Source organism: Parasteatoda tepidariorum, chromosome 9 (genome assembly GCF_982258835.1).
Source record: "Parasteatoda tepidariorum strain Cologne lab strain chromosome 9, Ptep-v5.0, whole genome shotgun sequence".
NCBI classification, from domain to species: Eukaryota; Metazoa; Arthropoda; class Arachnida; order Araneae; family Theridiidae; genus Parasteatoda; species Parasteatoda tepidariorum.
Genome location: NC_141763.1, coordinates 92,296,403 through 92,368,491, shown reverse-complemented (window position 1 = coordinate 92,368,491; position 72,089 = coordinate 92,296,403). Strand labels below are relative to the sequence as shown.

At 34.2% G+C, this 72,089-nt stretch overlaps 3 protein-coding genes and 1 pseudogene across 6 annotated transcripts; all 4 read left to right on the top strand.

Moving 5' to 3' along the window:
* The first annotated feature begins 30,275 nt into the window (after positions 1-30,275).
* Positions 30,276-30,908, top strand: LOC139426641 (uncharacterized). Its single transcript, XM_071186089.2, has 3 exons — positions 30,276-30,400; positions 30,501-30,671; positions 30,767-30,908. Exons 1-3 carry the CDS (start codon positions 30,326-30,328, stop codon positions 30,893-30,895), a joined length of 375 nt encoding a protein of 124 aa, XP_071042190.2. The 5' UTR covers positions 30,276-30,325; the 3' UTR covers positions 30,896-30,908.
* Positions 30,909-31,044: 136 nt separating this feature from the next.
* Positions 31,045-39,318, top strand: LOC139426740 (uncharacterized). Of its 2 annotated transcripts, none has more exons than XM_087152355.1 (4): positions 31,045-31,176; positions 36,948-37,239; positions 38,357-38,647; positions 38,752-39,318. In XM_087152355.1, the coding sequence occupies exons 1-4, from the start codon at positions 31,046-31,048 to the stop codon at positions 39,316-39,318; spliced, it is 1,281 nt and encodes a 426-aa protein (XP_087008481.1). In that variant the 5' UTR covers position 31,045. The 2 variants fall into 2 exon arrangements, with proteins under 2 accessions (XP_087008481.1, XP_087008482.1); XM_087152356.1 differs by having other exon boundaries at positions 31,048-31,176; positions 36,964-37,239.
* A 27-nt stretch (positions 39,319-39,345) lies between these two features.
* LOC107453558 (uncharacterized) lies at positions 39,346-47,803 on the top strand. 3 transcript variants are annotated; one of them, XM_087152354.1, is made up of 8 exons: positions 39,346-39,467; positions 39,568-39,648; positions 39,828-40,083; positions 40,183-40,508; positions 40,600-40,879; positions 40,966-41,298; positions 41,413-41,704; positions 41,825-46,482. In XM_087152354.1, the coding sequence occupies exons 1-8, from the start codon at positions 39,349-39,351 to the stop codon at positions 42,112-42,114; spliced, it is 1,977 nt and encodes a 658-aa protein (XP_087008480.1). In that variant the 5' UTR covers positions 39,346-39,348; the 3' UTR covers positions 42,115-46,482. The 3 variants fall into 3 exon arrangements, 2 of the variants coding, with proteins under 2 accessions (XP_087008480.1, XP_087008479.1); XR_015429417.1 differs by adding an exon at positions 47,671-47,803 and having other exon boundaries at positions 39,410-39,648; positions 41,825-42,230; XM_087152353.1 differs by having other exon boundaries at positions 39,410-39,648.
* A 6,998-nt stretch (positions 47,804-54,801) lies between these two features.
* On the top strand, positions 54,802-57,709 carry LOC147804336 (uncharacterized; annotated as a pseudogene).
* The last annotated feature ends 14,380 nt before the right edge of the window (positions 57,710-72,089 follow it).

The following is a 72,089-nucleotide window of genomic DNA, read 5'->3' as shown; positions in this document are numbered from 1 at the left end:
CAATCGTTCCAAGCTTGATGGAAAGACTTCTTGCTTTAGAGGATGAGATTTTCAGGACTTCACAGATTTGTAGTACAGGCATGAAATCGCAATATCGGCTGAAATTGAGCAGGCTTCTACCCAAATATTGCTTTCAAAAGCAGATCGAGAAGCAGTTAGATTTCTTTGGATTAAAGGTGAAATAGGCGAACAAAAATAATATAAGATTTTGCGAATGACTCGTGTGATTTTTGGTGAAAATTGGGTCCATTTTTGTTAGCAGCAATGCTTAAGCATCATGCTCAAAGTAGTAAAGAAGAACTTCCTGTGAAATTAGTGAATTAATTGAAAACCATATGTATGTCGATGACCTCCTAGTGGAACTAATAGTGAAATTGAGGCCATTGAAATACGAAGAGACATGAAAACGATTATGCAGAAAGGTAGTTTCAATTTGAGGAAGTGGAAAACAAACTCATCTTGTTTGCAGCAAAAGTGGGATCTGGAAGTAACCACTGAAATTAAATCTTCATCAGGTTGCTGCAAGATTTTAGGTTATATTTGGGACAATAGAAACGATTTAATAAGAATTCCAATCCCAGGACTCAACATATTGAACTCTAAACAGGAAATCACTAAGAGAATGATGCTACAAATAATTTGTAGGGAATACGACCCAATCGGATTAGTTAAGTCATTCACTGTTACTTCTAAAATCCTTATGCAAGAACGTTGGAGAGCCGGATTGGAATGGGATGATCCCTTACCGTTAGATATTAAGTACCAGCTGAAAAGATGGTGTGATTGATTGATTGATTGAATGTAGAGTTTAATGGCACAAAATCCAAATGTGGACATGCTGCGCCAAACAATATGTTTATACATGTCAAAATTGAAGTGCATACTTATTTTCCTAAATATAATTAAAAATTGATAAAATCATATACAAACAATCAACGGTAGTATTGAAATAAAATCACGTCAAAGTTAAAACACAGTAAAATAGTATAAAAGTAAGAATATCCTTCTAAAAATGAATAAATTCATGAACAGAATAAACTTATATACAATTTAAAATGCCAATAGCACGTAAAAATGCAAAAATGTTCGGATGATGAGAGTCACCTAACAAATCTCCCATAGATAAAATAGAACTGCCAAAAAAGGCAAGACGATGTCTGTTAAAATACGGGCAAGTGATTAAAATATGGTGAATCGAAAGTAAAACATCACAAGTGTTGCATTGAGGAGGTGGTTCACCAAACAACAAATGTAGATGGGTCAGTCTGGTGTGTCCGATTCGCAGACGGGTAAGCTTAACATCTGCACTACGTAGTCGCAACACAGGGAAGGGTTCCAGATTTGACTTATGAGCGTGCAACTTATTATTCACTTGGTTATCCCACTGCTGCTGCCATAAAGATTTCATATACTTTTTAATATGTATTTTTACATCTGAGAATGGTATAGATAAATTTAAAGTAGTAGTAGCAGATCGCGCTGCTGTATCGGCTAAATCATTGCCAGGGATTCCAACGTGACTTGGAACCCAGCAAAATAAAATATCGAAACCATTTTTATGAAGATTAAATAGCAAATGCTGTATAAAACACAAAATGGGATGAGTTTCATTGTCAAAATGGTTGAGTTGGCGCAACACGCTCATACTATTTGAGTAAACGCAGTATTTTCGATTCAAACTAGCTGAAATAAGCCTTAATGCCAACAGAATTGCAACTGCCTCAGCGGTGAATACGGAACACATAGTTGGTATTTTATAACTGTAGGTGTCGTCAGCAATAACAATACCACAGCCTACATAGCCAGGACATTTTGAGCCATCTGTGAAAACCGGAACATGTTGACAATATTGATGACGATGAGCTTTGTATAGTTGCTGAAAAATGATAGGCGCAACATGAGATTTACTATGTACATCGAATGGAGAATGAAAAGAAAAGATGGTGTGAAGATTTAGTTAATTTAAACGATATCGAAAGGTACTATTATGGAAATCCTAGTTTCAGTGAGATATCTAACATTCAACTCCATTGTTTTTGCGATAGCAGTGTGAAAGCTTATGGGGGCAGTTATCTATCTTGGATACATTACATCAAACAAAATAAAAGCATCATTCATTATATCTAAATCACGTGTTTCACCATTGAAAAAAAATGACCTTGCCTAGTTTAGAGTTAGTGAGTCTACTCCCTATTACAGCTCCCATTCAGTATATCATGCACAAAATAAACTGTAAAATAAGCGAATGCTTTTATTGTACAGACTCCACCATTGTTCTTCATTGGGTGAAAAAGCTGCAAAATGGGAACAACTAATCTTCACTTAAGGTATCCGACTACCTTGAAAAAGGGGTATTTGGTCAAAAAATCATGTTTTCATTTTATTGTCTAATAATAATGCCCAACTCTTCTAGTTTCTAAAAATGTTTTGCTTTTGAATGTGCGTCAAATAGAACTTTTGTTATAGTAATTTTAGTTATGACAGGTAGCTGTCAAATTTACCGGAAGTCATAAAAACGAAACCGGAAGTATCTCAAAATTTTGTATTCTATATTATTCATGAGAAATGTTTTCAAAAATTATAAACTTTTGAAGATCATTAAACTCTTGGCTAATACTTTATATAATATTCAAACATAATTTGGCTGCTATTTGTTGGCATCACATGAAAAGTTTAATTTCTATGCCAGGAATGTTTACATTAAAAACGCTTGTTTTACATTATCGAATTTAGCTTTGTTTTTATCGAATCAGTTTATTTATCTTTTAAAAAGTGCTATATTTTTGTTATTATATTTTAAAAATTATTAAATTTATTGTTATAAATCAAAAATTTAATAGTTTAAGATGGGCAAATCAAGAAGTTCTAGAGTCAAGAAACGTAAATATTATGGCAATCAGCATGCAAATAATAATGATGGTGCAAATGATTTGAATGTATCTAATGCGAGTTCTTCAAAATTAATGTTGTCATTTAATGCTGACCAAGAACTGAAATCCACAGTAAATAAAAAGCTCAGTGGAAATAGAATCATTGACATTGAAATATTAATTTCAATTTTCACAGCATTGTGTTGCCCTGCTTGTTTTGACAACAAATTGGATATCTCAGAAGATTCGAGATTAGGTTTAGCATCAAATTTGACTTTGTTTTGCAAAGGCTGTGGATATAAAAATGCATTTTGTACAAGCAAAAAGCAGGATAAGCAAAATGAGATCAATACTCGTTTTGTTTTTGGCATGAGACTTATTGGGAAAGGTTTCTCAGCTGCTAAAAAGCTCTGTGCTATTTTAAATTTACCTCCCTTTTTGTCAAAAATTTCTTTTAGGAAACAAGAGTTGAAATTGCTGACTGCTGCGAAATCATCTGCAGAGCACTCAATGAATAACACTGCAATGGCAGTAAAACAGAATAATGGTGGTAATATTGATTGCGGTGTGTCTGTTGATGGCACTTGGCAGCGAAGGGGATTCTCATCGTTGAATGGCTGTGTGAGTGTTATATCCATTGACACTGGAAAAATCTTAGACGTGGAAGCCATGTCTCAATTTTGTAGAAAATGTTTACTGTGTAATAATAAAGCTGATAACCATATTTGCAGCAATCACAGTGGCTCATCTGGATCCATGGAACCTGTTGGAGTTCATAGGATCTTTTCGAGATCTGAAATATCTCATTCTCTGAGGTACTCTAATTATTACGGTGATGGCGATTCCAAGGCTTTCCTAACAGTGAAAGACATTTACGGTACTAACAGTGTAACAAAGTTAGAATGCATTGGCCACGTCCAAAAGAGAGTTGGATCTCGTCTAAGAAAACTAAAAACTTCTAAAAAAGGACAACTAAGTGGCAAAGGTAAATTGACAGACACTCTTATAGATAAATTACAAAATTATTACGGCATAGCAATTCGCAGCAATGTTGGTGATCTTGATAAAATGCAGTCTGCTGTTATCGCTGCATTCTACCATTGCTGCTCAACACCTTCAGAACCAAGACATGGACAATGTCCAACAGGTGCTGATAGCTGGTGCGGTTATCAACGCGCTAAATCTTCAAACCAAAGCTATTCAGAAAAATCAAAAGGGTTGCCACAAAATATCATTAACTTGATCAAGCAAAGTTATTTTGATTTGTGTGATCGAAAACTTTTAGAAAAATGCCTTCACGGTAGAACACAAAACGTAAATGAATCTTTCAACTGTGTTTTATGGCAAATTGCGCCTAAAGAAGTGTTTGTTGAACTTTCAACTTTGAGTTTGTGTGTCAACATTGCAGTTGTTCAGTTCAATGAAGGTTTTGGTGGACTTCTCTCCATATTCAATGAGTTGAATATATCTCCAGGGAGATATACTTTGGCAGGGCAGCATACGCTAGATATGGAACGTATCATTGATTGCACGCGACATTCGTCAGCTGATCGAAAGATTGCTAGAAAAAAACGACGCGCTTTAAAAAAACGGAAAACTGCAAAATGTGAAAAAAATGAAGGCTCAACTTATAAAAAGGGAGAATTTTAGTGTGAATTTTAACTTTTCTTTCTAAAGTGAATGACTATTATGATTTATTGTTACAATTTAAATTTTTTCACCAGTTTAACTTATGCTAATTTTTAATTTTTACACTATATATTTCTTTATATTGCAATTTTACAAAACAATCATTGTATATATTTCTCTCAACTATGTTCGTGTACTTGTATATACATATATTTTAAATTAATATAATTATAATTAGAATGTTATTTTTAAAATATCTCCTTCATTGACTTTTAACCGATTTTTCGAATTTTAACGTTAACTCATAATAGGCTTAAAATGTACTTACAGAAAACTTTAAACACTAAACTGGTAAACTAAACTCTGTAAATATGTAAAGGAAGGTGCAACCTGTAAAATTTAGTGCTTGCTTGCTTCTGGAGGCTCATGATTTTCTAGTTAAGTGTAATTGTTTACTTTAATTGCATTTTTCTCAAAATGAATTTTTAACAATTATTTGCTTACGAAAAACATGATAACTTAAGTAATTATTATAGTTTTGTCTTCAAATTTTTACTGAATGTTTCTCATACTGGTACTAATGTAATAGACCTCCAAAATTCTAATACCTGTAATATATTTTGTTTTATGAAAGTTTTCTTTGAAAATCAAGTGAAAAAAACTTTCAAAAATTAGAAAAATATACGTAACACACCATAACTTTTTTCTTTTTTTAAATATCATTTAGCTTGTTAGTTAGTTAGTTTTTAGTTATTGGCGCAAGAGCCAGTTGTGGCTATATCGCACCTACAACTTGGTTTTTATTAAATATCTATATTGATGTATCAAAACCAATGGCTTTGAGGTATGAGAAGATGCTGTCGTGGGGACTGTTACCAATTAATAAAATCAATGATGGATTAAAGCAACCGAATTGGCGTTGTCTCTGAATTTTAAATTTGCTACATTTGGTTAAAATGTGTTTCACAGTGAGCGGTTCCTTACAATGGGAACACTCTGGAGCAGGCTCATTTAGTAGAAGATGTCTGTGAGTAATACGAGTATGACCGATACGTAAACGATTTAAAATAACTTCTAGCTTTCGAGGTAGATTAAGATGTGTATAAGGCTGTAGGTTAGAATAGATACTATGTAGTTTATTATTCGTCTCATTATTCCAGTTTTTTTGCCATTCTGAATACAAGGTACATTTGATAATATTTTTAACATCTGATAACGTTGATTTGTGATTAGTTAGGTTATTTGTTGATTTTGCTGCCCTATCTGCTACTTCATTTCCTAGAATGCCAGTATGTCCAGGTATCCATGAAAAAATTATTTTGTACCCAGAAAGTTTTAAAGTGTTGTAGAGATTAAAAATACAATTTATAATAGAATGAGGTTTATGATTACAGTTTAACAATGCTTCAATACAGCTTTTCGAATCGCTATATATATACCATTTCTTTAATGGTTGAGATGAAATAAACTGTAAAGCCAAGAATATTGCGTGTGCCTCACTTGTAAATACTGAACAGGACGGGGGAAGTTTTTCTGAAACAGTGGATCCATTGGCCACAACAGCTGATGCTGTGTGACCATTAGTTTTTGAGCCATCCGTAAAGACCGGATTAAAATCTGCGTATTGCTCTCGGTGGTAATTAAAAATTTGTTGATAAATAATGGATGATGTGTGTTCTTTAGTATTTCCTTTAAAAATGTCGATGAAAGGAAAATTTATACCAATCCAGGGAGGATGCGGTTTACATACTGGTAAAATATCAAAATCCTCAATGGTAAAATCTGATAAAAGTTTTTTCATCCTAAGTCCAAAAGTTGGAACGCAGGATGGTCTATGGTTAAAAAGAGTTTCGTAGTCTGGCGTTAAAATCTTAGGAAACATGGGATGATTAGGGTGACTCTTGATATGAAAATAATAATTTAGGGCAAGTTTTGCTCGGCGTATAATGAGGGATGGTTCATGATATAAAGCTAGCAAACTTTGAATTGGAGAGGTACGAAAAGACCCTGTAGCAATGCGAATTCCTTCGTGGTGTACTGTGTCTAGGTATCTTAAAACAGATTTTCTAGCAGATCCATATATAATAGATCCATAGTCAATTTTAGAGCGAATTTACTGCGATAAATTTTAATCATAGATTTGGTGTCTGCCCCCCAAGAGCAGTTCGTTAAAACTTTGAGTATGTTTAATTTCCTTTCACAATTTTGTCGCAGATAGTTAATGTGAGATTTAAAAGTTAATTTTGAGTCAAAAATTATGCCCAGAAATTTTACTTCAGGTAAAACTGGTATACGGTAACTATTGATAAATAATTCTGGATCAGGATGAAGACCTCGTTTACGACAAAAGTGAATGCAAGAAGTTTTGTTAGGTGAAAAAGTAAAACCATTACTGTCTGCCCACTGTAATACTTTATTAATTGCATATTGAAGTTGTCTTTCTATTGTGTGCATATGGGTAGCTTTGCACGAAATCCGAAAATCATCGACAAAGAGTCTACCGTCAACAGAAGGGGGTAAAAGAGATAAAATTTTATTTATTTTGATTAGAAATAAAGTGACGCTTAGAACACTACCCTGAGGAACACCCTCTTCTTGAGTGTAAATGTCTGAAAATATAGGATTTAAAAACACTTGAAAAGTTCTTTCTGCTAAAAAATTTTGAATAAAATAAAATAAATTCCCTGTTATATCATAATCTAGAAGATCTCGCAGAATACCATAACGCCACGTTCGGTCGTATGCTTTTTCGATATCGAAAAATACTGCTACCAGATGCTGTCTTTTCAAGAACGCTTCTCTTATCTCAGTTTCTAAAAGTATGGCATTATCAGTAGTAGAACTGCATTTTCTGAAACCAGTCTGTTTGCAAGATAAAATATTTCGAGATTCTAGCAAATAGGTAAGTCTAGCATTTAAAATCCGTTCCAATAGTTTGCATAAACAGCTAGTAAGAGCTATGGGCCGATAGTTATTAGGATTTTTGTGGTCTTTTCCTGGTTTGGGGACAGCTATTACGTATGATTTGCGCCAGCTGGAGGGAAATTTTCTCTCGATCCAAATTCTATTGAAAAAATTTAAAATTATTTGTAGGTGTGTATCTGAAAGGTGCTTAAACATGTTACTGTGTATATTATCAGGACCAGGAGAAGTGGGTTTACAACGTTTTATTGCCGATTTTAGTTCTATTAAAGTAATTTTTGAATTATAATCATTGATTGGTTCGGATGGACATTTAAGTATTGTTTTTTCAGTTATTGCTTTATATCTTTGAAAGGAGGTTGGATAATTTGTGTGGCTGGAATTCTGAGAAAAGCTTTCAGCAAGAGTGTTAACTATTTCTTTTTTATCAGTTATTTTGCGGTTATTTATTTCAAGATGAGTAACAGGTGAAGTTGCATAATGGCCAGATATTGTTTTAATCTTTTTCCAAACTTCTTTAGATGTAGTATTACTGTTTATTCCACTGACGTATTCAATCCAAGATTTCTTTTGGCTTTGTCTTCGAGTTTTTCTTGCTATTGCTCGGGCCCGTTTGAATGCAATCAAGTTTTCTTGGGTGGGATATTTACGGAATTTTCTCCAAGCCTGTTTTTGAAATTTGTGAGTTCGGCTACATTCCTTGTTCCACCAGGGTTTTGTATATTTAGGGCAGTTAGGAGAAGTGTAAGGCATTGACTGTTCAGCTGCTGTTATGAGGGCATTAGTTATTTCAGTTGTGGCTTCATCAATAGTTCCTGTTTCTATTGTATGTTCATTGAATGTAAGAGATTTACAAAACATTACCCAATCTGCTGCCGCGATGCAGAGTCTAGGTAATCGATAGATCTTATTTTGAGACGGTACAGAAATTTTTATAATGATAGGAAAGTGGTCACTGTGGTAAAGGTAGTTGTCAACAAAAAGCTCTAAAAACGGGTATATTTGAGGAGAACAAATAACCAGATCAATAGAATGAAAAGTTCTAGAAGGGAAATGAAAATGAGTTTTTTCATTTTTATTCAGTAGACATAATTGATGATCATTGATGAGTTTCTCTATCTGGTTACCACGAGAATTTGAATTGGCGCTACCCCACAATGGGTTATGCCCATTAAAATCTCCCATGATGATGAATGGTGACGGTAGTTGAGTAATTAGATTGTCTAGGTCAGATTGTGGTATTACCTGATTTGGTGGTAAATAAATACAGCATACCGTGATAAGTGATTGAATGAAAATTTGAACCGCAACAGCTTGTAGAGGGGTTACTAATGAAACAGTAGAAAACGGATAGCTTTTAGACGTTAAAAGTGAAACGCCGCCGCATGCTTTGTTACCTTGTATAAAATCCTTTCTTGAATTAGTATACCTATGTATATTTCCCTTATGAGATGGTTTAAGGAATGTTTCTTGGAGACAAAAGCATATGGGATTGTGTTTGTCAATTAGGCTTTTAATGTCTATTAAATTTGTGTAGAAGCCTCTGCAATTCCAATTTAAAAGTTTTGCCATTATTTATTTTGCAGATTTAAACTTGTTGGTTTTAGGCATAAGGTTAATTGGAGTCTCCATTCCCTTCTCTATTTGCATGTCCGAATCAGTTGCGTTATCAGTGCTCATATCTTCAGATTGTTCTAGCTTACTGTTGGATAATTTGTTCCTATTTTTATTGAAACGATTTTGTTTACTTTTTGAAACAAATTTGGGTTTGCTTAATTGTGGCGTCTGGGTTAATTTTTTGTGCAAAACATTTACTAGCTGTGGAGTTAGTTTCAGATATTGATTTTTTTCAGTATTGTTTTGTGAAGATGTTGATTGAGGGGAAACAGATTTTACAGATTTGTGTATTTGATGAGACGGTATGGTTTTTGAGGCAGAGGTTGTTTGTTGAGATGTTTGTACTTCTGCTTCGATTACGTTACATTGTATGCCGATGGATTTAGTTATCTTTGAATTGGTGACAGCTGCAGCATACGAAATATTAGGTCGTGGCTGTGAGTTTAAAAATTTAGATCTAGCTTCAGTGTAGGATAGATTTTGCGTAACTTTAATGCTTATAATTTGTTTCTCTTGCTTCCATTTTTGACACATTCGAGAATTAGCGGAGTGGGGTTCATGGCAATTTATGCATTGTTCTGGTAACGTGCAGGATTTGAAGTTATGCCCTGTCTGACCGCAGCGAGAGCAGGTTTCTTTGCCTCGGCAGTTGTTGGTGGCGTGGCCAAACTTCTGGCATTTAAAACAGCGAAGTGGATTTGGTATGTATGGACGGATTTTACAATTTCTATAGCCAGCTTTAATGTCCGTAGGTAAATTTGCTGTGTTGAAAGTTAGAATCAAGTGTTGTGTAGGAACTATTTCATCGCCCTTTCTTATTGTTATATGTCGTACATCAATTACGCCTTGACTAGAGAAGCCTTCAATTATTTCAGAGGTTGGAAGAAATTGTAGTGTTTTTTCTGTTATAACACCTTTCGATATGTTTAATGTCCTATGGGGTGCAACAGTAATAGGAACATTGCCAAGTTTATTTGATTTTAAAAGTAGGGTAGTCTGCTTTTCAGAACTAGTTTCCACTAACAAGTCACCAGAGGGCATAGCACGAACATTTTTGGGATTACCTATCTGAGATTCTAGAGACTTTTGTACGAGAAATGGTGATAAAGAAGAAAGTTTCTTTACTGTTGAGCTGAGTATCAGATATTTAGCTTTTGTAGGGTCGTAATTAGAGCATGTAGATAAGTCAAATCTAGGTGAAGTTTTTCCGAAACAGGGTGATTCAGTAGGAGTAGTCATATCAAATGAAGATGTTCATCTGGACACTCTCATGCCCACCACCGAGCCCAACAAGGGGAACAGAAACACTGGCTCTGAATACATCAGCCTCAGCATTCTGCTCAGAGTAGCTCCAGATATAGCACTACACCAAAGAAGCGTGGATCCGCCAAAGCTATCAGAGCTCAGGGGCACTCCCCTGATGCAGTACTAGTCCCGAGCAAGGAGCTAAATTGTCCCTACCAGCCGATTGGAAGAGAGGGGGACCTAACCTCCTTCCACTCGTCTAAAATGAAGCAGGGGCCAAAGAGCACGCAGTCTACCAACTCCGAGAGGAAAATGCCCCCTTGGGCGCCACACTCGTATGAGAAAGCAGACAGGTAGCTCCAGGCTCCCCCTTTCCACCTTACGAGACGCAGCACACGGCAAACGTGCTGGTCAGCAAAAGCTAACGTTGTTAGTCTGCATGCTTTAGGGAAATATTGGTTATTTAAAATAAATAGGTGAAACATAAATCAGGAAACCCGACAAAGCCAGTAGAAAACAAACAAAAATTAGAAGATATATAATCTGTAACTGATAAACAGTGTTTTTGAATGAAATAAAATTCGTCCACTAGGTCCATATAAACATTTGATAAAAGGTCGGAAACTCAAAACAGGACCGTCGCAAGAGAGAAATAGAAAAATGCTCAGGTCCAGCTCGGGGCCCCGGGTGCGCCATGCCCGTCACACAAGAGTGTGCCCCTGGGGGGTCATTTAGCTTGAGGTCTATTACACTTGAAATGGTTGTACAATGGTTCTGCAAAAATTTCATTGCAAAAAATGTACTGGTTTTTCATGTAGAGCGTTTTCCGTTAACGAGTTTTTTTCACTAAAATTACTTAAAAAATCTACTTTTTTGAAAATGTATTATTTTTTTTTAAATATTTTTTATATTTTTCTTTTAATAATATCAATACACATCTTAAATAGCAAAAATGTGCTTGAAAATATTTGTTTTTAAAAAATTTTGTGTCGAAAGTAGTCGGATAACTTAAGCGGAAGACATTGTTTTGTTTTTGTGATCCGAGCTATTTAATTTTTTCTTTGACGCTGATTTGCAATTTTAATACATCTTCTCTCATTGTTGACTATTATTTTTTAATTGCTATTGTTTAATCCTCGTTAATTGTTTTTCCTTAATCGTTTTGTTAATTTTTTATTCGGCTTTTGCTATTTTTTGTTAATTTTTAATTGTTTTTTCTATTGTTATTTTGCTTTGCTATATTTTATACATGGCTCCACCTAGAAGAAAAGGTATAAAAGTTATTTATGTAGTTCCGCAATTACGAAAACAACTAATTGGAGATATACAAAACAACTTAATTGCGCTACAACATCGAATCGCAATATAAACCTATCGCAAGACAATGAATCTGATAGAATGTCTACATTTAGTGATATTTATCTCATCTGATGGACTTTCTTTCTCTGATCATGAATCAGTTCTGAGTGATTCGGAAGAGACCCCAATCAACAATGTCAGCCAAGTTGATTTGAGTTTAAACGCAATTGTAAACAGTGACTCCAAATCTTGAAAATTTGAAGCATTGTTAACATTTTCCAGATTTCAAGTGAAAAAATAACATCTTTAACAATCCAGTCTGAAACAAAGAAAGATCCAGAACTCAGCGAAATAATTGAAAGGCTGAACAGCAACTCTGAAGATTCAGAAATTACATTGTTTGATGGCATACTTTTTCGAAGAGAAAGAGTAGTTATTCCAAAAAGCTTACGTTCAAACATACTAAAGGAACTTCACGAAACTCATCTAGGAATAATTAACATGAAGCAACCGGCAAGGCAGTATGTTTATTGGCCTGCCATTGATCGTGACATTGAGAATTTAGTCAAAGGATGTGAAGCATTGACAAATCCTCCAAAGGTATCTGTCCATCCATGGGAATCTCCAGCAGATAACTGGGACAGAATTAATATAGATTCTGCAGGTCCATTTGAAAATTACTATTTTTTGGTGTGTGTTGATGCTAAGTCCAAATGGGCGGAAGTCATTAAAGATGCCCCAACTAGTTCAAAAACTATCCTTTTGATAGAATTTTTTTTCTTTTCATGGCCATCCACAGGTTATTGTATCTGATAATGCTTCAATATTTCAAAGTGAAGAATTCTATTCTTATTGTTCTAATCGAGGAACATTTCAAAAAATCATCGCTCCAGGACATCCTGCCACCAATGGCCTTGCAGAGCGAAACGTCCAAACCTTAAAGCAAAAGTTAAAAGCTTCTTTTCTTGAAAAATCCTCAATCCCAAGTAAAGTTCAAAACATATTATTCCGTTATAGAGCAACACCTCTAGCTTGTGGACAGTCACCTGCTCAATTATACTTACATAGAAAAATTCGCAAACGTTTAAACTCAATCTTTCCTTATCATCCAACACCATCAACAGTTTCCAGTACTCCTGTAAGATCTTTTTCAGTGGGGGAGAGAGTTCAGGTGAGGTTGTTCATAAATAACCATAAAGTATGGCAGTTTGGCAAAGTCGTGAAAAAGTATGGTACACGTCATTATTTGATTTTACTAGACTCAGGTCGGCAATTAAAGAGACACATAAACCAATTAAGATCAATATTAATTCCAGCGAAAAAAAAGTGCGTGACTTTTGGCCCAACCCAGTCTTTTGACATTCCTAAACCATCTAAGATCTCCTCACCTACTCAGCCTAGTATTCCAGAAATCCCAAACAGGACGTTGTGACAAAACCAAAAAGAAAGAGACAATTACCTACACGCTTTAGGGACTTCGTAATGTCATAAGCATATTTCAAATCTGTTTTAAGTATTTTCAATTAAGTGTATTTTTCAATTATATATTTAACATATTCAATTTTTAAGTAGCTAATGTTTTCAATTAACTGTTATTTCAATTCTAATTAAGTGGGGGAGACTGTTGGAATCTTCCGTGTAATTCCACTGGCGGTTGTGATGTAACTGCAACTGTGTTTACATTATATGTTTCAGTTTCGATTTCCAGTATGTTCTTTTGTTGATGTGTTCTATGTACGTATTGTTAATAAAGTTATTGTTATGTTATAAGTTATCAATATTAGTGCTATCATTGTCAATCATCCTAAATACATCTCCCATGCCTTATAATAAACGGTTACAACAGTTTCCACTATGCAATTAGGCACGATTTAACCAATAATGCAATTGTGGACCTCATTGAACTTATTAACCAAATTAACGGACCTGAGATTTTCCTTCTTTTTTTTCTCTAAATTTGCAATATAAATTTCATTTTTATTGCAAAAATAGCTTAACTTCTATTGGAGACGTACTTATTAATGATAATAACCATAAAAATTTGTGATGTGTGCACTGAAGTCTTTTCCACGAAATCATTAAATGATGGTAACTTTTTTTGACCATACCAGTGGCCCCTGAATTGCAACAGCTTCTCGAAATCAAGAAGAAAAGTTTTCTACATTCTAAGTATCTGAAAAATGGAGTTTTATCGGGTTTAAATGATGGAACTGGATTTCAGAAATTCGTCGAAAATGGGATTTACAGAAATGATCTATCAGTAACTTTTAGTACTGATGGATCAGCAGTTTATAAATCCTGCAAAAACACCTTGCCCATACAATTTCATTTGAATGAGCTACCTTTAAATGAAAGGTTTGATGCTTGTAATACCATGCTCAATGCAAAACGCTCTAAGTTATGTAAGCAAATGGTGCAGGGAGAGGAATCTAGTACCATTCACTCGCAAAATAAAAAGGGAAGGCTTTTTTATCCCAAAACTTTTTGACGTTGAAATCAATATTGCCTCCGAGGTGAAATTTTTAGGCTTAATCCTTGACCAAAAGCTCACCTAGAATAAACATGTTGACTACAAAAGCAATCAAGCAAAAAATGCATAATGATGTGCAGACGCATGCTTGGTAAAAACTGGGGTCTACAATCGAAAATGATGTTTTGGATGTACACAGCAATTGCCAGGCCCGCTTGTGTATCACAGGCGCAATGTCCACAGCCTCTACCAGAGCACTAGAGGCAATTATGGACCTGACTCCTTTAGATATCTTCATGTGCAGCGCTGCCAGAATGACTGCATATAGAATGAAACTGCAATATCAGTGGTCAATATCAGTTTAATTTGTTTTTCCATTTAATTAGATTTATTTTTTAAACATTACCTTGCAATGCCATTCGCTACGGTACCATTCCTTAATACCATACTACAAGGTCCGGCTATTAATTTCCAGGACTGACGTAACTGTAGGAGAAAGAAAAGCCGGAAGATGGCGCTAATGATTGCATATTGAAGAGTGTTTTCTTGCGCATGTGCAGTGCAATCGGCGCCATTCTGAAGTGAGTGGTTCTCGTGGAAAGGCGCATTAAAACGGAGCTTTTAAATTCCTGTTGTCGAAGTGAAATGGAGCAAAGAATTAACATTAAATTTTGCTTCAAATTGTGCAAGACAGCTGCAGAAACCTACAAATTGTTAAAACACGTTTACGGCAAGGAAGCATTATCTCGCTCAAGAACTTTTGAATGGTTTAAACGCTTTCGAACGCGAAAGCGTGGAGGATGATCCGCACACAGTTCGGCCGCAGTTCGTACGCAATCCGGAAGCAATTGAAAAAGTTCGCGTCCACACGTTGCGTTTGCTGTGAGGCGATTCTCAGCTCAGCATGGTGTCGTTGAGTCGCAGCATCCACCATACCCACCAGACCTAGCGCACACTTTTTCCTGTTTCTTAAGCAGAAAAATTCACTGAAGGGAACAAGATTTCAGGATGTCGAAGCCTTCACGAAAACTGTGACGTCACTAATAAAGAGCATTCCAAAAGAGGACTTTAAAACTTCTTTCCGCAATTTGTACAGCCGAGCACAGGCGTGCATTACGGCTGATGGGGATTACTTTGAATAATATTAAATGGCTATGTGTTTAACTTTTTTTTCTTATGAGTTATTCCATGAGTCCTGGAAATTAATAGCCAGACCTTGTATATTACCATAATCCGCTACCTTAATACTATACAATACCTAACAATAATTTACAATACGATTCAATACCCAACAGTACAATACTTTACAATAACTTAAAATAAATAATAAATAAAATAAAAAAATGTCAAGACCAATTGCACTTGATGAATTTATTAAAATTTTAACATCTAATAATTTTTTATCTAATTCTATTAATTCCTATTGTGAAAAATATAAAGTTAATCCTAAAAGTGTAGTAAAATATTTAAAAGCTAATAATATATCCTATAATCAAAAAGAAGCTGTTAATTTACCACCACGAGATAATTATGGACGATTTACTTTAAATTTACAATATATCTCCTCTGGTGCAATTAAAAAAGAAGTTAAAAAAACTGAAACTTTTAAAAAAGTTAAAGTTTTTCAAGAGCCATTGAAAAACTGTCGATCATTAAAAGACTTGAATAATCTTCAATTTTTTTTCTCTTTCATTTGTTTCAGATCTGATAGCCAGGAGAATCAAAATGAGTTTCTTTAAATATGTGGTTGCAAGATATCATCAAACCAATTTCGACCTATACACACTAACCACTGAGGACTCCACAAGATAAAATGATGGTTGGAATGAAGGACTTCAAGTTATTTGATTTGCTCGATTGCATTCTCTACAACATTTGCGGCCAAAGTCAATGTCTGAAGCAAGACACCATATACAATGTCATCAATTTTCTGAAGGGAGATTTTACTGATACAACCAAGAGAACTTATCTTCAGGTTTTAGTACACTTTACAAAGATGGATATTAATCTACTGTATGCAAGATATGAGGCTCATTGTACAATGAATGAAGTACCAAAAGAGAGGATAAGGACAATTGACGAATATTTTGATAACGAAAGCAAGCCAATGCTATGGAGCTGATGAGACAGTATTGCCAATCTCTCAAGACGATTCTATTAGGAATTTACATCGTAGACCACCAGTGCTATCTGCATTGCGTGCTGCCCTGGAACACCTCCTAGTGACCCATATGCTTGGGATTTGTGCAACGAATTATCCAAAATGAAAATGTATTCGATAAAGAAGTTTGCCCACATGGAAGGTTTGCGTGGATGCTGTCTTTTGGATGGCATATGGGTGTGCTCTGGAAGATTGGCTGGGTCTGAAGGTACAGCTAACAACGAAGCAGATCTTTTCACCCTTGCTTTGCATGAATCTTGCAATTATTTGGCTCGGGTGAAAACCAACAATTTAAATTTTTCCAGCCCCCCTAACTTCAAATCACATGATGAAACGGTACGGCTGGACCCACAGTCTCCACAGCTGCCTTTGGAGATGGGGCGATACGTGGAACTCTTAATGTTTGGCGGTGTTCAGCCGAACTGGTCAAAATCTTCGCTAAAAGCAGCAGAAACTTTTTTACAGCACTTGCAAACTCTCTCAAGCTTTCCAGTGATTGCAAAACCTGATCATAAACCGCTAGATTTAGAAGGCCATGTATTCCCCTCGCCTCCGTTCGGGATAGATGTTGAAGAGCACGATGTGTTCTGCGAATTTCTTAGTAACAGTGTAGTTGATTTTGAAAAGTTTTTTTTGAAAATAATTTATTGAATGTTTATTTTGTTATTACCAAAAGAAAGGATAAGGACAATTGACGAATATTTTGATAACAAAATGTCTTCATTTAAAGCAATCCAATGCTATGGCGCTGATGAGACAGTATTGCCAATCTTTCAAGACGATGACGATTCTATTAGGAATTTCCTTCGTAGACCACCAGTGCTATCTGCATTGCGTGCTGCCCTGGAACACTTCCTAGTGACCCATATGCTTGGGATTTGTGCAACGAATTATCCAAAATTAAAATGTATTCGATAAAGAAGTTTGCCCCCATGGATGGTTTGCGTGGATGCTGTCTTTTGGATGGCATATGGGTGTGCTCTGGAAGATTGGCTGGGTCTGAAGGTAAAGCTAACATAAAAGCAGATCTTTTCACCCTTGCTCTGCATGAATCTTGCAATTATTTGGCTCGGGTGAAAACCAACAATTTAAATTTTTCCAGCCCCCCTAACTTCAAATCACATGATGAAACGGTACGCCTGGACCCACAGTCTCCACAGCTGCCTTTGGAGATGGGGCGATACGTGGAACTCTTAATGTTTGGCGGTGTTCAGCCGAACTGGTCAAAATCTTCGCTAAAAGCAGCAGAAACATTTTTACAGCGCTTGCAAACTCTCTCAAGCTTTCCAGTGATTGCAAAACCTGATCATAAACCGCTAGATTTAGAAGGCCATGTATTCCCCTCGCCTCCGTTCGGGGTAGATGTTGAAGAGCACGATGTGTTCTGCTAATTTCTTAGTAACAGTGCAGTTGATTATGAAAAGTTTTTTTAAAAATAATTTATTGAATGTTTATTTTGTAGGATAGTTTGTGCCAGTTCTTGTTTCATGAGGTAACTTAAATTTTAGTAAGTGCTTACATACACCATAACTGCTACATGTCACAATTAGTATTAAAAACTATGTTATTATTATATATAAACAAAAAAATTTCTTTAAAAGAAACATCTATCTTAACAACTTAATTAAGTATTTATGTTTCTGTGATTGATTTTTTTTGGCATTCTATTTGTATTTACTTTCCAGTGTAATTGATTATTTTAGCATAAACATTTTGTTTAAATTATGTGAAATTATTATGTCATACAAAAGAAATTTATGTAGCATTATTTTGACAATAATTACCCTTTGGCTAAAAGAAATAAATATTTCATTGTATTTCATAATATGTTAGCTTCTTTTAGTATAATTTAATTAAAATCTATTAAGAGCCTATTTAATTATTTAACACATTTAAATTTACTTTTGTTACAATTCATTATGAGACTGGGAGCGAGATTACTAAGTTGAGTGCATGCGTTTTCGGGGTGCGAGATTACGAATGTGAGTGTTTAATGAAGAAAATTTGTAATATGCATTTACCTTTATTTTAAAACCGTTCGTTTGGCGCAGCATGTCCTTATTTGGACTTTGTGCCATTAAACCCCACGTTCAATCAATACGAATGTGAGTGCGTAACTATTTTTATTTTTATCAGCCACTCAGAAGCTACCCTGACCTCCGCTTCTAGCCGCTTGTTTATTTTTCACGTTTTCTTATTTTTATTTTTCGTTTTTAAAGATTTTCGTTATTTAACGGTTTTTATTATTTTTAGTTCTTTTTTTGCTTATCCAATATTAGTTGGCAACTGTTAAGAGAGATGACTGCCTCATGTTTTTACATTACTATATTATAGAAATGATGTGGGTGGAATTTAGGTGAGAATCATGTTAATGTCACAGTAAAACCTATTTTTACTAACAAGCATACAATCAAGGTAATCTACGTGTATCTTTTCCGTGTTGATGGAGCTTATCAGATTTCCGGTGTAAGCAGCAGAATCCACCGTATGCACTAGATGAAGTGCCGCTTCTCTTCTGGATATGTGACTGATGCATTGAAAATTTGCGAAAGCTTAGAATTCAGTGCGTAATATGAAAGTCAACAATGTACAAGTTTTGGATAAACACTCACACGTTCATAAAATCTTCTCAAGCTTCTTTCCTGACGTTCATTATAGTGAAAATGATTTTGGTTAAAAAAGGCCTTCCAGCTTATATGCAATTTTTTCTCTCTTTTCAAAATGCAGTACCGTATACACTGAGTGGCCAAATTATTATGACCACCCCTTCAGTCGTCTGCTTCCATACCCTATACGGCGCAATGTGCGTCGAACAGTACGTTCAGAGACGTTCACAGTTGCTCCTTGATTAAGATCACTTGCAATTTGTCGCACTGTTGCTCTCCTATTGCGCTGCACAACCCTGGCCAGCCTTCTCTCTGATCGAGCATTCAGTACCCTGTGATGACCACAAGTCTGACGTTGAGATCCGGTTTTTTGCTCGATTGTCCATTCTTTGTACACATTAACAACTGCTGCTCTACTTCACAAGTGCAGCCGTTTTGCTGATGCACGTTCCGACACATCTCGAACCCACAATCATTCCACGTTGAAATTCAGTTAAATCACTTTTCTTTCCCATATCTGAGCAAGCAACACAGTATAACTGATGACTCACTTGTCCAGCATTCCCGTGTTATGGTTATCGTGCCCTCTAGGGGCAACGCTGTGATGCAATAACTCATTTGCATAAAACTCGGAGGTGGTCATAATAATTTGGCCACTCAGTGTATATAAGTTATGCAAAACACACCCTAAATTATAAGCAGTCACACTGGAATTTTCGTTAGCTTTTACAAAAGTTAGGGTTGTTCTACGACAATTTTGACCTGATCAATAGTTAGATTAACCGGTTGTGTAAAACAAGTAGGTAGATTGATATGACAATTGTCCATACCTTTTTTCAAGTTAGACAGCAATAAATGCATCTCCTGTAACAAATTTTTAGGCACTGTCTCCTCCTCTTTAATCTTTGAGTATATTGTCTTCACCTTCTCTTTTGTGAAACACCAAACATCTTCTTCACATGGTATCACCTGCCCCACACGTGCACATTCTTGGATATATAGTTCAATTTTTAGGTTAAACTCATGAATTAGTTCAGTCATTCTCTGTACTTAGTGTGATAACCGAGGGCAGGTGAAGCATAGAGAAATGAAAATGATCTAATTTAAAGTATGTAGACCTGTCAGCAATATGAGGAAAAGGAGCTGGATACTGATAAACTGGTGAGTAATACATGCGCCAATGAAGTATGTTTATAGTGAGGTAATGTCTCTACTTCATTTGAATACCTATGTACTCTTTCAGAGGGTGGAGTCTGCTTAGTGCAAATTGAAGTGGAGGCTATTTCTTGAAGTTTTTATTATTATTTTACCTTAAAAAATTTAGATCCATATCAGTAAAAATTGGATTAAGGGGTTCATGGGGTTTGCATTTTTAGTGAATTTTTTATTAGTTGCGTAACTGTTTTTTGTTTTATCTTAAAAAATGTGCTAGTGTTTTTGTGAGTGAAAGGGCTCGTTTTTGTCTTTTTTTTTACTGTGCTGATAGGCAGCAAAAAACGCTTAATGATTTTATTATCATTTCAGACAGAACTAAGCAGTCGTAAACGTATACTAGTCATATTTTAAACGAAACAAAAACAAAGCAAAACCAAGTCGTAAGTAAAGGAGATTTTAAAACTGATGCCTCGTTCAATCGAAGAAATTACCATCAGCAGCGACGAAGAAATAGTATTGAGTGGAGATGAAGAAATTCTTGCTAATGCTGCAGAAGTCAATATTGAGGAATCCGTAGATTAGGATCCCAAAATAAGAGACTAGGAGGCTTCGCCCCCTGCTCGCTGGCGCTAGTCAACCCCCGGAACTGCTTTCGCAGTTCATTTCTGATTGCTTCGCAATCCGATGCTCGCTTTACTCTCTCATTGGACACGCTTTTAACGTCTAGCTTTTGTATACTTTTTTGAACACTGAAGTTCCGAAAACTTTTCACTGTAGAAAATTCTAAACCTGTGCATTTTAATATTAATTTGAAATTGCAAACAGTTCACATATTTTTCTTAATCACACTATTCTAAATTTCAGTTGTTGAGAAAAATAACTGCTGTAAGTTTTGTTTTAAAGTCTTACCCACCAGAGGGCTAAAACCATGTGTTGTAAAACAATATGAAATAGTACTGAACGCCGGATGTAAAGCATCGGCTTCGATGAAGATAATTTTGTGAGAAGTTTTTTTGATAATTCGGTGAGAATTCACCCGATTAGACATATGATGCTCACTACGTGCTCTTGCGCGCCGAAGCCTATCAATTAAAAATGAAAACTGTTGCCAACGCGAGAAAAGAAATATCATCGGTTTTATTGATACATACGTATTAGCGTTTTATATAATATAGATTGTAAACAGAATTACTGCTGGATATGATTTGTGAAATCCAATAATCGACACAAGATGCTACCAAGAGATATTTCAAGATACTATATCAACTAATGATGATACAATATTCTGAATCACACCTACAGATCACATCAAAAGTGCCAAAAATATCAAGAACATTTTCAATTACTTACTAAAAAGTTCAAAGCCGTGCCGTCAGCAGGCAAGGTGTTGCTCACCGTCTTTTTCGACGTTCAAAGTTCGCTACTTGTGGAATTCCTCGAGCACAGAAAAACCATTAACTTCGATGTACTGTGAGACACTCCGACGCCTACGCAGGTTCATTAAGAACAAGACCGGGGCTGCTTATGGAGGGTGTGGTTCTGCTCCATGATAACGCGCGTTCACACGTCTCCAGAGTCACACACACATGGAACTAGCCAAGTTCAAGTGGGAGACGTTGGACGATCCACCCTATAGTCCGGACATGTCGCCTTGTATTATGCCACCAGCCTGCTTAATATTATAGAAAAAAATGCTATTAATATTTAAGTTGAGAAAAAAATTATGCTATTGAAATCTAACAATGCACTACTAAGAAAGCCAAGATTGAAAATATCAAACCCTGTTTGATTGCCAGTGATTATGAAAGAGTTAAAAAGTGATTAGAAACACATCGAAATTTGAAGAAAATTATATCACAGCATTCTATGCAGACGACACAGCAATTATCAGTAAATCCTTATCTGCAACAAAAGCTGTTCAAAACCTGAATAAACAGATACTAAAAATTGAAAAGTGGTGTTCTACCTGGAAGACTGCAATTAATGCATCGAAATCCGAAATTATAATCAAGAAAAACCACAGAAAAAAAGAGTACAGAAATCCCAGATGTTCACCTTTTCGGCGAAAAAGTACCCAATGTAAATAAAACAAAATATCTTGGAGTTACTATATTTTAAGAACTAAATTGAAAATCACATATTAAAAGTGTTACAGGAAAAGCTGAAAGGACATTCCAAACTTTAAAACCCATTCTTGGTCATCATTCCAAACTCAAATTAAAAACAAAACGTACACTATACTTGCAGTGTGTCAGACCCATTATTAGTTATGCTGCACCTGCGTGGAGTGCTACGACAAAAAAAAAGCTTATAACTTTCGATCTTTTTTTAAAGGAAAATCACTGGGGCTCCGTAGTTTAATCATATGAATTATCTTAGAGATGACCTAAAAATGGACAATGTCAATCAAAATAGAAACCGAGTCCTTTAGTCGAGAGTAGTCAAACAGAGTGCTTTATTTTTTAAGAATGCCTTAAATTGCAACACCTGTGACTATAAGGATATTTTCAATTTTGACCTAATTAAGGATAATACAAGATATAGCACGGCGACTACCTTTCTCTTGTCGGACAGGGAACTCTCAAAGAAATTTTCGTAGAGAACTGTACATATTTTCTCCTCCCATTGTAATCAGTATTTTATATCGTTTTTTATAGCTTTTATTTTATTTTATATTTTTAGCCTTATATATTTTATATATATAGCCTTATCACGATGAACTTAATAACAAATAAATTAAAAGAATTTAATATTGATAATACGCATACCGCTTCAAAAATCCCAATTCCTAACCAAAACTCTTAGCCCAGCCCACCGAAGAGATAGTTGGCGAATCAGAGGGCTGAAACTCCCAAGAGTTCAACCAATGGCAATCAGCCATTCTACCCCACAAAAATCCTTCTTGATAATATCAAAAAGAGAATTACGAAACCTAAACGAAGATTATCAGGAGAATTTAACAGATCTTCTAAAAAATTTAATGATAAAAGCAGTGATAATGAAAACAATCAAGAGGATAATGAATTCCTTTCCTTACCATCTAATAATAAGGAGGATTCTATGGACAATAATGTCCCAATAAACACACAAAACGATGATAGACATAGGGATGGAAATAAAATACTCTTACCCCTATTCCTAGTAATCCTCCCAGCTTGCGATTATTCTAAAGAAATATACAATATTAAACGACTCATTAATTTAGACATAACAGTTGAAAGGTATAAAGGTAAACCTGGCCCTGCGCAACCCAAGTAGCACAGAAACATCGATTTATATCGTGGCCGTTCCTATCAATATTTTAAACACGGAGGAATATAGATACTGTGGGCAAGTTATTGAATGAATTCCGTCAATGAAACTTTAAAAGTATTTTTCTTAAAACACTTCTCATTAAATATATTTTAGTTCTGAAGTTCAAAATAATTATCAGAAAGATAAAAATGAGTAAAATTTCTTTATATTTGCATATATTAGAGAAAATAAAAAATAGAACTCCGTGAAAACGATATGGATATGTATGGGAAACTCGATATTGTAAATGACAAAGTCTATCGATATGAATGATTTCTATGAACGCTTGTCACGTGACTATGAATCTTAGCTTGGTCGTGTATTGTTATCTGAAATTTCTGATAGTCCTTTTTTTTACGATTAAGAATAGTTTAGGCCTAGAGGAATCATGGACGGTAAGCATAAGCATAGAGATTATAATTTAAAAAAGAGAGAAACAGCTGCCATGAATTATCGCAAAGTATTAGCGGACATCATTGATGATGGTGGATATTGCCCAGATCAAGTATTTAATGAAGATGAGACTGGGTTATTCTGGAAAAAGATGCCCAGCCGAACATTCATTGCGAAATCGGAGAAAACTGCAAGTGGTTTTTAAGCGGCAAAGGATCGAATCACACTTCTTCTTTGCAGTAATGCCTCTGGTGCAAAGATGTTAACACCAATTATTATAAATAAAGCTTAACACCCACGTGCGCTAAAAGGTGTAAATTTATCTGAATATCCAGTACACTTCATGACCAATAAAAAAGCATGGGTCACATCAGCTGTCAACATGGTTCAACGATTCTTTTGTACTAGAAGTTGAAAAATACATGGAAGAGATGGGTCTTCCGATTAAAGTGTTGCTAATTTTAGATAATGCACCCGGTCATCCCTGTATAGAACATCCTAATGTACAAATAGTGTTCTTACCACCAAATACGACTAGCCTTATACAACCACTGGATCAGGGCATAATCGCAAATTTTATGAAACAATATATCAAATTAACTTTCAGCTACATTTTGAAAAAGCAAGAGAACGATAAATTAAGCCTGACTGAAGTTTGGAAAAAATTCTCCAATTTTAGACTGCATAAACCATATTATAGCAGCAATTGGACAAATCAAACAACACATATTAAATTCGTGCTGGAAAATGATCTGGCCTGAATGTGTAATTAATCGAAACGTTACCGAAAACGCGTCAACGATATTATCTGAAATTAGTGCGCTCGCACATAACATCGGCAAGGCTTTGATTCTTTCAGCGATAATGACCTGGGCGGTTGATTGAGGACCAAACTGTCCATGATAGTGACATTATCAATAGTTTGATAGATTATGAAAATGGACTAGAAGAACCGGAATCTATTACAGCAGATAAAATATGTGCAGGGATCCAGATTTCGAAAAAATTGGAAACGCATTTTCTTAACCTATGCGGAAAGACGCTTAAAATTCCAAAAAGAGCTGAGATCATGCATGTGGCAATATCGTGACGTTTACAAGCAATTGACCAGTCGACCGTCGTCACAAATACTGATCACTGACTTTATGGTACCAAAAAACAATTCAATTGAAATTCTATCTTCAAGCGACGAAAGCGATTTTCAACCAATTCATCACAAGAAGATGCGCGCTTTGGATTATGACGAATAGCCGCAAACTATTTAATGTAAAATTTGAAAACTTCTCCATGTAGTATTTATAATACTAATTTCAACTTTATCCTTCAGAACATATAAGATGATGATCGGCAAATCCTTGATCTGTGTCACAGTGATCTGCGACATTTTTTTTTAAACAGTGCTTTCTATAATTTACTTTTATCTTTAAATTTAATCTAATTACCTGTTAATTTGTTTTCCTAGTATTAATTTCCTAGTAATTAACTAACGCCCGTATTCACCGTTGACCCTAACCCTCGGTCAGAGTTCAAAACAGGTTTTATGAGAGCAACTCCAGGTTAGAGTTAAAAATCTCATTCCACCGTATACGTAACTGCGAGTTACTTTAACCCAGAGTTAAGTAACTTTAACCTAAAGATATTCCCGGTCAGAGAAACCGCGCATGCGCAATAAACGAGTGTTTGCTTATTTACTTCGATTTCTTCGTCGGTATTTTTGGAAGATTACAATTTACTTAAAGAAATAGAGTTTTTGGAAAAGCTCGAAAATAGGAAGCCTAGAAATGTTGAGAAAGCCAGAATATGTCCATTTGATGAGTTGAATTTTAAAAAAAGATTTCGCCTGGATAAGGCAAGTGTTAGAACATTAGTGTCGATCGTAGACAAAGATTTACATCACTCATCCACTTTAAACAATGCCCTGTCACCTTTGGAACAAGTGATAATAGCACTTCGCTATTATGCCACCGGAACCTTTCAGCTTCTACTGGGAGATTGTTTCCAGGTGAGCCACTCTACTGTCTGAAAAGTCAGCAAAGTCATTGCATCATTGTGCAAGGAATTTATTTCCTTGCCAAAGACAAGAGAAAAATGTGAAGAGGTAAGTGAAATGTATTTTATTCAACTTGCTTACACCTACAAAGCAATTAATATCTATGAAAATAAGTACTTGTTTAGAAATGCATTTTATAAAAAATTTTTTTAAATTCATGATATTACTGTAAATATGTAAGATATTCAGATACGTAAAATTTTCCAATTTATTGTAATTTCTCTTCGTTAAAGTAAGAGGTCATTATTTAATTGAAAAACAAAACAACTATGTTCTAATATATTGTAACATCACCAATATATGGATAATATAGGGACATTTCCTTATCATGATCTTTTGCGCCAACTGCAATGGCTAAGTTGCTAATTAGGTTTTAAACTTACAAATTTCTCTTTATTAAAACATGTTCATATTTGCCCAGGGGTGGCTAGGATCTATACTTTTCAAGCTCCTCTCTGTAATGTTTTTCAAGGGTCACAATTGTTACATTTTGTTCTATACACACCAATTATAATTAGACATAAAAGTTGTTACGAGCATTCTTAACATCCATTTAAACACGTTACAACCAAAAATAAAAAAAACCACTTCATATGTCTGCATAATAGTGCAAAAAGTTCTCAATCACAATTGAGAGCAACAGAAAGTACTAAGACTTCACCAAAATAATTAAACTGAAATTATATTATATTCATCGACATTTTTTCCCCATTAGGCATCTCAAAATTTTTTTGATGTAGCTGGTTTTCCTGGAGTGCTGGGAGCAATAGATTGTTCCCATGTGAAGATTCTCTCTCCTGGTGGAGAAGATGCTGAAAGATTCTGGTGTCGGAAGGATTTTTTTTCTTTGAATGTCCAGACAATCAGCGATGCAGACTTGTTAATAAGAAATGTTGTGGCTAGGTGGCCTGGAGCTGTGCATGACAGCACAATTTTCAGCAATAGTACTGTCTGTCTTGATCTACAGACAAAACCCATTTACCAAAACTATCATCTCTTAGGTGATAACGGTTATGGTTGCCAACCTTTTTTATTGACACCTGTATTGGGACCAAAATCACCTGCACAAGTGAGGTACGTCATTGCATTCGTAAATTTTAAAATGATTTTTGTATACTTTAAAACATGGTGTTATTGTATCACTTCATAAGTGTTGGTAATTATTTATGTTTAGTAACAGGGCAATTACTTATTAGCCACCTATTACCATTTTTTGATAAATATGGTAATTATTACACTGTGGAACTATTAATTTTAAAAATTTGTTAGTTTATGATACCTTTTAGTTCATTATATTGAACATTTGTGTTTTTCGCAATGTAACTGCTTGTATGCTATTAAATATTAGAGGAGAAGGTGTAAAAATGGGCACAGGTGTAAATATGGGCACCCCTCCCTAGTAGCTATGGGAGGTACTGAAGACTGGCGGCAAGGACTGTATATAGCGCCAGTTGCTAATATAAGATTGTACAGAGCAGTTCAAACCATTTTTTCAAGTAGTGTGGATGCAGCGTGAGTTATTGAGCAAATTGGTGTTTATTCTGGACTGCAAACTTTTGAGAGGTATGTGAAATTGTTTTCTTTTCATGTACTTATGTTCAGTTAAAAATAATTTGACAGTGATATCCGGAAAGCGGAGATCTTAAGCTATTTTTTGAAGCACACCTTTAGTCACGCACGCTTTTAGGTTACTTGTGATAGTGGCCATCCTTCTTAGGTGGGGTTGGTGTAAATATGGGCCCCCATTTAAAGGGTGCCCATAATTACACCAACTTTTTTTTAGTGGAGTTTAGCACATCAGGCTCTAGTTATGCCAATTGATAAGGCAGCTGAAATACCTCAATGTTCCCCGGGAACTTCAAGTGCAATTTCTCCGTTCGACATGTCTCCTGTTCCTAACATTAAGAAGATAACCACTACTCGTGGACGCAAAGCAGCAAGGTCCAGCCTCATCACCGGATTACCATACAAGGATTAGTAGACCAAGACGGTTGACAAGTGCTCTCAAGAAGACGTCCTTGAGTTTTCCCGGGGTAAGAGACCGGCCAGAGGGCAGGGTGGGAAGACGAAAGGCCTTCAAAAAAAGAAAATTCGGCCCACGCAACGATACGATTCATCATCGGACTCATCAGACTCGATGACCCTCCTCTTATCTACAGCGATGATGATACGAATCTGATAAATGTCAACGGTGGGGATAAACCAGACTCAAGCGATGCAACTTGCAGTTTTTGTGATGGAAAGTTCTCTGAAGACACTCGAGGAGAGGTGTGGGTAAGATGCGTTATGTGCCAAATGTGGGCACTGTGCCGGGGGTGAAAGAGCCAGTTATGTTTGCGATTTCTGTAAATAATTTTTTTTCCTGATAAATAAATAAATAATTTAATAATAAATAATAAATAAATAATAAATAAATAATAATAATAAATAAATAATTTATAAATAAATTCTCTACCATTTTGTATTGTTTTATCCTGTTTTTAAACTATTTTTGGTGACTTTTTTGAAGAGGGCCCATATTTACACCCCATTTTTTCTGGACATCTGGGGGTACAGGCTAGTACAGGTACAGGGAGTACAGGCTGAATACAATGGAGGGGGCGTGGCACCTGTCAATCATCCCAGTGGGGGGTCGTGAAATAAACGTGTTATAGTAGAGGGGTTTAAAAAAAGAAAGTGAGCGTCATCAACTGCTTATTTCTTTTTTTTAGCAGAAAAGGAATCAGTTTCGGTATTCGAGTATATTATTTCTTTTCCGGGGTGGCAACAGGAGATGGATGGAATATATGTTTTATAGTAGAGGGGTTTAAAAAAGAAAATATCGGTCATCAACTGCTTATTTCTTTATTTTAGCAGAAAGGGAATCAGTTTCGGTTTTTGGAGTATTTCTTTTCTGTGATGGCAACATGGTGATTGAATGATTCGCTGCGAGCTATAAGCAACACACAAGGGGGGGTTAACTGTATCGATAGAAATATAAGCGGGGGGTTTGAAACCTGTTGTATAAATCATTCCTCCAGTGGTCAGTTTGAGATTGTTGTAGCGAGTAATTCAAGTCTTCATATCATTTTCGCAGTGTCCGTTACATCTAGATTTTTCATTGCATCTATAATATATATATATATATTTTGTTGTATTTTCTAGTTTAATTATTTTTGCTTGCGATTTTATTTCGTATTAGTCCATAGATATGTCATCTAACAAGCGTCGAATTAGCGAAGTAAGTAATCTAATATTTTATTGCATTATTTTATTTATACATTGATTCGTAATTAATATTTTTTTACCAACCACGTGTTGCGTTTATTAATGTTAATTATACTTGATTTAGTTTTACATAGATGTCTGTTTTGCACGTGGTTACTTTAATTTAAACTTATTAGCAATTTAATGTTATTTTTACCACGTGTTAAATTTATTAATGATAATTATATTATTATTATTATATTAATTTTATATAGTTGTATGCTTGCACGTGGTAATTTAAATTGAAAACTTACTAATCAGTATGTTTTATTTTCCACGTGTTGCGTTTATTAATGTTAATTATACTTGATTTATTTTATTACTTGATTTAGTTTTTACATAGATGTCTGTTTTGCACGTGGTTACTTTAATTTAAACTTATTAGTAATTTAATGTTGTTTTATTTCCCCCACGTGTCTGTATTTTATTGATATGTAAATTACATATTTTCGGATTAATTTTTACATAGTTATATGTTTGCACGTGATAGTTAAATTGAAAAGCTTAATAAGCAGTACGATTTTTTTTTTACCACCTGGTGCTTTTATTTAAGTAAATTATAATATATTAATTTTATATAGATGTATGTTTGCTCGTGTTAATATTATTGATCAATATGATTTTTTTTTTTTTTTTTACCGCGTGTTGCTTTTTATTTAAATAAATTATAATGTATGATTTAGATTTATATAGATGTATGCTTGCACGAGGTTGAATTTAAATAAAGCTTACTAGTTGATGAATTTTTTTTCTTACCAGGTGTTATTTTATTTTAAAGTGAGATTTAAGACAATCAATTAAGATTTGTTTTACCACGTTTTTAATTTAGTCGAATGTTTTTATTTCTATTACAGTGTTTTTGTAATTTACTACATTAAGTTCAATTTATATAGCTTATTAAATATTATTAATATTTTTCTTAAAAGTATGTTTTAATATAATGATATACGTATAATTTTAACATTATCATTTTATCTGTTTGCTTCTTTTTTTTTTTTTTTTTTTAACCTATAATGATTTAAGTTAAGTTGTTTTTTTATGCATCTATTTTTTAAATAAAATTATTTTCCAAGTTCTTTAATAATTAACCTGTGTTGTCGTAACATATATACAAATCATCTGACTGATTTTTTTTTTTACTCTAATCGTAAAAGGAAAACATTTTTCTTAAAGTATACTTATTAATTTATTATTTTTTCTTTTTTTGTCTTTAGGATGATAGTGAAACGTCTGAGATTTTCAATGATATTCCGATAGATGATGTGGTAGTGATTTTTTATCCATTTTCTTTTTTTATTTTTTTTATTGGCTATTATCTATGGGAAGAGGGGGAAAAACTTAAATAATGTTATTAATAATCTTTAGGTGATGAGTGAGACATCGCAGACGTTTTTGGAAAATCCCCTATCGCCATCGGCTTATAGTTTTATGGATGAATTACAGGTAATGATCAATGAGTTTAGGATCCTATCTGAAGATCTTTTTTTTAAAAGTGGTTGAATATAATTTATACCATTATACTTATTATGATTTTTTGTTCTAGGATACACCTAGCATATTTACTCAGTACTCTCTTGATTTAAGTGAAACGTCACAGACATTTATGGAGAATACAATTAGTTTCTATCAAACTGGAGCTGGGGTTGATGATCCTCAGGAAGGACCATCTTCTAGTTTCTGGACGCCACTTCCAGTAAACGGTGAGGCTCCTGATGTGAGTATTAGTGATTAGTGTTTGCAAAATGATTTTTTCTAATGATTTAAGTATGTATTCTAATCATTTAAGACTCTTTGTTATTTTTATTGTAGCTCAAGAATGCCATTGTACTGGTTGAGAACAACAGACGGACCGTACAATTGTACGGAGCGGTGGAGACTAATTACACTGCCCTCATCGACACAGACAGACTGCCTGCATACGCCAGGGGTGCTCTATAAAAGGATGTTGTGGATGTTTTATATTCATTAATTGATGTAGTATTGAAGAAGGCCACTCAGGGGCTAAGTAGACATGACCTCATTAGGTTTATACTGTACCACGACAGGTTAGATCGTCCTATATCTACCTGCTTGAAACCAGTTAGGGAAATGTCTGTGGAGAGTTTTCTCGCATGTATCACCAAAGTGTTGCACTCGAAAGACGACATCTCTCTGGATGAAGGTTTCACCATCAATGTGGTGACAGTGAAGCGAGAGGAGGGTGCAGGTAGAAACAGGAGGTTAATCGATTGATTGATTGTAGAGTTTAATGGCACAAGATCCAAAAGAGGACATGCTGCGCCAAACAGTTCGTTAATGCAGCTTAAAATGTAAAATGCTTAGAACATTTCTTTTTCTATAAAATACATAAAGGTAATAAAACCGTCAATAACGTGATGAATATATTTAAAAGTCACTAAAATCCAATAAAAGGTGTATTTATATAAGGTAAAACGGTGAATGGATAATAAATAGGAGTGAATAAAATCAGATAAAACCTTCTATATACAATATAAAATACCAATAGCTCGCAGAAATGCGAAAATGTTAGGATGATGGATTTCACCTAACAAATCCTTCATACATAAAATAGTGCTGTTAAAAAAAGTAATACGATGTTGGTTAAAACAGGGACAAATGGTAAAAATGTGATGAAGCGTAAGTAAAACGTTACAAGTGTCGCATTTGGGAGGAGGTTCTCCAAATAATAGATGAAGATGGGTGAGTCGAGTGTGGCCGATTCTGAGACGAGTAAGCTTTACATCTGCACTACGTCGACGCAATACTGGTATATGATTGAGATCAGATTTTATATTATATAGTTTATTTTGAGTTTGAAGATCCCAATGTTGTTGCCAAAGAGATACGATAATCTGCCGGATATGTAATTTAATATCTGAGTATGGTACAGAAATTGTTAAGGCAGTAGTGGCAGATCGTGCTGCAGAATCAGCCAACTCATTTCCTGGTATACCGACGTGACTCGGTATCCAGCAAAATAAAATATCAAATCCCTTCTTGTGAAGAGCGATTAATAAATGATTAATGAAGCATAAAATTGGGTGAGTATCGCTGCGAAAATTTTCTAGCTGGTTCAAAACGCTCTTACTATCGGAGTATATAAAATACTTTCGTTCGGAACGTGAAGAAATCAGCCGCAATGCCAAAAGGATGGCAACAGCTTCCGCAGTGAAGACGGAACAAATATCTGGGATTTTGTAACTATAAGTATCACCAGCGATGATGACACCACAGCCGACATATCCCGCAGATTTTGACCCGTCAGTAAAAACAGGCAGATACTCGGAATATTGGTGACGATGAGAAATGAAGGTATGCTGATAAATGTTGGGTGTAACATTAGACTTACTGTACATCATAAACGGTGAATGAAACTGATAGGATGAGATGGTCCATGGAGGTATGAGAAAATGATCCACTGATTGCGATGGTAATTCACAAATGTCGAAAGTTTGTATGAGTGTACGAACGCGAGCATGTAATGGTCGGACGTGAGAAGGTCTAGCTACATACAGTCTCTCCAAGCTTGATGAAGAAACTTCACACCTTAAGGGATGTGATTTACTAGACATGACACGATAGTAATATGTCAGAGAGAGCCGCATGCGACGTAGATCCAGAGGTAATTGTTGGCAGACGACATACAAGCTTTCTACTGGACTGGTGCGAAACGCACCGCAGCATATACGTAAGGCCGTATGATGCACTGTGTCCAAGCGTTTTAAGTGAGAAGATGCCGCAGTGCCATAGACCATGCAAGCGTAGTCAATACGTGACAGTATTAATGCTTTGTATATTCGCAGCAAAGCGATACGGTCTGCTCCCCAAAACGTGTTTGACAGAACGCGCAGCATATTCATTACCTTCTCACAGCGTTTTCTCAGTTGTTTAATATGAGGGAGGAAGGTCAGTTTTTTATCAAAGACTACTCCCAAGAATTTCGTTTCCTCAACAATAGGTATTGCAGTGTTGTTAATGAGTATAACAGGATCGTTATGTAACCTGCGTAGCCGACAAAAATGTATGCAGGAACTTTTGGTGGGTGAAAGTGTATGACCATTCTGATTACACCATTCTACAATTTTGTTGACTGTAAGTTGAAGTTGACGCTCAATCACTCTCATGTCAGATCCTGCACAAGATATATTCAGATCGTCAACGTAAAATGTGCCAAAAACGGTGGGTGGAAGTATATGCAAGATGAGAGATATATGAACGATAAAAAGTATGACGCTCAAAACGCTACCCTGTGGAACACCTTCAGATTGAACGTATAGGTCAGAAAGTTTATTGCCAATTTTTACTCGAAAATATCTTTGCCGCAAAAAGTTTTTGATAAAAATAGGTAGAAGACCACGGAGGCCCATGTCATACAAAGCCTTAAGAATACCGTATCGCCAAGTCCGATCGTAAGCCTTCTCAATATCGAAAAAGATAGAGACAATATGGCTACGTCGGACAAAAGCATTACGAATACGAGATTCCAAGGAAACAATGTTGTCCATTGTCGACCTACCTCTACGAAATCCACTTTGAAAGGCCGGAATAAGATGTTTCTTTTCGAGATAATAAATTAGTCGTGAATTAACCATACGTTCTAAAACCTTGCTGAAACAACTAGTTAGTGCTATGGGGCGATAGTTGATAGGTTCTGTTGGATCTTTACCTGGCTTTAAAATCGGTATAACTATAGCTTCACGCCAACCAGTTGGATATGTCTGTTCTGTCCATATTCTGTTGAAGAGCAAAAGAATATTGAGAAGAGACGCAGGATTTAAATGGCGTAGCATTCGATAGGATATCCTATCGAGGCCTGGGCTCGTGTCTGGAGCTTTAGCTAGCGCTTGCTGTAGCTCTTGAGACGTGAAGACTCTATTATATTGAAACCTTCGGCGAGAGTCAAAATTTATGGTACTGCGTTCAGTCATTTTCTTGTGAGTTTTGAAAGTTGGGCTATAGCTGTCGATGCTAGAGACTGCTGCAAAAGTTTCACCCAAGATGTTACTCACATCTACAGGGTCAGAGAACGTGGTTCCGTTTCTAGTAAATACCGGAAGATGGAATTCACGGTATATACCATTCGCTCTCTTGACTCTCGACCAGACTTGTCTGGGAGATGTTGTAGATGTGATGGATGAAACATAACGTGACCAAGAGTCTTTCTGACTTTGGCGCCGAACCTTGCGAGCAAGGGCTCTAGCCCGTTTGAAAGCCACAAGGTTATCAGTTGTTGGATAACGACGGAAATAGTTCCATTGTTTTTGCTGTTCTTTGTGAGCCTTAGAGCATTCTGTATTCCACCAAGGCTTCCGATGACGTGGAATAGAATTGGATGTTTTTGGAATACTAGCATCTGCTGCATTGATTATTATTGATGTTACTGTCTCAACAACAGTTTCAATATTGTCATTTGAAACCATATCATTTGTTATTTCAGCAAGTTGTGTGAAAAGGTTCCAATCCGCCCGATGATATATGAAAACTGATGGTCTGGGAGTAATATTAAAAGTAGATGAGTATGTAACAATGATAGGAAAATGATCACTGTTATGAAGATCATCATCGACTGAAAATTGTGTAAAAGGTAAAAGTGAAGGTGAACATAAAGCCAGATCAATGCAGTGAAAGGTCTGAGTTGCTGCATGAAAATAAGTGTCCTCACCTTGGTTCAGTAGACAGAGATTATGGTCCTCGAGGAGTGTTTCAACTTGATGCCCTCGAGCATTTGTGTCGGGACTACCCCACAGTACGTTATGACCATTAAAATCTCCAAGTAAAATGAAAGGCTTGGGCAATTGATTCATCAAAATGTTTAACTCGTGTTGAGAAACTGGATCATTTGGAGGTAAATATACAGAGCAGATTGCTATGGAGATGTCAATATGAATTTGAACGGCTACGACTTGTAATGAAGTTGACAATGAAAGGTAAGTTGACGGGAAATATGTCGAAGTTAAAAGCGCAACACCACCATTAGCTCGATTACCAAAGACGGAATCACTGCGATGGCAGACATAGTTACGCAAGGTAAGATTGTCAGATGATCTTAAATGTGTCTCTTGAAGAGCAAAACATGAAGGATGATATTTAGAGACAATATCTCTGATGTCAGAGATCTTATTACGTACGCTACGACAATTCCATGAGATAATGGATATTGTCATTATCTTTTTATTTTAGGTTTTGGTTTAGACGAGACGTCCATCGGTGGGTCATCAAAAATTGATTCATCATCCGATGGATGTAACGCCAGAGCAACGTCCATTCTTTGTGAAACTTCAGAAGCGGACTGAAATGAAAATTTAGGGTCTTTTTTCTTTTTTGTTATGCCAGGTTTCATACTAGGTGGCAGTTTTATACTCGAACGCTGTTTAAGAGCAGGCAGAGATTTTACAGGTGATGAGATGCGAGATGTTTTCGGAGGAGGAGATTTAGAAACTGGTCTGCGGGATGTGGATGGTCCAGAGAAATTGAATTGAAGTTTCTGTTTGGTTTGTTGTTGGGTAGTTATTGGTAAGGTATCTGTTTGTGTACTAACAGAGCAATATGAGGTCTTAGCTGCCGCGGAATAGGACACACCCGGACGTGGAGTACGAGCGGTAACTATTCTACGGGCTTCATCAAAACTTAAATTCTGTAAGACTTTAACAGATTGTATCTCTTTCTCCTGGCACCATTTGGGACAAGTCCTGGAATAGGCTGCATGAGCTCCCTTGCAATTAATGCATAGGGGTGTCAACTCACAGGAATTGTCTTCATGGTCGGTACCAGAACAACGAGAGCAGACAGGTTTACCTCGACAAGATGTTTTCGAGTGCCCAAACCTTTGACATTGGAAGCATCTCAAAGGGTTTGGGACATAAGGTCTTACCGGGCAGTTATGCCAAGCAAGCTTAAGTGAAGATGGTAAATTAGGTATGTTGAAAGTAAGAATAAGGTGTTTAGTAGGGATGAGTTTTCCATCCCTGCGAATCCTTATTCTACGGACAGCAATGACATTTTGATCTTTCAATTCTTCTGTGAGCATTTCCTCCGAATCATTTATGAACTCCGTCTCTGATATTACACCTCGACAGGTGTTGAGTGATTTATGAGGTGTAACATCGACTGCAAATGAGCACATGGTTGTACAAGTTTCTAACAAGGTGGCTTGCTGTTGCGATACAATTTGTATCAACAGGTCACCGGAGCGTAGTTTTTTCACAGAGGCTACCTCTCCTAAAACGGAAATTAGGGCCTTGTGAATCAAGAAGGGAGAGACTTTAGTGAATGAAGTATTTGGTACTTCAGGATTCGTTAATTTAATTATGTAGTATCGAGCGTAATCATATGGTAAAGGGGTTGTTCCGCTGTTTTTGCTATGGTGTGCGGAACTGAACACCTTACTACTTTCAGCCATAAAGGATTTTCAACCATTTCAACTACCAACGGCACCACCCACCACGGAGTCCAACAAAGGGGATGCAAATAAAAGATCGGCTCTGACACCAATCAGCTACTTAAACACCGATGCTGACTGATAGTTATACGCCCGCGAGTCACTCCTGAAGCAGCCTCCACCCTTAACGAGGTGCCCAGTAAGTAACCGCAGGCTTGACCTTGACCAACAGATGACGTTCGTGGCTAGCCGGTTGATGCATACAGGCCAATATGCACCTCCCGTTTACCTGAAGCACGGGCCAAAGCAGTGTATTGGGGTACCAAGATGCCCCTCAACTGCCAGGATCCCCTTTTCCAGGGACACGGGTCTCCACGCACGGCAAACACGCGGGTGGTCTCTTCCCATCTGGGTTCGATACAACAGGGTGGTAATCGAACACAGACAAAAAGCCCTTATCAGTAAATTCGGCAACCACGACAAGGGGGAAGAGAAAGGAGAAAGTAGGAGAAAAGGGAGAGGAAACGGAAGGGAGGACAGATCACTAGGGTACCCCGGGACGTGACTCCCTGTATTTACCTAAAGAAGGTAAACCCCCTCAGGGGACAGGAGGTTAATCATTCCGGAGGTTGATAGGTTGAAGAAGTCGTCCATTATACGTATCAAGGACGATACAACTTTCTGTTGCGCTATGGCAATTCTGTTGGGTAAGGCAATCATTGAGGAGGTTCCCGAGTTGCCCACATTGAAAAATCAAAGGTGCAATGTTTTGGAGAGACGAGCTATGGTGCTTCATACCGAAGCACAAGTCGCAGAAGGACCTTGCGGGTATGCAGAGATTGCCGCTTTTGAAAGGCATTTGGGTGTCCAAATTATTCTCATAAGCAGTGAAAAGATGAATCAGGTGATTATTATTATTTTTTTTTCAGTTTCACATCTTTATATTTGCAGTATAGGTAATGTTCTTTTACTGATATTCTTTTTAACACTCCATCGGGCGCGTTGATCTGACAGATACAGGCGTGTCAATATCTCTGCTTTTGTCCCCTAAAACATTTTCTTACGACCTTGACCTTATCAGTATCTGTCCATCTGGCCCCCTGCTACTTTGGAATGCAGTAGTGACCAGTTCGGTGTAGGAGTAGTTAATGTTTCTAAGCTTGTTTGGAATTTTGTATCTGTTAGATACACGCGCCCGATAACGTTTGTCTCGTGAAGCTACATGGAAGTATCGAGATTCCCTGAGCGTTTTTGATTTATCTTTTTCCTACGATGAGTGCTAAACGCTTTTTAGATTTGAAAAATCAGAAAGACCTAGAGCTAGTTCAAAGTATTCTATTTAGTGATGGAAATGAGGAATTAAATGCTGAAGAATTTGATGAAAGTGATGCTGACGAAGAAGATATTTTAGAAACACGTGAAGTTGATTGTCATGGCAGTAAAAGTGTTTATAATGACTCAGAACTCGATGATGATGTTAATAATGATTATTTTTATGTAGGAAAGGACAATAATACTTAAATGGGCAAAACAGATCGGAAGAAAAAATTTGACTTAAATTTAGAATCGGATTCAATTATAATAATTGATTTGTCACTTTTATATTATGTATTATTTGTGCATAACTGTCCTTTTTATACTTTTTCCACAGTTTAACATGTTTAATTAAATATTTTACAGCATTTAACTTTTGTAATAGCGTTTGTGATTAATAAATAAAAATTATTATTGAAATTATTAAAAAATATATAAAAATTAAAAATATATGAAAATTAAAAATATATAAAAATTAAAAATATATAAAAATTAAAAATATACTTAAAAAACTAATAAAAGGTCCGGGTGTAAAAGCTTGGATCTAAAAAGAGTAAAAATAGGAGATTTAAAGTAATACATATTAATAGAAAACACACAAAACAGAGATGTATCTGACAGATACATCGCGCCCGATGCCGTAAGTTTCGAGACGCGCCCGACGGAGTGTTAACATACACATCTTAATCACATTATTTTTATTTTAGGTTTCTTACAGAGGAAGTACGCGGGATGTAAAAATTTATCTTTATCTACACAACTCGCATTTCGATCTGATTAAGTCTCCAAGGGGATTCTTTGGATCTGATTATTTTTGCGATTCGTGTTTGAAACCCTATCAAAGTCTGGCCCTTCATAGATGCGAGTTTTTGTGTCATGTGTGCAGGCGTAGTAATTGCACTAAGGAGTCCGATGCAGTAAGATGCACTGCATGCGATAGGCTGTGTAGCTCATCTGCGTGCTACAGCACACATATAGAAAGGGGGATATGTGCCTTGGTATGTACATTTATATATTTTATTTTTAACACTGTCTTTATTTTATATATTTGTTAGACTCATCAGAAATGATATGTTGCTTTTTTTTTCTTTTTTTCATCTAGATATATCAGTGTAGAAAATGTTCGAAGGTGATTGAACGCAAGAAGTGCCTACAAGATCTTCATAAATGTGGCGAAATTAGGTGCAAAAATTGCAAGAAATATTTTCCGCCAGGTCATCTGTGTTTCTTGGGTAAATTGGAAGCAAAGAAGCATTCAGACAAGCTGATGTTCTACGATTTTGAGACCACTCAAGAGACTCGAGAACATTTTGTAAATTTCGCCATTATTCAGTACGCTGATGGTACTGAGCGTGTTTTCCGTGGACAAGACACGTTATCGGAATTCTGCTGTTATGTTTTAGACCCTAAGCATAAGGATTACACATTAAACGCTCATAATATGAAGGGCTTTGATGGTCAATTTGTTTTGAGGTGGTTGTTAGAACGGGGCTATCAGCCCAAAGTAATTCCCCAGGGATCTAAAATCCTTCAAATACTAGTGACAGCCCTCAGTATTCGGTTTATAGATTCGTTCTGTTTTTTACCGATGGCCTTGTCTAAACTGCCAAAAACTTTTGGTATTGCTGAATTGACGAAAGGTTTTTTCCCTCATTTTTTTAACGTCTAACCAAAATTATATCGGTCCCATGCCTGATATATGTCCTTTTACAGTCCTGATACCATGTCAACAGAATCACGCCAGAAGTTTGTGATGTGGTATGAAGATCACAAAGATGATGTGTTTGACTTCAAAAAGGAAATGGAAAAATATTGTCGGTATGTACCTAATTTATAATTCCTGTAATTTTTGTAATGGTTCAAATTTTTTTTCCACTAATTTATTCTATTATTTTATTTTTTTTAAAATTTATTTCAGATCGGATGTAGATATACTTAGAAACTGTTGCTTAAAGTTTCGGAAGCAGTTTATCGAGATATGCAATGTTGATCCATTTCGGTAAGTATTTTCATATCAATTTTTCTTTTTATTTGTAATATATATATATATATATATATATATATATATATATATATATATATATATATATATATATATATATATATATATATATATATATATATATATATATATATATACTTTTTTTTTACTGTTTATTCCCTTTATTTATATTTCAGCTATGTGACTATCGCAGCGTCGTGCATGGCCTGCTATAGAAGCAACCATATTATGCCTAACACGATTGCCAAAGTACCAGTACATGGATACGCAAACGGTAATTACAGCCTTGACTGCATTCGGTGGTTAGATTTTGTTTCTTTTTCTGAAGGTATCAACATCCAGCATGCATTAAATGGTCGTGGAGAGGTTTCCATCGAAGGAATGAAGGTTGATGGATTTTGTGCTGAAACTAACACAGTTTATCAGTTTCACGTAAGTTTTTATAAATGAATCTATTTCATACACATACGAAATGTTTTTTTAATACGAAAATGGATACTCATGTATATTATTTTTATCATTTGAAAACAGGGATGCTTCTTTCACGGCTGCGTAAAATGCTACGATCGAGATGTAGTCAATCCTGTATCTGGAGAGACCATGGAGAGATTGAGGGTGAAAACAACTGAAATATCTGAAAGAATCAAGAGGAGAGGATTCAACTTGAGCTTCGCACTGATGAAGAAGGAGGCCAGTGAGATCAACTTGTTTTTATCTACTCACGAAGTTGTGAATCGTTTGAACCCAAGGGATGCATTCTTCGGGGGCCGCACAAATGCGGTGAAATTAATTTATGAGGGCGTAGCTAAGTACATAGATTTTACCAACCTGTACCCGTGGTGCAATAAATACTGTCGGTACGTTCAATTTTCATTAACTCTATTTAAGGCTTAAAAAATGTGAGTTTCGTTCTTTATTTTTTTGAAAAAAAGTGATTATTTTTTACAGATACCCGATTGGACACCCTACTATCATTACCGAAAACTTCGACAATATTACAAACTATTTTGGATTTGTGAAGTGCAAAGTTTTGCCACTCAGAAGGTTATATCATCTAGTATTACCCTGTAGAAGCAATGGAAAGCTACTATTCCCACTGTGTAGAACATGTGGTGACATGAGTCAGCAAACACCCTGTCACCATAATGATGATGAAAGAGCTTTCGTTGGTTCGTGGGTGACTGAAGAGGTGAAGAAAGCTATACAAAAAGGCTACCAGATCCTTAAGGTTGGCATTACTTATCAAATATGAAAATATATTTTTATTTATGCATTTCCTGATTAAGATGATTAATTTTTTTTTTATCATTTCAGGTGTATGAAGTGTATCATTTTGAGAAATCGTTGTCTGATTTATTTAAATCCTACATTGATTTATTCCTGCAGCTAAAGCAGGAAGCAAGCGGATGGCCGTCAGGGTGTGAAACGGAGGAAGATAAAGACGAGTATATTCAGTCTTATTTCAGGAAGGAGGGGATACTGCTCCGGAAAGACAAGATCGCTTTCAATCTAGGTCAGAGAGCAGTGGCAAAGCTTGCACTAAATAGCTTTTGGGGCAGATGGGGGATGAGCCTCATCAAGATGATGCTGAATTTTGTCGGCTCTTTGGAAGAATTTAACAAATTCTTTTCTGACAACACTAAAGAAGTAATTATTGTTCAATTAAGAAATATTTAGTGATATAGTGTATGTACAATCTATATTAAATTTTCGCGATTTCATTTTATTAATAAAATTTTTTTTCTTCTTTTCCCTTATAAGATACAAGACTTGTTTTTCCCCACTGAGACGATCTGTGCCATGCAGTGGAAGCGAAAGACAGAATTCATCGACGATGATGCTAGCACCAATATTTTCATAGCTGCTTTCACAACTTGCCATGCAAGACTGAAGCTATATGATGAACTTGATAAACTTGGGGAGCAGGTCCTATACTTTGATACCGATTCGATTATCTATGCATCAAATGGCCTTAACGACCCACCATTAGGAAATTTTCTTGGGGAATTTACTGATGAACTCGGAGGAGAAACTATTGTTAAATTTGTTTCAGGTATGAAAAAAAAAACGCATCTTGGATTAATTCCTTGTCTTTTTTAATTTGTTCCTTAATGTGATATTAAAAGATAAAAAAAAAATCTGTATTTTCTTATTTATTTATTTTATTTTTTAGGTGGCCCGAAAAATTACGCTTATGTGACTGACAGTGGAAAAAGTGTCTGCAAGGTCCGGGGTTTCTGTTTAAATTTTAAGAACAGTTTATCATTAAATTTTGACTCTATTCACAGTTTGGTGTCCAACCTGGATGATCGTACCGCCATTTGTATCCATGACCCATCAAAGATAATTCGAGACGCTAAGAAGAGGAGAGTTTTAAATAAGGAAGAGACAAAAGAATACAGGATGGTATATAATAAGAGAGTTTTAAAACCAGACTATTCTACTTTACCATATAGGTATTGAAGATAGAAGAAGAAGGAAGCAAGCACACATACACATTTTAAAAAAAAAAAAGGGTCAACAAATATTACGCAAACATTGACTGATACACATGTGCACAGAAAAGGAGACATTTTTAGGTATAGTATTTTTAAAAAAAAAGAAAACTTGTATGTATTGATTTTTGTTTACATTGAAATAAAGAGAGAGAATTTTATTTTATTTTTATTTACAAAAAATACCATGTTACAAAATATACTGTTACTTAGTATTTCAGCCAACGTTTTTTTCTAGCAAACAGGACTGGTGTACTCGTTACAGGAGGTGAGTCAGTAAACACTTTTTTATTAATTACATATTCTTCTGGTATTTTCATTTCTTTCAAAGCTTCAAAAAATACTTTTTGGCCTTTTGGTTGTTTCTTCTCATTTCTCAGTACATTATTTATCAAATGAGTGATATTCGTTCCAGGAAGGAGTTTCTGTTTATACAAAATTTCTCCTTTATCAGTCCAAGAAAACAGTTCTTTGTTAGATTGCAATAAATGAAAAAACTTTTCAGCTCGTTCCTTTTGACTTTTGGGTACAACATTCATTAGTTGCGTTTCTACTAAATTGATGTTTTCCATATCATTTTCTTCTTTTAATTTCGTTAGGCTTTTCTTCCACTTCGGCTGAGATATCATCCACTGGTTGATTCGATTTGCTTTTATTTTCCAAAAAAGTAGGACACCTGACGTATTTTTGAAGAATTTGCAAATATAGCACTGCTTTTATCATTTTCTGGAATATTTTGATTTTTAATGATATCATGCATTTGCTTATCCAATTCAGATAGATATTCTACAGTATTAGCTTGTATTCTATTTTCGGGAACAAGAATAATTTTTTTAGCGTGTTCCATTAATTAAAGATGTTAGAGCTGTAATTGCCGCTGGTATCAGGAATCCTAAAAATCTGTCACCACGTTGAACAAGAATTTCCCTCTTACGGAACAAAGGTACTTTTTTATCAGAAAGTTTTCTTAAACTTCTTTTTAATGGTGAGAGCTTGCTTTTTTGTTTTTTATTGAGAGGAATGTTACCTTTTAACAAATTAAGGACGCATTCACAAATGCGTTTAATAGATTTAGCTGGACAGTGTTTTAAAAATTTCCGCTTGGATTTCAGTTTAGCAACAGCTTGTAAGACCTCTAGACAACAGTGCCTACTGTTCGACATTCTAATAACAATTGATTGATTTATTCCTGTTTGGGATTATTTTATACTTTAGAAAATGACCAAATGTTTCAGCTTTGATGGAGGCACAGTGATTTCTGCTGAAGTGTTTAAAATTACAGTTAACATGCGATTTTACCAAATCATTGATTTTCGGGCATTCTATGCTTTCTAGGTTAACACATGGGCGGTTTGTGAAAGTTTGAATAAATTTTGTCTTCTCCACTCCTTTTACATAAATCTTTTCATAATTCTGAAATATTTCTTCCAAAATGAAGTATAATGTAATATAAGGCATTCCACCAAAATTCCAATTGTATCCATGCGTATTATTTTTAATCCAAAAATATTGTTTTTTCTCATGCTTCTTTAGCTTTACGAAACTAAATGGTGGCTTAAATGTCCAATTTTTCAAATAGTTGTTACTTATATTAAATATTGCTAGTTCTTTAATAATAAACCTATTTTCATTGAATAAATATCCTTCGAAATCTAAGACACACACACTACTCATCTTCGCTAATGTTAATGGACAAATGACTATCTCGGCTGGTACACGATCATTTTATCATTTGGTAATATACCAGTGCGCAGGCGCAAGTTATCTTCCGTATTGGGTTTCAAATCGACTAACAGGTAGCCAAAAGGTTTTGAAGTCGCGTCACGACACATTTCTTGGAAAAATTTAACTTTTGTTGGATAAAGCTGTCGACCTAAATGGGTGATTTGACTCTGATCTCGAGGGTTTTTGAAGAGAATAAGGTAGTGAGAATTCAAAGATATTTCTCTCATTTCTTTACCTTTATGAAAAATATTTTGAACTATAAAAATTACTGAGACGTTACGGTGATGGCTATGTTTAGTAAATAAATGCGTTAATTTGGAATTACTTCCTAATTCAGACATGAGATCATCGAGAATAATTAATGCATTTGAAATATTATTTAAATCTGAAGGAACGCCCTCATGAAATGTCACATTCGGGATTGTTTCAAACATGGATTGATACGCTCCATAACACCAAATCACTGATTTTGGAAACGGTTCAATAATTTTAGACTCGATTATTTTTTTGCAGAGCTGACTTTTACCACAGCCCGTTGGACCAGCCAAAATGCACGTGAACGAATGTCTAAGTTTAGGAAACTCCATAGTGAATAGAGTGAATTAATAAACTAGAATATTTATTGAAAATAAATATAATAAAAAAAGGTAAATAGATAAAAACACAAACAAAATTTTTCTTTTTAAAAAAATATTTTTTTTATTGTTTGTAAGCAAAGCGTACACCAAATTTCTTTTTCACAAATTGATACACTCTAAAATCATTTTTTTTTATTAACATTTAGCATTCTTAGAATGGAAACCATAGAATGTTTCTGACAGCGTTTGCAAATGAAAAATACACAATAGGCTCCACATACATTTGAAGTGAGTGATTGAAAAGTTACAGAATTCCAACATACATTAGAAATGTTAAATAATTTATAAATATCATGTCCATAGGAATCAAAGAATTCCAGTTTTTTTTGTTCAGTCATGTATAGAGCTAACCAATGAGATCCTGGTCGAGTTGATTAATCTGTATTTACGATGATAGCTTCATTTTCTTGCAAAGTGGGTATTGTGTCTCGTGAGTAAACACCTCTAAACTTAGATGCTGTTGTAGGGTCTTTCGATAAAATTTCATAAATCTTTCTTCCGTCCATTGCGTATTATTCATTTCCAAAATCGTATAGGATGTCTCTCGATTTCTATGACGTTTTCAAATTCGGCAAACACAATGACACACACTGTTTTCTCTAACGGTCTCTCAAATTTCATTTCAACTCTTAAATTACTATGTTTTATTACATTAAAATGACATAAGTCAGGGGATAAGTCAAACGCATAGAGAGTATACCCATCACAAAATTCTTCTCTAGAAATAAAGTTGCCCCCTGTCGCTTCTCATATGTTCAGTGCTCATAAATAAATTTTGATAAGCTCTGATATATTGTTTTTGTGAAAAATTCAGCTCCAGTGGATTATGAGGGACTGGTTGACCCTGCGATAAAATTTAAATGTTTAAAATCAAAAGGATTTTTCTCAAATGTTCCATGAAATGCATCGTTTTCCACACATCCTATGATGAGTCGTTTAGGAATCTGCCCCACAAATACATTGTCTTGCACAAATGACATGTTACCTTTAGGAATGGAATACGCTTCACACAGAACTCGATCGATAGGATATTTTGCAGTATCTTTTTCTAAAACTTTTGCGTGTCCTAAAATTACTCCAGGACTTACACGCACTTTTCTTATTAAAAGTGAAATTCTATCTAGTGTAACTTTACAGCCAGATTTCAAACAAAATTCAGGTTTACTACGAATCAACTTTATTTTTATATCTACCATGTTCAATAATAATCTGTTTTGGTGGAACAAATTGCTGTGTATACAACCAATCATGTCCACACTAGAACTTAACTTAAAAAAATCTGATCTTTTTTTCAGTCCATCATTGGAATCCTTATAATAAAGTTCTGCTGTGAGTTGGGAGGTTTAACTGTCATAGCCATGGTTTAAAAGTGTTTCTATATAGGATCTATAAGGGTAGGTGTTGCTCGAATTTGAAATAATGCGGTCGTTTAATGATACATCAACTTGAGAAAACAGAGAATGTAAAAATAGATTAACGGGTCCGATATCGTCATCTTTCGTTAAATTAGTATTATCTTTTTTAAAATTTTTGCCTGCACGTGAAGCTGAGTCTGACTTAAATCAATAAATTCCTCGCCGGAGCCTGATATATGAAATTCTACGGGTCCGCCATCAAATACATTAGATAATGGATGGAACTCTACAAACTGTCCACTTTGAATGACGGTTTGTGTGCCAGGCATCTGAAACAATTCCAGTTCAGATTTGACATTCTGGAGAACCCTTCAAAAGAAATGTCATGATTAGGAGTCAAAAATATCACGTCCTCTCGCTTTCTGTTTCTTTGATGGAATGATTTTTTTCTTTGTCTTGCGCTTTCTTTTATATCCACCACTACCGATCATTGACTGAATTTTTCCAATTGCTTTATTGGCCAATATTTTGCCCGATTCTTTTGTTCTATTTTTGGCCGATGTTTTCAAGTCCTGGCCTGCTAATACATCCGACACAACACGTGATCCGGTGACTAAGGCTTCTTTTCCGATAGTTTTTGACCCCCGACATTGACATTTTTTGAAATGAAATAATTGATATTAATCATTGTTTTGCCTTCTCGCATTTAGGAAACTTGTTATAGTTGTTAATGAAAGATAAAAATCTAGAAATTTTCAAATTGAAAGTAACTTTATCCAAAAAACAAAAGAGGGTGCCCATATTTACACCTTTTTCTCTACATTCATTCAAAACCACCAAATAACCAGCAACAAACTAAAAGCTAAAAACAGATATTAGATAACAACACTATAATTATATGCAACTATTAAAACATTAATTTTGATTCTTTAGACCATGTACGGGGTTCCGTTTTATAATTATTATAAAGTATAGAGAAGTATAAATTTTTACTTCAAAAATATTCTGTCTATTAAACATTCTTGATTGTAAAAACTTATTTAATTACTGGAATGAGAATTTAAATACCTCTCTAAATCAAATACATTCGGCAGGTTATGAAATAATTTGACATTAAATTACAAAGTACAGTGTTAATCTTGAATTGGTTCCCCATGGAAAACAATGTCTGAAGAAAGATGTTGGTACTAGTTATTGTAGAAAATTTTTATTTTCCATTTGTCCAATTATTCTGTTGTCCTGACTTCATTTTTAATATATTTATATTTACTATATACAATACAAGTGTATAATTTATTATTCAGTGTTACATCACGCGAGTTTCAAAATATATTTTTAACTTTTTTCTCTTGAACTACTTAAAACATTTTATTTCCAACAAACTTTTTGACCTCATGATTTAAATCTTCAGCCAGATTATTTAAAATTGTATGTTGATATTGCGGGGTCGGTTTTATTTTTGGCTGTATTACAGGGGTGACCGGCGAAGCCAAGATTATTAACAATTCGTAGGCTTATATAATTCACCACTTTTTTCAGATATGTCGTGCTAAACCTTTTTAAAAAATCTAGCAAAATCTGTCCAATATTTGTAAATTTAGTTTGTAGTTATTTACCGTTTATACAGACAGGCAAGCCATGTAAAATTAGCGTGGCATTCAATGTGTTAACATAAATATAGGCAATGTTCCAAATTACACTATAATCATTTGTCATGACAAACCCAAACTCATATTAAAATAATTTTTGTAAAAGAGATATGATAAAAACTGTAATTTAATTAGGCTGATTGGTATTTTGTTTCAGGTAACAAGGCACATGCCTTAACAAGAAATAATGTGGAGCGTAGTTATGGAATTTTAAAAAGAAGATTCCCGTGCCTCAGCCTGGGCATGTCATGCCACATTGACAATGTTCGAGCAATAATAGTTGCTTGCTGTGTCCTTCATAACATTGCCTTAAATTTAGGTAAGTACCTTACTCACCTTAAATCATTTCAATGATTTAATTTTTCTATATTAACTGTAGGTGTGATCTAAATTCGAGATGCTGTACAAAGAGGAATGGAAAAATTCATTGGTAGTGATTTATTTTTAATTAAGTTGCGATAATATATTTATTTGTGATATAATATCTGAACAATAATGCTTAATGTGTTAATTTAAATTGGCTGTAAATTTTTAGTTTTTAAATAGCTATTACTAATTGATTAAAAAATATAAAGCTTAATATTAGTCAGATTTTCAAACGGGTAAAAATTATACGTGAATGCTAGCCAGCATGTTTCCTTAATTTTGCATTATAAGTTTAATAGCTTGTTATGCTTTGTCCCCTATGAAAAACTACTCGTATGGTAGACTACACTTTTTTTTTTTCTACATTTAAAATGAAATATTTAACTTATTGAATAACTTAAAACAAACAGATAAGGTGTTCTTTCCATATTTGATGTATTTTTTCCATTTTTTGATTCAGGTGTTCCCTTGGCTTTTGAATTGGGTTCAAAAGTACAATGCTGCAGAGTTGAACATTGTAAACTAAAAAAACTGGTCAGCTGTTCAACGACTGCTATAAAATTAAATAAAATGGTCCTCACCTTCAAATTGTAAATTTTCGTTCATAGTCGTCGCAATAGATTTACAGCTGATCATAAAAATGCAAATTAAAAAACTGAAAGCAAAATATTATCAAAAAAATTTGTTACTTAACATTTTTAATTTATTTTCTTTAGGTGAAGAGCCACCTAAGATAGAAAAATTGCTAAAGAAACTAAAGATACCAGAATACGAAGACATTATTACCGCACGTTCTCCTGCTGGATTTGCGAAACGAAATGTTCTCATTTCAAATTATTTTAATTAAAATTTGTCTTTTTTTTAAAACTTAAAATATATTAAATTATGTTTATTAGTTTGTCAATTTTTCTTTTTTAAAAGTACTGGTTCATATACTGTTATTAGTATGTATTATTAATAGAAAGTTTAGCAGTAAGAAAGATAGTGCATTTTTAATCAGTGGACTTATGATATTGCTCCTACTATAAAATTATCCTGTTCAATTAACGATAGTCAAAATTTATTAGTATCAAATACTTTTCTATGGTGCATATCCCTATTAAGGGGCTGTAAGACAACTATTTCCACAGTTAGTATAACTATTTATTGAAGTTTTAACCGTTTGAGTGCTGAAGAGTTTTCTTATATATATGCTAATAGTGCGGAATGAAATGCGTAGTAATTTCATCGCACAATAAAAATCACAATTGAGTAAAATGAATAAAAACTGCGATTGATATGATTTCAACTGCTCTCAATATATACGAAAATTATACTAACCAACAGCAGCGTCTCTGCATTTTCGGTACAAAACAAGAGAGCTTCTCTGCATTTTTGGCACATAACAAGCAAATGCCGCACTCAAACGGTTAATACTCAGCAAATATTTTGTAACTGTATCAGTGTTAATTGCATAACCCTTCAATATTTGAGTTTAGTGCAAAATACATTATTCGTGCAGTAAACTAATTTGAAATGCAAAGACAGATAATTTTTTATAAGACTTTTTATATATTTTTTAAAGTTATCTTATTATATAAAATGCTAATACGTACGTATGTATGTATCAATAAAACCGATGATATTTCTTTTCTCGCGCTGGCAACAGTTTTCATTTTTAATTGATAGGCTTCGGCGCGCAAGAGCACGTAGTGAGCAAAATTAAGGTTTAGAATTGCTTCGGAGAAATTTGAATTGTTAACAATGACTTAAACAAAAAGTTTTATTTTAACTGATAAATACTATATTATAATTTTAACTTTTTCTACGACTATACTCATTTTCTTACTCTTTGTTTTTTATACACTTTATATTTTTGTGATAAAATAAAGAACTTATAGTTGTTCTGCTTCTGAACACTGATGAAAACGCAAAATGATGGGCTTCATCAACAATCAAAAATATATACATTTATTTTACAAATTCCATATTAGGGTGGCGCCATTCAGAGAATTAAAAATACAAAATTATCTTTAGCGAAGCCGACGCTTTACATCCGGCGTTCAGTGGCAGACTACTATTTCATATTGTTTTACAACACATGGTTTTAGCCCTTTTGTGGGAAAGACTTTAAAACAAAACTTGCAACAGTTACTTTTCTCAACAACTGAAATTTAGAATAGTGTGATTAAGAAAAATATGTGAACTGTTTGCAATTTCAAATTAATATTGGTAACACCTTTGTCAAAGAAAAAATAATGACCTTTTGGAATTCGTAATACCTGATATAGGGTGGTGGGTGCATAAAATTAGACTACTGAAAAGAAAGAAATTTCAAGGTCAATAGAAGAAAAGAAAATGTATAAACAAAATCATCTGGGGTCCATCCAGCCGGGTTAAAATTAAGCAATGCAAATATAGTATACATATGTAGCATAATAATTACGAGGCATAATTATTTAATCCAGAATTATTTGCTAACAATAAAAACAATACTTACTACTTTTTCATCTAAAGCCTCACCTCATAGTAAGAATGCTTTCAGGTTCAGCTTCATTTAAAAATTAAAAAAGCACAGTGATTAGTAATATTCAAAGAGCATTTAAGAAATTCATTAAACCAAAAAATTAGAATCGCCTAGGCCCAATAGGTTCGGGTCAAGGGCCCTCAAAAGTAGTAAAAAGTCCACAATATTACTATTTTTTTTTAAATACTGAAAGAAACAGCTTTTCTCAAAAAAATGCATCTTTTATTTCAAATTTTCTTTACAGTTTGATAAATAAAAAAAAAACTCGTGTAAACATTGCAAGAATCAAATTCGAAAGTACATCGAAATTTGAATTGGTGCAATTTTTACGTCAATGGCTGAAGTGAATGCACTTAATATGAATTTATATTTAAATGAATTATTAATTTTCTATGAGTAGATCTAATTTTGGCCCTGTTGGATATTTTTTGCGTGTATTTTTTAATAAAAATTATAATTAATAACCTTAATATCTTAGCATACATGATGAACGCATCGTTATATCTAATGAAAAGTCGGCTAGCTTTGTGATGGTATAAGTACTAAATAAAAAAATAATTACAGCTTACAATAGAAAGCAATCCAGCTAACCAGACTTTCAGCAACGCTCACTGATTTCAATTGTTTGTGGTCTCCAAACTATTCATATGTTGGCACAACATTGTTTTGCTCTTTTATATTTTGCTTTAATATACAGAGGTGCAAACTTCATCTTAGAACAATAATCTTCAATTGTCTGTTTTCAAAATTTCTTAGAATGTTTCTCTTGAATCATGCACTTCAATAGGTTCTTTTTTATTATTAGGACTATTCTTCAGAAATTTAATTTCAAAATATTTTGTAAGGGGCCCGAAAAATTTGGTGGGCCTTGGGCCCACAATGCCCCCACGATTCTGCCACATGGATCTCAACAAGAAATAAAACATAGCTTAGTAGTTTATCATCATAATAAATTCAAATATCTTTTGATGACATGTGAGATTAGCATGAAACCAGTAAATTAAAACACAAAATAACAAGGCTTCCATAGAAATATCTACTCATTATACTTAAATGATTTCTTGAGCAGGAATTTTCAATAAACATCATCCACGTACAGAAAAATATTGAAATTTGACCCTCATATGATTTTCATATTTAAAAATTAGTATGATAGATAAAACAAACAATATTAGCAATCAGATATACAGAATTAAATGTGCATAATTAATTTATTTTTAATTAATATTATTAGTAACAAAATCTGGCAACTCATATTTATTTTACTTCAACTACAACTTTGATAGTTTGTTTACAATTTGTAGCTCGATTTTTATCTGCTCCTTATATTTCGATTTTTGTCATAAAAAAAAGTTCTTTTTAGAACTAATTAAACCATATTAGTTGTTATTATTCTGTTTTCTATTGTTTATTAGTTTTTAGATTAATTTATTTATATTTTTTTAATAATGCATTAGTTCACGGAGGAGGAAGCCGAAAGCACGGCCAACTAAACGCAGCAAAGCTATACTTGCAGCACGCCTTTTGTCTGCAAACAAAGTGAAAACTGATAATAAAACTGTGGATATTGTTGATAATATCATTAATATAAATACTGACAATGATATTAATAACAAAAGTGTTAGTAATGACAACAATGATACCAGTAAAACTATGAGTGTTGATAATTCTGATAACCACTCTGATCTGACAACAATGAACACTGACAATAATAGTTATAAAACTTATGTTACTATGAGTGGTTTTTGCTTCAAACCTTTGCTACAAATTCTGTTGTGTGAATAGGGTGGAAAGTCTTTAAATGTCAAAATTATTGATACTTTTGGATATTCTTCGAAGCTGGAACTGTATGGCGAAACATGCTGTAAATCTTTTGGTACTTGTTTTTAAAGTGAAAGAGAAGTTGAATCTAAAAGATTCGAAATTAACACTCAAATGATGAGAGCTTTTTCAAGCTCCGGCAAAGGTCATGCTGCCTTGCAGAACTTTCTCGTAATATGGTACGAGAGGCATACATCAAGGCTGATGAGAGTTTGAAAGACATTGATGTATTAGATTTGATTGTTTCGTACGATGGTAAGCGGCAGAAGCGTGAGCTTACTTCCCTATATAGTATTGGTTGTGTAGTCGAATCACTTACTAATATTGTAGTCGATTACGTGATATTGTCGAAGTGTTGCTCTGAGTGTGTGAATGCCGTTCGAGACCTAGGAGCTGACAGTGCCGAGTTTCTTATATGGGAAGGGCACTCCTGTCAAAACAATTTTGCTGGTTCTTCCAGAAGCATGGAAGCTCATGCAGCAGTAGATCTTTGGAAACGTTCTGCCTCTGAAAATAATTTTCGGTACAGCACAATGATTTGTGATGAGGATTCGAAAACATTTGTAACTTTGAATGAAGAAAAAGTATATGTCCAGATTTTTCTATTAAAAAAGAAGAATGCCTGAATCATGTGTCAAAAAGATTGGGCACTGCTTTGCGAAATAAAATAAAGGAGTGGCGCATAAAAAAAGTAATTCTTGGTGGTCGTAAAAAAGGACAGCTCACTAATCCTACCATCAAAAAGTTGCAGAGTTATTAACGCAAAGCTATTGTGGATAATGCCCCTGATCTTTCTAAAATGAAAACTGCAGTTTTCGCATCTCTTTTTCACGTAATGTCAACAGATGATAAGCCCCGTCACTCAAAATGTCTAAAAGGAATATCTTCATGGTGTTTTTACCAAAGGGCATTAGCAGCAAATGAAAAGCCTCATAGTCATACATTGATGAAAACATATTTGTCGGAAGAAGTAGCGTCAAAAATTATTCCTGTGTACCAGTGACTTGCTAGTAAGTGTCCAAAAGAAATATTTGTTGTACATTTCATGTAAGTTGTGAATGTTAAAATTCACAATTTACTTTTATATAGCACTCTTACTTTCGGTGTATGTGTCATGCATATATATATATAAAAAAATTTCTGCCGAATTCCAATGCAATGGATAAATTTCAGTTCTTGTGCATTTTTCTATAAATATTTAAATTTTTTTTCTGAAAAAGGATACCTTAATTTTTTTTTTTATGATTGGTAATTGTTTTTATGTTTTCCCTTTTCCCATACAGTAATTGTCTTTCAACAGAAACAAAACAAAAAAAAAACAGGATTTTTTATTATTGTTTTTTGTGTTTCTGCTCAATTTCAATACAGTGTTATTGAAGAATATTTCTCTTATTGTGCATTTTTCTAAGCATATTTTAATTTTTATTTCTAAAAATTATAACTTAATTTGTTTTCATTATTGGTCATTGCTTACATTTTATTTCTTCACAATATTAGTCTTTCGACAAAAAAAAAACTTGATCTTTTTATTAGTATGATTTCTCGTTAGTTACTAGGGTCACACGGGGGAAATCTGGGTCACTCTTTTTTCGGGGTAAATAATGGTCACTGACTTTCCAGCGTTAAAAAATGTTTTCACAAAACAACTAAATTATGTTAACTCATACATTCTATTTTCTTATATCAAGTTCAAAAACAATCAAAGTATGCAGCAAATTAGAGAAAAAAATACTTTTTACACTACTATAAAAACATCTTTAAAAAAGATGGTCTAAGAAAATGATGATTTTTATTATCCATATCAGTGTGTGTGTGTGTTAGACAGACCAATTGTGTTGGTGCTGTTTCATAATAGCAAATGGTCTAAGTTTTCATACTTACATATATTTTTTCTTAATTATTTTTAAAATTAATTTTAGAAGTATACTGATTTATCCCCCAGTTTACTGGGGTAATTCTTGGTCAGTGATAATTTAGTTGCTTTTTTTATTAATTTTTGTCAGGATAATATTTGTATTTTCTTTAACTGTTATGCTTTACTGTAATATATGGGGAGAGTGGTTCACCTTTCGACATTTTTATTTTTGGCTTTAAATTTTAAAATTTCTCTTAGTTCTTTTAGATTCAGATAGATGTCAGCATCATCTAACCTTGGAACAAATTTTGATTCTTTTGAATAAGCAGGTAAGAATTTATTAAGATTTCTATTTTTTGAAGCATGTTAATTTACTTTCATATTAAAGTTTAAACAGTTGTAGAAAGAAATTTTAATGAAATTATTTTTAGTAATCAGTAATATAATGAAGTATGAAGCTTTGCCTTTAAAAACTATCAAATTTAATTGTTCTAATGCTAAGTCTAAAAGTATATTTTAAAATTCCATATTAAATATATGGTACATTGTCCCTATGTACATATAGTACATAGGGACAGACGGAGGTGGCCCACCTTGGACACTAGATATACATAATTAATCTTTATTAAAACTAGATTTTTAACAAAAAGATATTGGTGCATGCAAAATATTTTTTAATTTATGTAATCTGTGTTTATTAATAATTATTTCTTATTTTAGGAACTCATTTGACTTAACTAATGGCAAGAATTAGAAGCAAAGTGTATGAAAATAATGCAGCAGTTCGTGCTGACAATGTTGAAAAAGCTGCTGCAAGAGTTTTATCAGGCGAAATGACTTATAGGAAAGCTGCTGAATTCTACAATATTAGTAAGATCACTCTGAACCGCCATATTATTTCATTTAAAAAAAAAGAGAGCATCCAAATTCTAACTTTAAAAATATTTCAAAGATACAGAGTCGCAAAATATTCACAGATGAGGAAGAAATAAAATTGGTAGAATATATGTTGCAAGCCTCCAAGTACCATTACGGATTGACAATATGTGATGCACGTGCGCTTGCATATGAGTATGCTTTGGCAAACGAAAAGAACATTCCTTTAAACTGGCAGAATGAAAAAAAAAGCTGGGAAAGACTGGTACATTGGATTTAAAAGAAGGCACAGTTCCATGTTTTTACTTCGAAAACCAGAACCAACTAGCCTTTCTCGAGCCACCAGCTTTAGAAAGGACAATGTCAGTAAATTTTATGACAATTTAGAATTGATTCTCAAACGGCTTCAGTTTAGCAGTAGTAGTGAAGATGGGGATTTAATGCTCTCAGAATTAGTGGGGAATACATCTGGAAGAAAACCAGTAATTAGTGATCTATGTAATGATAACAGTGATGATGCTTGCAGCTTAGATGAAATGAACAGTGAAAGTGACAACAAAATATTTAACGGTAAGAAAAAAGTTCATCTACAAAAAAGTGGTGAAACAAGATTATATGTTGCAGATTTCGCTGTTGTCAAATTTGCTGGTAAAAGATCTGTTGTTGCTTTCGTAGGTTGCGTTGAAAGAGTTAATGGAGATGAATAAGAGTTATCATTTTTGAGAAGAGTGAATCAATCTTCAACATTTATTTACCCCGAAAAAAAAGACAAATCATACATAGATTCAAATGACATTTTGTTAAAACTTAAAGAACCAGAGCAAAGCACTGAACGTTCTTTAGGTTTGATATTTGATTCTGTACAGTTGACTACTATTGAATATAAAATTTGTTAATTGGATTTGCATACAAGTACTTGAAAATAATAAAATAAAGCTTTAACAAAATTAGGAAATGTAAATTTATTCAGTTATACTATTTTTTGAAAATTTCTACTTTAATTTTCAGATCTGTACAACTGTCCCAAGGTGCCCCACTAGGTGGTACACCTTGGGACAAATTACTAGATAACTAAAAAAAAATTTTAAATTTTTTCTATGACAGATACAGAATTGAAACCTAGATAAAAATGTTTTCAAATGTTACAAGAATACCAGGTAAAATTTTGACAATAATTGATCAAAATAAAACAATTAAAAAAAAAAAAGAAATTAAAAAAGTGTCTCAAGGCGATCCACTCTCTCCTATATTATACTTCAACTGTAACTTTATATTACACTTTAACTGTAACCATTATTTCTGCAATAACTGTTTCTCATGTTCTATTAATGTTAAAACCAATTTCTCACATGCTCATTTTTCACTGGATTTATTCCATGAGATATTAGACAGTTGTTATTAGTTTTTCTATTTAATATTATTAAAAATATTATACCATAATGCCAAGAAACTAAAAAAGGATGCTGAATTGTTTAAAAACAAGTTTGATGAAGCAGTTTTGAAAATTGAAAATGATAATTTGAGTATTAGAGCAGCAGCCAAGGAAGTGGGTATTCCATTTTCTACTCTTCAAACCCACTTGCTTATTTTGCAAAATAAAGTTGTGAAGAAATCAGTAGGGGCACCTTTGAATATTCCCGAGAAGGAAGAAAATGAACTAGCTGCTTGCTTAAAATGTATGGTAAAATGGGTTTGAGATGTATGGCAAAATGGTTAATGTCCAGAGCTGAAATTAAACTGGTGGTTGCAGAATTCATTTCCAAAAACATAGAAGGTACGTCCGACTCAAATTATTTGAAAAGATATTGTCAATTTAAAAACAATGTTCCTGGGGATGAGTGGTCGAGAAGTTTGGAAAAAACACGTGTGCTAGCAACTTCAAATACTTTTACCATAGATGAGTTTTATGACTTACTTGAAAGGGAGCTTGGCGATCTGGATCTGAACTCTTCTCCATCGCATATTTACAACTTGGATGAAACAGCTATGTTTATGGATCCCTCAAGAAGAACAGCTGTCGGCGAGAAGGGGAAACCTCTCGCTCGATTGACTCCTACGTCGGGAAGAGAGTCCGTCACAGTAATGGCATGTGTCAATGCCAGTGGTGAAAGACACCCACCATTGATTATATTCACTGGCAAGAAACTTCAGAGCACCTGGAGGTCGGCTAAAGTCGATAAGAATATGTCACTAGCCATAAGTGAGAATGGATGTATGACAGCAGAAATATTTGAAAGCTGGTCTGATATATTTTGCATCCAAGTCACTAAACGTCCACTTCTTTTGATATATGATGGACACAAAACCCACATGTCACTAAATCTCATATACAAATCCCATACAGAAAATATTACAATTCTGAAGCTTCCGGCACATATCACTGATGTTTTATAGCCTTTAGATAAATGTTGCTTTAAACCACTAAAATTGCAGTGGGACAACAGTGACTCCAAATCTTCAAAATTTGGAGCCTTGTTAATGTGTCTCCACTATGCAATCAGGCATGATTTAACCAATAATGCAATTGAGGACCTCATTGAACTTACTAACTAAATTAACGGACCTGAGATTTTCCCTCCTAGCATGTTTCTCCTAAGAAAACTTTTTTCTATAAATTTGCAATATAAATTTCATTTTTATTGAAAAAATTGCTTAACTTACATTGGAGAAGTACCTATTAATGATAATAAGCATAAAATTTGTGATGTATGCACTGAAGTCTTCTCCACGAAATCACTAAATGATGGTAACTTTTTTTTACCATACAAGTGGCCCCCCAATTGCAACAGCTTCTCGAAATCAAGAAGAAAAGTTTACTACATTTCAAGTATCTGAATATGGAGTTTTATCGGATTTAAATGATGGAACTGGATTTCAGAAATTAGTCGAAAATGGGATTTACAGAGATGGTGATCTATAAGTAACTTTTAGTACTGATGGATCAGCAGTTTATAAATCCTGCAAAAACACCATGTGGCCCATACAATTTCATTCGAATGAGCTACCTTTAAATGAAAGGTTTGATGAGTGTAATAACAGGCTCGCTGGTTCGTCAGAAAAGAACTCAGTTATGTCAACCTATTTTACACCCTTTTTTAAATAAGCCATTGTTCTGTTTGAGGAAGGAATTCTCATTGCTGGCATTGCGAGAAGAGTGATTTTCACTTATTGTGTTGCGGATTCCGTTGCGAAAGCTGCGTTACAAAACATCAAACAGGTCAATGGTAAATATGGTTGTCCATATTGCCATCATCCTGGTGATATAGTTGAAAACAGTCAACTAAAATATACCTTTGACACCTTTTATGAAAGAAGAAATTTCAACCAAATTTAGAAAAATATGATTAAAGCTGAGTAATCAGGAGAAATCGTTTAAGGGGACATTGGACGTTCAAAATACGAAAAATCCTTAAAATTTTGGGTTTTTGTTTTTTGTGATATTAAAAAAAATCATACTTTTCTGAATAATATACAGCAAACAGAATTCAAATTGGAGCTTTTGTTAACGAGTTATAAGTGTTTCAATTTGTATGTAGTAAGTCATTTGCATTGAAAAACATAGATTTTTCTCAGAATAAGATTTTTGGACGATTTTCTATCTTCGAAAAGTTCCTTGCGCATCAATTTTTGCTCTATGGCTCTGAAATTTTTTTCAGGGATTGTTTGATGTTTGTTCTAAAGATAGAACTACAATTAGCTTGCATTGCACAAAAATTTGTGTTGCTAATATTTAAACAAAAGTTTATGAATAGTAATTTTTTGATGAAAATTTAAGAGCGATGTGTAAAAAAACTTTTGATACACATTATTGCTCTAAATTGTACCTGAAACAAGTTAAATACATTAAAGTACTTATAACCTCCTTTTTTGTACAAAAATAATTTTGAAAAAAGCAAAACTGATGCGCAAGGGACATTTTATGTATTGCTAATTTATCGTTATTTAAAAATATACTTTTAGCTGTAACTTGAAAAATAATAATCGTTTTCTTAAAAAAAATTATACACAGGCTTCTAGTGAGCTTACCAACATTCAATAAAAATTTCATATGGCTAGGAGGAAAATTAAAATTTTTGGTTTTGAACGTCCATTGTCCCCTTAAGGTGTCAAAGGTCTTACACCCTTTGCTTCTCTGCCATATCTCGATATAGCCAATGGATTTCCTATCGACTACATGCACTGTTGTTTGCTGGGTGTTGCCAAGTTAAGGGCAAACATTTGAACCTTTTCGTCAAATCATCCAAATGATTATTATTTATCAAATGATAAATTACAAAAAATTGATAATAATACTGTGTCAATTACTCCTTCAAAAGTGATTTCAAGAAGACCAAGAGCATACAGTGATTTTGTTCACTGGAAGGCTAAGGAATGGCGAGCATGGATACTATTTATTGTGTAACATGTTTAGACAGCATTTTGCCAACAAAATATGTCTAAAATCTATCGATATTTTCCTCAGCACTTTTCATTCTATTGCAAACTAATGTTAAAAAATCAGATGTTGCACCATATTGTTAAAGATTTTCAAAAACTGTATGGTGCTTTACACATGAACTTTAATGTGCATCTTCTTTTGTAAATGGCCAAATGCGTCAATGTGTATCCATTATAGCTCTATTCTGCCTTTCCCTTTGAAACTGGCAATGGCTACCTGGTAAAATTTATTAAAGGTAATACTGTGACAAAATTTTTACATATCGAAGGAATAAGAACTGTAAAGGTTTGAAACATTACTTCACTGGCACAATGGGGAGCATTCCAACCAAATGAGGAAATTACCAATGACCTATTTAAAGTGAACATTCGTCCGTCTAATATACTACATTCTAAGAAAATAATTAAAGACTCCATGATGTTCGAAATTAAAAAAGAAAAATGTAACGATTCTATCTTAAAATTAAATGATAATTCATATTGTGAAGTTGGAAATTTTTTAGTAATAAATAACGATGTGCTTGTATTTGTTTGTGAAAATAAACAGAGGGTTCTTTTTTTGATGGAAATTTGAAACATATCGCTGTTTCAAAATTAAAACGACACATCTGCAAACGTATTATGCTTGCAGATGTGTCGTTTTAGTTTTGAAACAGCGATATGTTACCCGAAAATAAAATTTGTCAACCTTATTTTTATGGTAAAATTAAAGTAATCCACAATTTTGAAATAAAATGTAAAAGTTTCCTAATCACTGAATCATATATTTCCAAATTTCTTTGAAAAAGATTGTTAAATTTATCTTGTATATTATAGTTTTAAATGCATTTCTTTTGTATCAATTTTGAATTCTATAACACATTTGTTGATAACTTTTATTGCATATTTTTGTATTTTACATTATCTTTATGTAACGTGTATGATTTCGTAAATTTTTTATGGCATTTCAGTCGTAAAAATCTAACCGCTTTAGTGATTCATTTGTGTTTTAAATTATTCCTAAATTAAATTTCATTCCAAATTTCAAGTTAATGTGTTTGCACAGATAGTCAGAGTATATTTGTATGTTAACAATATCTTGAGGTGTTTGAATTTTGCGTAAGCTTAATTTTTAAAACTATAAGTTATTACATATTTTAAATTTTGTTATCATTAGCATTCAATATTGTTCGATGTGTTGTAATGTAATATTTGTGCCAAATTTTTTATAGCAACTGAAATTCTACTTTTATATTACATACCTAAATACAAAAAAGAATTTACTCGTTTGATGCAGTACATAAAAAATCAAATTTTTTTTTTAAAATTTACTATTTTACATTAAATTTTTTGGTACCTTTATGCAATGCGAAAATAATGAAGCAACATTTAATTTTTAATTTCTTTTTTATATTTCTAATTTAATTAAAAAATTTTATGTTTCATATAACCATAAAAAGAAACTTAAAATGTTAATTCAAGAGGGTAGGTGGTTTCCTACAAACCTGCAAATACTATTGCAAATCTTAAAATTTTCTTAATGATGTTAACTTTTTATTGATCTGATGGTATATAAATTGAGTTCCATAGACAGCAGTTGATGTATTAATGAAAACAGGCATAAACTAATAAAAAACTATTGATCAATATTTATTGCTAAGTTTTACTGGTGTCAATAAAAATCTGTTGATATCAGTTCATTTATTGATAAAACAAGTAGAATACCTAACTGATCAACATCTATCGATACAAGTAACCTACTGATGTCAGTAGACATCAGTTGAAGTGTGAAATACAGACATGTATATACCAATAGAGTACCTACTGATCAATAGCTATTAATACCAATACACTGCTGATATCAGTTGAAATATCAACAGAAACAAGTACATACCAATAAAATTCTATTGATCAATATCTATTGATACCAGTGCACCACTGATATCAGTTGAAATGTCAATAGGGACAAGTACAGACTAATTGAATACCCTACTGATCAGCATCTATTGATACTAATATACTACTAATAGCAGTTGAAATGTCAATAGAAACAAGTACAGACCAATAAAATTCTATTGATCATTTTTGTAGGGACTGTCCTAAACCTTCCTTTTAATTAGCCAAATGCTCGCTCAATGTACCCTAGCAGGAAAAAAAATTGATTGGGCCAATATTCAAGAATCTTGGCTCAGTAAAGGTTTTGTCACGACGTTGCCTCGTGACAATTCTCGCGGTCATTCGAACGCTTTGTCCTTGAAGCAAAAGTGCGAGCTTTGCGCCAAAGTGACGTCACTAGGGAGTTTTTTCAAAGGAGTGAACCAGTCCTTCTATTCTCTTTAGCCCTGATATATTCTATTCTTGTCTTATTTACCCTAGTGCTTTTAATTTTTCTAAAATTAGCATGTAAAGGACTAATTTCAGTGATCATTTTTCCACTGCGTAATTTGACCAGAACTGCAAAGGCATTCCTACGCTTTTTCATGCTGGGTGGAGCAGTCATTGGAACAGGGATAAGAAGACAATTTAATGACTTTCATAATTACCTCGAACTTAAAAATATACCATTGCCTTCAACACAGGCATCGTTACTTGTGTTACTGTGCATTTTTCCAATGATATTAGCTGACTGTTCGAAACATTCACTCATCACATCTGATATACAAAATTGTCACACACGTGAGGGAGTGAGAAAATGCGACATGTTCACTACCGCCCAATTCACCCTCAAAGGATTGGATTATGAGGCCTGCCTTTGATTCCAGGACTCTAGAAAGAGTAATCTACTGAAGCTTAAGTTGCGCTTAGTTTCATAACAATGCAGCTTTTCTACCAAGCGTAAATACTTTAAGTTTCCTGTCCAATAACGTACCATCTCACAGTTAGCATGTCCTCAAAATTATCAATGTGCATGGGGAGAGCACTGCAATGTCGGAAAAGAATTTGAAGGACTCACGGACGAAAGCCTCACCTACCCAAGTTTTAATGCTTGTCATCCGTCAAGTGTAGGGAGTGGATGCATAGTTGTATCCAGAATGGGTTGCGTATTCTATAGATTGTTCTTTGTTCCGGATCTATTGAATTCTTATGAGGTCCGCAAAATCATTGGACACCGTTGCACCTATACTATAGCGGTGGAACAAGCCAGGAATATGTCCACGAAGCTCCTCACACTATAGTCAACCGCCTTCACTTCTGATGGCATATTTCTAGAAATCTTTGGTTCTTATAATCAGCCTCCACGTCATCTATCAGATTCCTTAGTGCTTCGAGTAGGCGGCGATCTTTCCGAAGCATATCTTATACAGTCCGGTCCTCAAAACCATCTAACCGCAGGTATGGTTGGGCAAGTGCAAGCTAACACGAGCTACACTAAAGATTTTATTTTTGACAAGGACCTGTAGTTTTTTTGAAACCACGCGACGTTGTGAAAAACGTCTACATGGATTGCAAACCACGATTTCAATAAAAGAGAATTCTCTCCCTCTTATACGGGATATGCATCTGCTATTTTAAAACCTATAAAATATCGCTAGAACACAATGAAATATGCCCAAAAATAACCCATAACGAAATTAAAACAAAAGGTTCTTACAGTTGCCAAATTCGAAGTGAAATGTACATAACAGCTCTTTCCAATTGCCAAGCAGGTACAGTATCTGTTGAATTTCAAGTTCTACAATTACATACGCTAAGCCTGTTTTTAGAAACTGAACTTAGGGAATTTAATATTCAATTCTTAGCGGAGAAAAAGTGCTATGATGAAAAGATATAATGGGTTTCAAGTAACATGAAACATTGCCAACTAATATCTTTCTGTTTAAATGAGCCTTAATTTAATTCAATTAAGGTATCCGACTACGTTGAAAAGGCAATTTTCGACAAAATGACACAATTTTTTTTATTGTCTTAAAATATAGCCTACAGTTATACGTTTCTAAAACTGTTCTTATTTTTTCTCTGCGTCAAATATTTAAAAAGTTATGAAGGTTTTAAAGAAGGGTGATAGTCATCTGAAGCTACCGGAAGTGAAGAAAACGAAACCGAAAGCTTGATATTTCTCATATTTCCAGCTTCATTTTAATCAATATCGGTTGTGTTTTTAAATACTTTAAGTTCTAGATGGTAAACCTCAATTAGTTAGTATAAGAAAGCTATAAGCACAGTTTTATTAAAGCATAAGACTCCAAATCTGGTGACATTCTGGTGAAACTTTGTTTATTTTGTCTTTGCTTTTTCCCCGTGTTTTCAAATATATTTTTTGAATTAGAATTGAGTTCTTACATTTTATAAAGTTTATATCTGATTTATGAATTGATATTTGTTTTAGTATGGGTAAAGAAAGAAGTTACAAGCCGCGAAAACGTAAATTTCATGGTAATCAAAATACGTCGAAGCTGAAACTTTCAGAAGATGTGAAAGCTGAAAAAACTGCTAGTGAACTAAAATTGCATAATAAGCAAGAACTTTGTGTTGAAGATTGCAAAAAATTGATACTAGATGATGAAATTTCGGGAAATAGAATTATTGATATTAGTATATTGATTCAAGTATTTTCTATTTTACTTTGTCCAATATGTTCTTCTAGTAACCTTTTCCTTGAGGAAAATTCAAGATTTGGACTCTCTTCGAATTTCACCCTGAAATGCAAAAACTGCTCTTTCATGAAGGGTTTTTGTACTTCGAGAAAGAATAATAAGCTCAACGAAATAAATTCGAAATTCGTGCTAGGTCTACGGCTAATTGGGGCTGGATTTTCTGCTGGTAAAAAACTATGTACCATTTTGAATTTTCCATCATTTCTCTCTAAGAGTGCATTTCGAAAACATGAAGAGAAACTACTAAAGGCCGCAACAACTGTTGCTGAGAAATGTATGATAACAGCTGCTAAAGAAGTTTCAAGAATCAAAAATGACAGTTCATCTATAATAAAAGAGTGTGGAGTCTCTGTTGATGGGACTTGGCAGCGGAGAGGATTTTCTTCTTTAAATGGCTGTGTGACTGCGATTTCTGTGGATACTGGCAAAATATTGGACATGGAAGTACTGTCCCAATATTGTAGATTTTGTAGTTTTATAAAAAATTCTTCTGATCATGTTTGTGCAAACCACAGTGGGTCTGCAGGAGCCATGGAGCCTGTTGGAGTCTACCGCATCTTCGAAAGATCAAAAAAAATTCGCGGTTTGAAGTACACGGATTACTATGGGGACGGTGACTCAAAAGCTTTTGACAGTGTGCGAGACATTTACGGAAAAAATTCTGTAAATAAATTGGAGTGTATAGGACATATCCAAAAGAGAGTTGGGTCTCGTTTACGCAAATTGAAAAGTAAACAGAAAGGTTTAGGTGGAAAGGGAAAATTGACGGATGCATTCATAGACAAACTACAAAATTACTACGGAATTGCAATCCGTAGTAATGTGGGAAACCTTGAAAATATGCAATCAGCAGTAATTGCAGCGTTTTTTCACTGCATATCTAATGCTCAATATCCAACACATGGACAGTGCCCCGTTGGAAGTAATAGTTGGTGCAAATTTCAACGGGGTAAATTTTCTGGCAATGATTATGCAGAAAAGTCAAAAGGTCTTCCTCGTGATATAGTTAAAGTTGTTAAGCCTGTTTATATGGAACTGTGCAATCGAACACTACTGAAAAAGTGTCTGCACGGAAAAACTCAGAACGCTAATGAAAGCTTCAACGGTGTCTTGTGGAACATAATTCCAAAATCGACATTCGTTGAGCTTCAAACTCTTCGTTTGGGTGCCAATATATCTGCCATTTTATTCAATGATGGATTTAAAGGTGTTGCATCAATATTAGATGAACTTGGATTATTCCCAAACTCTTATACCCAAGTAGGATGCCAGGGCCTGGATGAAAACCGCATCACAGATTCAAAGCGGCACTCAAACTTACATGCATTAAAACAGCGGAAAATATTACGGGCCAAAAGAAAATTGTTCATACTGAACTTAAAGAAGGTCCAATGTATGAATCTGGGGGGTTTTCAGATATGTGAAAGTGTATTTTACAGTGCTATATATATATCTAATTTTCAAATGCATTTTTCTCATAATGAAATTTTCAGTAAAATAGTGTCACGAAAACTTGAATTTTTTAAAATGGTTTGTAATTAGATGTCTGAAATTTTTTTCATAGTAATTATAGACCTCTATGAGTGTAATGAACCGGACAAATGTTTCAGTGTTGATTAGAATTTTTTATATGATGATTTTAACAATATAATCAGAATAATTTTTAGTAAATATCGTGTCAGAAAACTTCGAAAGTTCCCTAAATTTTTATTTATAAATATTTCACTTAGATTCCGGTTCATTACACTCTTAATAGTTTGTAGTAGACATATATGTCAACAATTTTGATGTAAGATGAAAATAATTTGACCGAGAGCGTTTTTCCCAATTACAAATTTTTTGCAAAATTTTGCTTAAAATTGACAATATTTTAAAAAAATACTGAACTTAGGTTGCTTTGAATTGTTAATTGTACTATAATGGACTAAAAAATATTGTATTGGCCAAAAATTTCATTTTAAAAGGTACATTTAAAAAAAAGGTGCTTCGCGGATACCTTAAATACTTCTTATACAAAATCTTATGTACAAAGCGATTCCTCTGGTTCAGATTTCTTTCAGTTTCTTACTATGCTTTACAGGTATTTTTTATTCCTTAGAATTTATTGGCGCTGTTCTTTTAAATATATGCCTATTTATGTCAGTATGTTCATCGTGTGTTACTTGTTCTTGTATTACTTATTACTTGTTATCGTGTATTACTTATGTTCTTGATTTAAAATGCTTCATGTAAAATATGTATTTCTTTGAAAGAAATTGTACGAGGAACCTACTAACCCCAGCTGCATCCTATAAGCGAGAATTCTTTTTTTTTAATAGGTTGAGGTGGATATTGTCACGACGTTGCCTCATAACAATTCTCGTAGTCAAACTTGTTAATCTTTTGTTAAACAGTTGATTAAGATCCCGTGGTCTCATCTTGATATCGAATTATAATGGTCAGTTGAACTTTTAACTTTCTAGAAATTTGTCACAAGGTTATGTTTGATTTGTCGACCTTCAGATGCATGATAAGATCACGTTTGACGCGTTGAAATAAAATGCATAAATAAACTCCCCCCCCCCAAAAAAAAGGAAAGACGCAGAATACAGAGAATTCAGTCCGATTGCAAGCGAGACTCTCAATACGAGCAGCTATGGGTAAGTGTGGTCCTCCTCCTCCTTATATATTAGTATATTGATTAAGTAATAAACAAAATATAATTGAAACTTTTAATTCGGATTCTTTAATTAAAAATAATACCCGTCATAGTTTAAACGGTCGTTATTTTTTCGATATTGGCCCTATATATAATTTTCCGATTCATATTTTACAGCCACTTTACAACCAATATCGGCCCTATATAGAATTATCAGATTCATCCAATATCTTATATCCATCAGTTTTTCCGGGAATGATGAGATACGCAGCTCCAGCTCTTGTGCTTCCCGTCCGGAAGGGATTTTCCCTTCAAGCAGAACTTAAAGCTGCTGCCATCGCCACCATCAACGAGAGACATCCCAGCGATGAGTGGCTCCACATCTACACCGATGGCTCTGCTGAGAGCTTCAGGACGAACAGGCTCAGGTGTTTTCTCCTGATTTGTCCAACTCAAAAAGCCACTCAGTTCTCTGACAATTTCGATGAAGAAATGTTCGTGATATACCTGGCTCTCCAAAAGGTATTAGAAAGACCTGAAAATAGATTTGTTCTCCTCGTCGACTGCCAAGCCGCAATTTACACTATGTTTCAAAATATGTTCTACTCCCTACAGCCGTTGAATTCAAGTGTAAAAACACTATTAATGCTCTTCTGTCTAGTGGAAAGGAGATAACTCTCTAATGGATCCCCAGCCATTGTGGCTTATGGGGTATGGCTGAGCGTCTCACAGTCTATTGGAGCCCCCTGTGCTGCTCACAAATTTGAGAAATGTTAATCAAATTGTGAAACTAAAGCTTCGAAGTCTCTGGGTTTCTTCCAACAGAGAGCAAGTTTCTGGTTTCAATTCTTCTAGTTTCAAGACGCTCTCCGTCCCTGGAGATATTTCTTTGTTACATTGGACTGCAAGACTTCTCATGCTCGAGAGAGCAAATGATGGACGTAATTAAATAAAAATAATTATTGGCCAATGTAGGTCCTATATAGGCCATTCTATGACCAATATTAAAAAATCTAGACATTCCATTAATGGTGCCTCAGTGCATGTTTTTGTAGGACCCATATCGAGCCAATTTTGAACCCAACTGGGGCCAAGGTAAAACTGTTGCCTGGATCTCAGAATCTCTCTGAACACCCTAGCATCGTGAAGAGATCCTGGAAAAGCACAAAACACACGAGTGAATAATCTCAGATCAACAATACACACAGCCTTGTAGAATAATAGTGTATTTTCTTTTCCTGTTATATTATATCTCAGACTGCTCTTTAGGGGCTTTATGAATATGTATGATCCATCATTAGCATCGACGATTCCAGGAAATCCTCCAATGGTCAGGAAACTGAGCTCAGCAATGCTGGGGTCTGGCCAGGCAATCACACTTGGTGCTATCTTTTCCAAGTTGCGAAAGACCTTACGCAGACATCTAGATAAAGATTGCTTAGTTAAGTCGAATCAATCAGCAACTGACCTGTAATAAACTCAATGAAAATAAAATTTCACATTTTGAAATAAACAATATAATTTGGATTTATTCTGTGAAAAAACTCAAATTATTATATTTACATTACATTCTCTACACTGTATAATTACAAATTATTAGACTGGAGAAAATGCTTCTATGTCTTTAGCAATTAGTGACATTGAAATCCTAATTTTAAATATTTGAAAAGTGCTATTTTTTATTAAGTTAAATGGTAAAATGCACAGAGTAACTTAACAAAATGTCGTGCATTCCTCTAAACTTAGGAGAAATCTTATTCCCGATTCTGTAAGAAATAGAGAAAGCTGGAGGTTTTTTTGTGGTGCTAAAAATAGTATTTTTGTGTATAATTGTGTAAATGAGACCTAATTCTTTAAACCTAATTCTTATACTAAGTCTATTGGTAATTAAAATCTTAGTGACGTGAACGAGCAGTTATTTAATCCCTTAACAATGACATATATTTCAGAAAAATTGAAATTTTTTTTGGATTGTTTAATTTTGTTCTTTATATTATTATAAAAGTTAGAAAAGGTTTTTTATTACTAAAATAAAATTTAAAATGCAATAACTACTGAGTTTATAATTTTTACATACACATAAAAAAGTAATGGATTACACACACATCTTATTCAATTAAAGCAAAATAAACAATATTTTGAAGCTAAATATATAACTAGTATAATATAATATAAAAACACAACAGTTTAATTTTCGAAACATACATTTTACAGATCTTTTACAATATGGTATATCCTAAATCCCCTCCCTCGACTGAAGTCGTAATCGGTGAAAAAGTAGGACCACCAGTGCCATCTATTAGGAAAATAGTGAATTAAGTATCTTAAAGTATAAACGAACTCAGCTCGGGTTTCACAAACTCCTGCCCGAAGTCAATTCGGGCATCACCAATACTGCACGTAGTAGTTGCCGAACTGGATTCGGGCGACAATGGTAAGGGGTTAATATCTCTGTTTAGCTAACCAAACGATCGAGATATCTGGCATTTAAGGGATTGTCATATAAATTGTGTTGAGATTATTAAAAACAAAACTTCTAGTGAGAAATTATTACTTAATCTCGATTTTTCAGATAGTAATGGTGTTCAATGTAAATTAGCTAAAAACTTTTACATATATACGTATGTGGGCCAATGCCTGTTATATCTATATATAGTGGAAGTCTGTACTTTGTTTTTATCACAGACTATTTTTCAAAGAAAGTTACTGTTTTTCGCATTAAAAAGAAATCTGATGTTTTTAATTGTTACATAAGATTTCAATAAACGAGCATAAAAGTTTTAAAACAGAAAAATTGTAAATGTCAGAACTGATAATGGCATGGAATTTATTTTGACACAAAGAGTTAAGTAATTTTTCTTGAAAAAGAAGGTATAAAAGTTGAGCGTACTAACATTCACGCGCCAGAACAAAATTGTGTTAGTGAACGCAATAATTTAATTGTCTTAGACAATGTTAAAATGTAGTAAATTGGATGATGCTTTATTGGCAGAAGCTTTACTTACACTTTTAATTGAGCATGTCATAAAAATAAAACTCCCTTTGAGTTGTTTAGTGGTAGAAAACAATCAGTCACTTATTTGAAAGCGTTTGGTTGTTTAGCATTTGTAGGCCCCTTAAAGCAGTTGAGAAATAATTTTCAAATGAGATCTAAAGAAGGGATTATGTTGGGGTATGCAATGCATACACCAACATAAAACATACATACCCCAACATAACTCTTGTGGAAAGTGGAAAAATAAAGCTGCCAGCCCTTAAAAATGCTGCTTTTTTATTGGCGTAAGGAAAGGGGCACTCCTTCGGATTGGCGTCCGTAGGGGTGACGCGCCAGTAATTAAGTGAGAGGTTGAACTGAGGAATAAAAATATTCTTAAATGTATTTTCGTCAAAACTATTACCCAGTTTCCACTAGCTGTAAATAATCTGGATTGCCAGTAATCTAGATCATACGAAATCCGATCGTCGAAAGAGCGTTTCCACCTACAGTCAGTCACAAAAGTCTACATACACCCGCTAATATTCGCAGATCTAGCACTTTACTCATATTTTTGAATATGCAACTTTATTTTCGTTAACATCTTGGATAATAACTCATGCCTATCAAAAAAATTTATGAAAAAATTTAAAATAATAAAAATTAACAACATATTAAATTATATAGTCACAAAAGTCTACATACAGAGACAGAACAATACAAACTTTCAGAATTAAATGCCAAAAAATGTAGCATTAGTACTTTGTAGGACCTCCCTTTGAAGTAACAACTGCCTGAATTCGGTTTGGCATCGACATAACCAGATTTTTTGTCGTCTTAGGTGTAATTTGAGACCATGCAAGCTCTACTGCCTTCTTTAGGGTTTCCTTGCTTGTTACCGATTGCTCCCGAACTCTCCTATCACCTTCCTCCCAAAGGTGCTCGAAGGGATTAAGGTCTGGGGACTGTGGCGGCGAATGGAGCTGTTTAGACGTTTTATAAAGTAGCCATTCCTTAACAATCTTGGCTGTATATTTTGGGTCGTTGTCTTGCTGGAAGACAAAGTTGTTCCGAAGTCCCAATTTTCGAACCGATGGAAGTAGATTGTCTTGCAAAATCTTCAGGTATTCAAATCGATTCATTATGCCATCGATAAACACTTAATTGCCAACTCCAGCAGCCGCCATCGCTTCCCAAACCATAACACTGCCTCCACCGTGTTTCACAGTTGGAGTCAAATTCTCGGGTTTCATTTCTGTGTTTTTTTTCCTCCAGATTTTTCCGTGGCCATCACTCCTGAACACGTTGAACTTACTCTCGTCTGTAAAAACAACTGTTTTCCAAAAATTAAAATCTTGGTCAATATGTGCAGAAGCAAAATCAAGTCTCTCTTGTTTGTTAGTAGATGAAATGAACGGCTTTCGTCTAGAAACTCTACCATTGTAGCCGGCTGATTGAAGAATTCTACGAACAGTTTCTCGATGCACTTTCTTTCCACTAGCTGTTGCAATATGATTCGCTAATTTTGGAGCACTAATTTTCGGATTTTTCTTCACCTTTCTTACTATGGTTCCTGCATCACGATCGTTAAGCTTCCTTGGACGACCACATCGATATTTGTTAAGCACATTTCCACGCATAACATAATTTCTGCATAAGATTTCTTTTCACATTTCATTCTTACTATCATATTTCGAAGTTCTAAAGATGTTTCCTTTCCCTGACTCATTTTTTTGAAGTTACAATGTCAAAAAATCTCGGAAAATGAAGATTAGATAACGAAACATGTTACCTCGAACTAAGACAATCTTCCAAAATAACTTCGTATAAAAAATTTTTTCCGTCCGCCAATCAGGTGTATGCAGACTTTTGCGACTTGATAATTACTTTGCAAATCACAAAAGTACCTAGAAATTATTATTTCTGAATATTTTTATTATGGAAAACAAAATTTTTATAGAAAACTGAAGGAGTGATATGATTTTAAAAATTGAAATTTACTTGCTTTTTGAGAAACCTTTATTTTGATCAGTGTATGTAGATTTTTGTGACTGATTGTATGTACTCTCGAAACTAGATTAAACTAACGATTGCATCTGGTACCAAGATTATTTAGATCATTCATGTTGAGAAAAGTAAGCTAAAAGCTTGTTACAACTGTGGCAAAAAAGACTTCGAAACTGAAAATGAAACCCCACTTAGCGTCGTTTGACATCCATTATATCCTGATTTGCCTATTGCTATTTAAGTTATCCCTCCATCATTCATTATCCTTAATAAAATAGTTCTTGTCAGAATTAAAATTTTCATTGATTTTTTCTTGTTTCTCTGCATTAGATTTTTAAAATAACATATTTTATTGCATAATCTTCGATTTTAAATTTTTCATATAACCATTTGATTGTTTTACTGTTCTTTGAAACCGAATTTTTAATTTTCATTTCTATTACTGTTTAATCACTTCACAATATATTTAAACACTGCTTCTTTTTCTTATCTTGCTTTCTTCATCTCAAATGTTTTAATTTT

Bases quoted from the DNA above. Each gene is read 5' to 3' on its own strand.
- LOC139426740 (XM_087152355.1), top strand. From the start codon at position 31,046: ATGTCTGTGGAGAGTTTTCTCGCATGTATCACCAAAGTGTTGCACTCG. The intron at 31,177-36,947 runs GTTAATCGATTG...AGGGGACAGGAG, and splicing joins GGTGCAGGTAGAAACAGGAG to GTTAATCATTCCGGAGGTTG. The intron at 37,240-38,356 runs GTGATTATTATT...TTTTTATTTTAG, and splicing joins GCAGTGAAAAGATGAATCAG to GTTTCTTACAGAGGAAGTAC.
- LOC139426641 (XM_071186089.2), top strand. From the start codon at position 30,326: ATGAGTGAGACATCGCAGACGTTTTTGGAAAATCCCCTATCGCCATCG. The intron at 30,401-30,500 runs GTAATGATCAAT...TTTTTGTTCTAG, and splicing joins GTTTTATGGATGAATTACAG to GATACACCTAGCATATTTAC. The intron at 30,672-30,766 runs GTGAGTATTAGT...TTTTTATTGTAG, and splicing joins TAAACGGTGAGGCTCCTGAT to CTCAAGAATGCCATTGTACT.
- LOC107453558 (XM_087152353.1), top strand. From the start codon at position 39,410: ATGAAGATCACAAAGATGATGTGTTTGACTTCAAAAAGGAAATGGAAA. The intron at 40,084-40,182 runs GTAAGTTTTTAT...ATTTGAAAACAG, and splicing joins ACACAGTTTATCAGTTTCAC to GGATGCTTCTTTCACGGCTG. The intron at 40,880-40,965 runs GTTGGCATTACT...TTATCATTTCAG, and splicing joins AAGGCTACCAGATCCTTAAG to GTGTATGAAGTGTATCATTT.